General features: G+C 37.8%; 2 protein-coding genes, 2 non-coding genes and 2 pseudogenes across 5 annotated transcripts; 1 reads left to right on the forward strand and 5 right to left on the reverse strand.

Annotated features, from left to right (window-relative positions):
* Nucleotides 1-26,661: 26,661 nt before the first annotated feature.
* LOC113300674 lies at nt 26,662-26,780 on the reverse strand. Its single transcript, XR_003335881.1, has one exon. It is a non-coding gene; the product is annotated as a U5 spliceosomal RNA (small nuclear RNA).
* A 1,763-nt stretch (nt 26,781-28,543) lies between these two features.
* On the reverse strand, nt 28,544-28,674 carry LOC113300945 (annotated as a pseudogene).
* Nucleotides 28,675-38,873: 10,199 nt separating this feature from the next.
* Nucleotides 38,874-41,034, reverse strand: LOC113293573. 2 transcript variants are annotated; one of them, XM_026542174.1, is made up of 5 exons: nt 40,914-41,034; nt 40,348-40,778; nt 40,136-40,268; nt 39,434-40,060; nt 38,874-39,327 (listed from the first exon to the last, which is right to left on the reverse strand). In XM_026542174.1, the coding sequence occupies exons 2-5, from the start codon at nt 40,648-40,650 to the stop codon at nt 39,296-39,298; spliced, it is 1,095 nt and encodes a 364-aa protein (XP_026397959.1). In that variant the 5' UTR covers nt 40,651-40,778; nt 40,914-41,034; the 3' UTR covers nt 38,874-39,295. The 2 variants fall into 2 exon arrangements, with proteins under 2 accessions (XP_026397959.1, XP_026397960.1); XM_026542175.1 differs by lacking the exon at nt 40,914-41,034 and having other exon boundaries at nt 40,136-40,279; nt 40,348-40,474.
* A 5,535-nt stretch (nt 41,035-46,569) lies between these two features.
* On the reverse strand, nt 46,570-46,690 carry LOC113300679. The gene has a single exon (XR_003335886.1). It is a non-coding gene; the product is annotated as a U5 spliceosomal RNA (small nuclear RNA).
* A 1,587-nt stretch (nt 46,691-48,277) lies between these two features.
* On the forward strand, nt 48,278-49,622 carry LOC113296266 (pentatricopeptide repeat-containing protein At1g08070, chloroplastic-like). Its single transcript, XM_026544579.1, has 3 exons — nt 48,278-48,443; nt 48,761-48,840; nt 49,491-49,622. The coding sequence occupies exons 1-3, from the start codon at nt 48,278-48,280 to the stop codon at nt 49,620-49,622; spliced, it is 378 nt and encodes a 125-aa protein (XP_026400364.1).
* On the reverse strand, nt 48,720-48,848 carry LOC113300797 (annotated as a pseudogene).
* Nucleotides 49,623-72,089: the final 22,467 nt, after the last annotated feature.

Here is a 72,089-nt window from a genome sequence, read left to right on the forward strand (position 1 = left end):
TGTTTTAGTGCAACGATAACGATAACTGCACGCAAATATAGCTAGAGCGTTTACAAGTTACTCACAACCCATGCATGTATCTGATCCTTTAATTGTATTATGAAGTTTGACTCTAAAAAAATGCAAAACTTATACCGCAGTTTAACAAAAGCAACGCATAGGTTTCTTGAGATTCACTCTAATTCAAATGGGCTTGACAAATTTATACCAGGTGACTATCATACAAGGTCAGAAGTGGATTGATCCAACAACTCTTCAGATTCGTACTTGAGTTTGTTAAATTTATATCATTTATATATATTGTAATTGATTATCTCTGTGCAAAATGGGAAAGCGGGAGTACTTGATTAAGAACATCTAGTCATCTACTGAATGCGCAGTTAAACACAACGGCATTACATTTGTGGCTTCATTAGCCCACTTATGAAACTTAGAAACTGATTAGTCAAGAAACAGTTTCATTTTTATTACATATACAATAGAGTTATGATGGTTGAAATGATTGAGTATTTGGGACGTGTTGTCAACTATAAGGTTGAAGGATGATGCATCAAGGATAGACTTTAGGCTGCTTTCTGTTTCTCACTCTATTGGCTGCCACTGATTCTGCACAAGGAAGGGTTTGTGAAGCGGTTGACACCATCTCCGAATAACTTACACACATATTTTGCACAAAAAATTACTACAAAAGCCGTAGTAAAAAGTATAACCAAGGCACTATATGTATTCTCAAGCAATGCTATTCTCTTTTTTATTGCCAATTTGCCATGTACCTGCATCTGGCGGATATGGAATGCAACATAAGCAAGACGTTACTCCTTCTAGATTAGTATGGCAATAGGAGCCTAGATAGTCTTTCTTGTATTGTAACAAGCATCTATTAGAACAACCCGAGCACCCGCCAGGGTGAAAAACGGGACCTCCGTTTTCACACTGCTCTACGTTCCCGGCTATAGATGTCTCTGACCACAGATGGTACAAAAATCAATGTCAATCTATCTATAATGCAAAAATGAATCCGTTAAAAACTGATCCAATCTTTGGACATGCCGTAATACTTACCGGAGATGTGTAGAATAATCAAAATAAGAAGGAAACTCAAGAAAGAAGCACAAGCTTTAGCCATGACTTATTGTGTTATGAGATTTGACACTAGACTAGAACAAGTTCTGTCTATTTATAAAGATATTACGCAAACGCGCCCATCTTGTCTTAAAATATCAAATATGGCACTATCCATATCCACCCACACCTTTACCATACCCATCCCATGTCCTCTTTTCTATACCTTGGTTTCAGTTGAGATACGGCATTTTTTCTTCTGCAAGTAGCTTCTGTGCAGCTAGACTTACATGCCCATGAGTAACCTAAAAAAAAATCTTATGGTGCTGGTGTGTAACCTAAAAAAAATCCATCTCTAACTTATTACACGTAACCTCTCCATCTCCCCTCCTTTAAAACACTAAGTCATATAAGTTCTCACGTCGCATGGTGAGTGTGACACCCCTTTCAAATTAAATGAGATAAAAGCTTTGGGCATTAGTAAATCCGGAAAGGATAAGTGGTGGGACTCTATTAATCGAGACATTAAAACATGAGTGACACTCTGTTTACACCCTGTATTTAACTTCTCGTTAATAACACCGTTAGCAAAAACGTGGGTATACAATACTTATGTGAGGATTTATACCTAATTAAAAACTTACACTTGGTTTACACCAAAAACTTAACTAGACGTTATTGATGTTCCGTTAAGTGTACAATACACCCGTAACAAACCTAATATATTAGGGCTTTCCTCCTGCCCTACTTTACTTCTTCTACTTTGTTCTTTCCCGATTTCATTCAACCGCAGCCGAAAAGGTTTTGATCGAGAACATGGTGCTTTTACTGGGAAGATGAGCAAGAAAGAAGATCAGTGACTGACACTCTGTTTACACCCTGTATTTAACTTCCCGTTAATAACACTGTTAGCAAAAACGTGGGTATACAATACTTATGTGAGGATTTATACCTAATTAAAAACTTACACTTGGTTTACACCAAAAACTTAACTGGACGTTATTGATGTCCCGTTATGTGTACAGTACACCCGTAACAAACCTAACATATTAGGGATTTCCTCCTGCCCTACTTTACTTCTTCAACTTTGTTCTTTCCCGATTTCATTCCACCGCAACCGAAAAGGTTTTGATCGAGAACATGGTATATCACTGCTGATCATAAGAAGGGTGTTGGGTTTGCTTTTACTAGGAAGATGAGAAAGATAGAAGATCGGTTGATGTTCTTGAAACCTAGAGATTAAGAGGAGATGGTTTCAAATGGATTTGAGTTCAGTAATTATGAAATTGAAGAAGAGCAATATGTTGGTAATCGCTGAATAACTATTCAATGAATTTGGTTGAGTATGGAGCAGTTGAGGGATTGAATTTGATAGGGGTTTGAGACTTCAGGGACGGGCCTATCCCTGGGATAAAGGGGGCTAAAGCCCGGGTAGTCTTCTTAGTCCACAAGCCAATTTTTTTTTTCTTTTTGCTCGACCAAGGCTTCTAGCCCGAGCTTTAAAATAAAATTTATCCTTCCTGGGTCCGTCCCACTTTGAGTTTCCCTCGGTGTCCAATGATGGACATGACACATCCAGGAATTGTTCGAATGGATAAGGTATAATCGATTGTTAGTTTCTGCTCTTATTCTGGACTGCTATTTTATAATTTTTAGGTGAATAGAATATGTCATGATTCTAAATTAATTTTTAGGGTTGGTATTTTAGTTGTATTTTTACATTCAGTAAAGAATTTTCTTTATTATGTTTGCGGTTGGGCTCAAATTGTTTGAGTTAAGCTAGAATAGATGAAATAGAAATAGGATTGCAAATTAAGAGTTTGTTGAATTGATTGGAAAAATTAAGGATCGCTAAGAGTTTGTTGAATATTTTTTATTTACTTTGAATTGATTGCAATAATTGAGGCCTAAATGCTCAGTTAACAACACCCACAATTTATGTGTATGGTTTATTGATTTTGGCCCTAGAAAGAGCTAGGTATTGGTTAGCTGAGAGAGCACTGGATTGGGGTAAGTATTAGAATTACTTCATGTGTGCATGAGAGCACTGGATCCCTTAATCTCATGTATTTCTTTGGAGAACATTTTTTCAAAAGTGAAAGCATTTCTACTCCGTCAAAATGCTAAGATACTGTTTTGGTTGTCTTTTTTTAAAATTTGGCTGTGTTCTTACTCTACATGTATATGTTTGTTTTTTCTCATCTCTTCATTCATGGCTCTGTCTTATACCCTAATTGCTTAAATTCCTAAGTTTTTTATTCACAGCAGGATACGAAATTCAATGATGGAGTGATATAATTAGAATCATGGAGTAAAGGCTAGCATCAATTGAACATGAAGGCAACGATCTCGAGAACATACTAAATCAGGTAATGTTGTTTAGGATTTCAATGGTGCTTTATAAGTGTTTGGCAAGTATATAGAGAGAATTTTTTACATCAACGATAAAATAGTTAATTTCATTTGTTTGGGCTTGACCTAGGTGGCAGTGATTCACACTATTGGCTGCCACGAATTCATCCAATGGGTTGCCCATCCAGCGAATATGGTCTTCAGGCCAGATGTGTACACACAAAAACACGATTTACAAATCAATTCAAACGTGGCATTCTATCATTATGGTAAATTATGATTTGATTTCGTTATATTTGTGTATTATGATGTGACCTGAACTTAGCGGGAAGGCTCACCGGTAGATTACTCCTAAGCTTACAAGGAGCTTCACAAGCTTCATGGTTCTGTCGACCTGACATATTATTTTATGGCTAAAGAAAGGTGCCCGTTTGTCAGCAGTCTAAGGAGAATATTTGAATTGTGAAATTGTTTTGGTTTGTTCCGTGTTTAAGTGTGTTAGTTGTATTTGTATGATTGCTGGAAATTAAAGAGATAAAGATGTTTTTGACATGGAAAACGCAGAGTTTGGTGAGAACATGTAATTAAAAATGCCCGAATTCGTGCAAAGTTCATCATTCAATGTTTGTAGAATCTCCAATAATATCTGATATTATTATGCAGGGACTAAAGTCTTTGTTGTTGTTGTATAATGCAGGGACTAGAGGTGAACATGCAGTTGCAGGAAATCCTACACTACACTTTTCATGTGATTTTATTATTAATCAACTCATTTTAGGTTTATATTCTTAATTTTATTGATTAATCTTTGGATGTTCTTACAAGAAAAGATAAAGAATTCAAGAATGATCTCTGCTCTAAACTTTCTCTCTCATATTTACTTGTTTCTTACCCAAAAAAGATCTCTCCCTCTTTACAATTCGAACGACTATTTATAAGGAAATACATAGTGGATGATAGCTAATTTGTCCCTTATTTTCGGGTATGGTTTGCGACATTCTCGGAACCTTACAGATGTTAATTTCGCAAACTCTCTAATTTTCACAGGATTATCATATCTTTCTCTTGTTTTAGCTGACGTCATTTATTTTATCATTTCTGAAATTGTTCTGCGACGTTGTTGTATTGTGTCACTGATAATTTCACTGAAACATTGTCATTGCGAGATTCTGATCCTACATCTTGCCTCTTCTCATATCTTTTCTACAAAGTAGAGAATGATGTGAGAAATGCCGCAACTGTTCATCTTTTCATATTCTACATTTATCACACGTACTCTCTCTTCCATTTATTTCTTGACACGTCTTCTGTAACCGCTGCTTTTCAACCGCTCACGTCTTTTCGTCTTAATGGTGTTTATTTCTTCGAGTAAAAAATCTCCTTTATATACTCTTCTTACCCCCCTTTTCCACTTTTCTTTTTACTTTCTCTTCTATTTTTATTCTCTCATCTCTGCAACTCTATTATCCTTCTGCAAATTCTGCTGCTGTAATTTTTTCTTCCTTCAATCCTTTTATTTTATATACATTCCCATACTTTATATTCAAACATGGCTCCAAGTGTTCATAGATATGAGAAGAATTTACAAGATGTCCAAAAAGATCTTGTTGATAAAGGTTTCACACTCTCCACCATTCCTGATGAGAATGCCAAATCAATTCTTTTTGTCAAGCTTTTCTCTGATCCATATTGTGATGATCAATCAATCATAATTTCGCTAGGTCAGATTCTCGCAGGTCTCCCTATTCCTCTTTATAACCCAGATCTTCCTTTATTTTATGAAATTCTCGCTCATTCGGGATTTTCGCGAGCCATCTTCCAACTGAATGGGGATTGCATCCGTTTGATGCTATAATTCGCTAATCGTGGTGCTGGTAGAGGATCTCTGTACTCCAAAGAACTTAGGGATCCTAAATTCGCAAACCTAGAGATAGTTGCTGAGAAGTATACAGTGGCGAATTTCTTTGAGAACTATGAACTTATCTCCATGAAGAAAGAGAATACTCGCTGGGGTATTTGCTTAAAAAGGAAAGATAACATTGATGAAGCCAAAATTCTTGTGCAAGATATTGATTGGCATTGTGGTAAAAACACAACTCCACGTCAATCCAAAGATGATAAATGGTGTGTTTTTCCTTTAATGCTAAAAGGACCCTACATTGCTGGGTCATATATTCTTTCTGCGAATCTCGCTGCTTATTAACCTTGGGTTTTCTCTTGGCCTGAGAAGGAGAAAGAGGTATGTTTTTCCCCTTTAACTCATTTTATATTTCTTTATTGATTTTTTCTATTCTGTTCCCTAACTCTTGCGACATTCCGCAGATCCATAAACATAAAGATAGTTATAACAGGACTGGGAAATCTAGTACTCTGTGAGCTCTTCGCTCATACACAGATGAGGTAAGAAATTTTCTCTTATGATTTTAAATAGAACTGTTTTTCTATGCTTCCATTTCTTATTTCTATCTGTGTGTGAAGATTATTGCTGAAGTAGAAGAATCTGCTGATGTTGCGAAGATTGGTGATAAAGGTAAAAGTGCTCTTCGCAGGGGAAAATCAACTGGTCCTCCTCCAAAGAAAAGGAAAGTTCGTTCTTCTTCCCCTTCAAATATTCCTCCTCAAGAAAATTCTGAAAGTGATAAGGGTGATGAAGACAACGATGATATTGCTGCAAGTGAAGATTCTCCACCTGAATCTTCTATGGCTAAGTTATCTGGCCTCTTTTCTGATTCTCTACAAGGAATGGGAGATAGACAATTCGCAGATACCTGCAAATCTCTCGCTACCCTTTGCGATGTTCCTTTACTGGATGGTGATATCTCTCTTCGTGGAGTTTCTAGATCAGTGACTCCCGATTTTTTGCATTCTCTCAATAGTCTGGTTTATTTTTATCCTTTTACTTCTTCATTGTTATAATTCAAAATTTCTTTCTATATTAATATTTTTTCGCAGGCTGGAAAAGCTTCTTTTGCTGTTGCCTCAGATCTAGAGAGAAGACGTGAAAATCTTGAAAAGAAGAATCTTCAATTTCGCAAAAAGAATGAAGAATTGGAAGCTGAAGTTAAAAGTCTTCGCGAGAAAAATATACAATTAGAAATTGATTCTTCCTCGTATAAGAACAAAATTTCTAGTCTTCAACATGCTAATAATCAGCTTTACGGTATGTTACTTTTCTCTTTTCTCTTTATTCATTCATCCTGTTGTTTTATCTTATTTAAACGATCCTTTTTGCAGACATTTATGGTCTTTCTGATGAAGCTACCCTTCTTCGTTCATTTCCTAATGCCTTGGATAATGATACCCTTATTGAGCGTCTTAACAATTCCTTAAATAGCTTCTCAAATGATAGAATTTCTTCTCTTTCTCTAAATGAGCTTAGATCTAAATTTCGCCTCTTATAAATTGATCATAGATCTAATTTAGGCTTAGATAATCGATTTAAGCGTCTCCTTCTTGATTCTAAAGAGAAAACCAATGAGTTAAGAACCAAAATTAGTGGTCTCATAGATGATAAGGATCGCATCTCTGATCAAGGTGCCAAGGCTCTGGCGAGGTTCCAAGAGGCTCTTCTTGAAGTTCAACTTCAACGAGATGAAGCTAACCGCAAGAATATCGAACTCTGCGAAAGGGAAAATCAAATTCGTTCTCGTCTTCTTATAAGTAGTGAGGATGAATTTGTTTGGGATGCGAAAATCTTAGATGATGCTAGAAAAGACTTAGGTGTAAATGTTAGTCTTCAAGTTGAGCATACAGCCTTGATTAGAGATATGATTTCTGACAGAGAAGGTTACTAACTGCTCTTCTTTACTAATTTTTTGTTTCTTATGAATTCTCATCAAGTTAATAATTGACTGTCTTTTGCTCGCATATTATGAAAATAGATATCGCGAAAAGATTGAGAAACTCGAAGTTGAAAAGGAGGAACTCGCAAAGAATCTTTCTTCTCGCAACGACAAGTATTCTAGATTAAAAAAATCAAATCAAGATCACTGTTGCGAATTTTAAGAATGATTCTATGCATTTTCGCAATCAAACTATCCAAATGGTTTGTGATGATCATAATATCCCACATTCTGATTATCCTTGTCTTTTGGAAGAAATCCCACAGAATACTCCCAGTTTGATTATCTCTGATAGCGAAGCTGACGATGAAGAATCTGATAGTGATGGAAGTTCTGATGGTGATGAAGATTCTGACGCAGACGAAGAATGGAATAAGTCTAATGAAGATAATGAAGGATTAACCAAGAAGTAGTCTTTACTTTTTTCTTTGATTCTTTGTAATACTTGTACATTTATTTCTTCTTTCTGTATATTTGTGTTTTTTTTTGATTTTGACGTGCATTAAAACAATTATTCTTTGCAATACAGTTAATCAATATAATCATTAATTCTTGAATCTTTGAGTAAATCTATCATATGGAAGCAAATAACATTTTCTAATTTCATACATTCCCATACTTGCCTCTGTTATTTGAATCCAAATGAGAGATTTCATAAAAAAATTCTTATTGTATAACTTCGCAATCTTGTGCGAAGTGAATTTTGTTTCTTTTCAAAATCTCATTCCTGTGTGGTCTTATTTTGCCTTCCTAATTAAAGGTCTTATTATGCCACCTCTTGTCATTGCGACAAAATCGCAGGACGTCCTTGCACGTTCATGAAAAAACCCATTGCTCTTGCCTTAACTTTTTCTTTTATATTATGGCCTCTTCAGGAATGTTGCGACAATATGACAGGTCTAAATATTCTTGCGAAAATAAATCCCCATGACATTGTCGTCTTGCGACGAAATTGCAGGACGTCTTCGCACTTTCATGCGAAAACCCATTGATCTCGTCTTATCTTTTTTTTTTGTATTATTTCCTCTTCAGGATTGTTGCACAAATATGACAAGCCTTAATATCCTTGCGAATAAAAAGTCTCATGACATTTGCGTCTTAAGACACGTATCATCTCCCTAATGGAGGGTGCCGCCCTTATCTCCCCCCTGGTTGCCCCTTCAAGGAGGCGTACTTCTACCATACAAGGTTAGCTCCTCCCATCCAGTATTAACAACAACCAATTGTTTTCGCAGCCTCGTATCCCTTTTACCTATAGGGCTTATGGTTACGAGACTACACCCTAAGTGGGGTTTTCTTCAGGCCGAGTGCAGTATAAGCCAAGACTTGTCAAGAATGGCTAGGTACGCTTCAAACGTCCCTGGCACTCTTGACTCAACCGTGTACCTCGGCGCCTTGATCAGATATGCACTCCTTGGGAGAGTCCTTATTACCTTAGTCGCCTAACCCAAGTCATATGCTTAAGCTTAGAATCCAAGGTGTCTCTCCCGGATGGGATTCATTGACCCCAAATCTCCATGACTCAGGTTCCGGGGGTGGTGTAGCCTTTCCATGAGCCATGCAACAGGTGCCCCCTTATATGATGTACTTTAGGTCTTACATTTGCCTCTTGCAAAATTGTACTCGCGAACTAGGGTGTACGCCATAAAGGTTTGCCTCTTTCTCTTTTGTCATTCTTCTCTGATTATTTTATGTAAAATTCATTATCTCTGCGAAAGTCTCGCAAATCATTATATTGTATTTGAATTTCGCAATCTCAATTTTGTTGTTCAATCAAATATATTTTTGAGAATTTTACTTATTGCGAGAGCTTCGAAACAACTTAATCATTCATACATTTCTTGTTTTTATTACCTTTGCCATCCTCTGCTTCTTTATTATTTTCTGCTACTGCTTCCTTGGTAGTGGTACGTTCATCATTTTTATTGAGCTAGCATTAATTTTGCAACATCTCTTCTCCTTTCCTTTCGATTGTATCCACCATCAACCTCTCACTTATTTGTACATCTTTGATTTTGTGTCTCCAGTTTTCCTTCTTGTTTTCTCTTCCTTCGGAAGATTCGTAACATCTCTTTCCTTCGACCCAATCTCCCTTTATGATTCCTACACCATTGGGGTGAGGGAATTTGATGCACTGGTGGAAAGTTGAAGCTACACCTAGAATCCCATGTAGCCAAGGTCGACCAATTAACGCATTGTAAGGTGATTCTACATCAACGACACAGAATGAGATTTCAGAAGATATTCCCTTCAATGGAATTCGCATAGTAACCTCCCCTTTAGGCTTGTTAGCAGTACCATTAAAACCATATATCTTATATGTTGATGGTATAAGATCATCATCTCTTCCACCCATGGTTTTATAAGTATGATAAAATAAGATGTTCACAGAGCTTCCAGTATCGACTAGAATTCTATTGATTTCCCATGAATCTTCAGCTTCATCATCCTCATCTTCTTTCGGTTTTGGATTAATTTCTAATTTTATTACCAATGGATTGTCATGCACCTCTTCTCCTTCGGGAATTTCTTCTGCAGTAAAAGAAATGATCTGTTTCTGCCATTCCTCTAGTGGCGAGATTTTCGCAATATTCATAATTTCTCTTCCATCATTATCTCTTGCGAACACTCTACTCAAAACATTATCATGAAAATCTTCAATTGTCTTATATGAATGTACGATAGAGTGACAGAATAGATTTTTTGCTTTTGCACCAACTTCTATGAAGAATGTTTCTTTCTTTTTCATCGTATTCACTTTGTGATGTTCTGGTGGTGGTGGTAATGGTTGAGATTGGATGCCCTACCAGAAAGTCGTTTAGTTTTCCTTGATCTATCATTCTCAAAATAATTTTTTTACATTTCTGCAATCATTTGTGGTATGTCCATGAAAATGATGATAAGAACAAAATTCATGACTTCTGTGGTTTGGAGGTGGTTCCGTTCCCATGTTCCACGGTGTTGGTATTTTCCATCAAATTATAGCTTCCCATATCTTCTCCACACTTGCATTTAGAGGTGGCATCTTGATTTCTTCCCATATTACCTTGTGACTCCTTGTCCTTATTATAGTTTTGTCTTTGACCTCCATAAGTTTCTTGCGGTTGATCGAGCCTTTGAATCTTGTTATTTCCTCCACGATTGTAGAAATTTCTTCTTTCTCATTCTTCTTGATCTCGGCTCCCCATAGCTACCAATTTCTGCTGATTGTTACTTGTCACCTTCTCTTGTTGTACTTGCGAAGTATTCGCCACTGTGTTTATTAGCTTGGGTAATAAGCTTGCATTCGCTGTTTGTGAGCTGGTGTTCGCAACTGGATATGATTCCATTTCATTTTGCCTTTCCTCTAGAGCAATGTATTCTTCTTGAAGTTCTCGCAATTCAGTCATTGTAATCGTATTCTTGACTCTGAAAATTTGGACATACAATAGGTTTGTTGCAAACATAGCATTGATAAATGATAATATGAGATATCTCTCATCTACACGGCCAGCCATTTCGCTACACATAGTTCTCCATCTTTTAGTCAAGTGTTTCAAACTTTCGCCAATCCTTTGTTTTAATCCAAACACATCTTCTATACCAGGTCGTGAGGAATTATTACTTATATATGCTCCCAAGAATGTAGTCTGCAAATGATTGAAGGAGGTTATTGTATTCTTTGGTAAACCTTCAAACCATTTTAACGCTTCTCCTGTTAAGCTGGATGCGAAATATTTGCACAATACCGCATCATGATTTTCCCATTGTAACATGCACCTCACAGGCTTTAATGTGCTGAATTGCACAAGTTGTTCCATCAAAAATGCTGGTTAATGCGGGCAAATTGCATTTCGGTGGTATTCCTCCTAATTGTACTTCCCTTGTAAATGGAGTTTTCGCAGCTTCTTCTATTGCTTCATCCAATTGTCTTCTACCTACTTCTCCTCTGTTATTTAGCATTCCTCTCATTTCTTCTAATTCTTTCAAGATTTGTTTATTTACACCTGAATCTTGATCCATTGGTCTCTTTAATTTTGCTTCTCTTCTTCTGCGTTCACGTCTATCTTCTCTTGCGAAATTTTGCATCTCTTCTTCATTATCCTCATCTCCTTCTTCTGCGATTCTCTTCCTCATCTCTATCTTGAATTCGCAAATGATGATGTCTTTCATTTTCCCCTCCATAATTTTGTTCATTTCTTATCAATTCAATTCGCTGTCTTTCAGCCATTCTTTTTGCTATATCATACTCCTCATTGAGATTATCGTTATTCTGGTTTTGTGTACGCCTTCTTTCTCGATTGTCATGATTGTTCTGGCGAATTGTCTCCTGAAGCTCTTGTTCTTCCATTTCCGCTCTCAATCTTTCACGTTCGCAGATTAAACGTGCTTGTTCAGCATAATGTCTTTCAATTTCTTCTTCAATTGTCTGTTGATTTATTTGAGTTTCTCTCACATGTAAAATTCTTCTTCCTTCCTCTTGATTTCCTTCGCCATCTTGGTTATTTTTCCCTGATTTTTCCCGTTCTCTTGATTTCCTCCAATTTTCCCATCATCAAAAGTTTCATTTTGTGGAACGTAACGATCATCAATTCTTTCTCTATTTTCGGGATATTCTTCATTAGGATTTGATATTTATTCTTGAATATTGTTTCCAGTATTGATTGTGGGTGAATTTCGCCTCATTTCTCTTCTAGTCGATCTTGAATATGATTTTGTAATACTTCTCGATCTTCTATTCTGTAGTCTTATATTCTCCATCCTTAATTCGTGATTTTGCCTTGTTAAATTTGCACGCTCTTCTGCTTCAGCTCTTCTTTCTTCATGTATTCTCCGTCTCAATGTTTCTAACGCTCCAATTTCCTCACCTCCATGAATTATTCCTTCATCTGCTTCTTGATTTCTCTCTTCCTGTCTATAATTTCTGTTTTGTTGATCTTCTTCTATTTCTTCTGCTGAATTTGATCGCCAAGTGTGTATGCTCACCCTGTCATAATCTGTGTTCCTCTCTTGAACTAGTGTTTGTTGAATTGGCGGTTGAATTTGATTTTCTCTATTATTTCTCATTCTATTAGATTCTCCCATTTCACTTCTTTCTCTTCCAGCAATTCTTTTGCTTCTTCTAATAGTAGTCGGTTGTTCGGATGTATTTCTTCTTCTAACAATTTCTTCAATGTTAACAATATTGCAAGAAATTATGAAAAATTCTTAATCAATCACTTTCAATTTTCACAAATCTCAATATCAATTTTTAGCTTTTTCTAGAATAATCTTCAACTCCTCCCTGTTTCTAGCGCCATTATGTAGTTGCAGGAAATACTACACTACACTTTTCATGTGATTTTATTATCAATCAACTCATTTTAGGTTTATATTCTTAATTTTATTGATTAATCTTTGGATGTTCTTACAAGAAAAGATATAGAATTCCAGAATGATCTCTGCTCTAAACTTTCTCTCTCCTATTTACTTGTTTCTTACCCAAAAAAGATCTCTCCCTCTTTACAATTCGAACGACTATTTATAAGGAAATACATAGTGGATGACAGCTAATCTGTCCCTTATTTTCGGGTATGGTTTGCGACATTCTCGCAACCTTACAGATGTTAATTTCGCAAACTCTCTAATTTTCGCAGGATTATCATATCTTTCTTGTGATCTTAGCTGACGTCATTTATTTTATCATTTCTGAAATTGTTCTGCGACGTTGTTGTATTGTGTCACTGATAATTTCGCTGAAACATTGTCATTGCGAGATTCTGATCCTACAGAACATGCATCTTTGTTTCCTATGGATATTTTCAGAAACATACGAATATATGTTTCTGAACCCGATGTAATTACCTTCTTGCTTATTGCCGACCGATGATCTTATTAAGCGAGTTCTATTAAGCATGAGAGGTATGCATAAGGGAGGTCGTGGGTTTGAAGTTGTAGATATTATTGATTCAATACTCAAAATGTTTTCTTTAATATTGATATCTTAATTATTGATATCATTCTTCGGGGTTATGGGTATGTAGCTTACTGCTAGTTGTACTTCATTTTAGGAATCAAATGAATCAATAGCATGGAGCATCTAACCAACACGCTTGCTTAAGTACAGGCTGATTGATTATACGTTATTTTACTGTCCGGAGGTTTAGCCATTCATTCCAAAATCTATATCCAGTAATTAAGTGACCGATTTTCACACATGGTCGCCTAGGATTCTCATAAATAAATAAAATATAAATAATTAACAGCAGATGTCTAAACCTATGATTCGGGTCTCGGAACAATATCTGTTGGTATACTACTGGAGTACTAGCATTTGTTTATGTGTATTCGTCTCCTGTGACTGGCGGTGACTTTGCCGAGCAGATTCCGGTGATTCCAAAAAAATTCCTGGATCCAAGAAATACAGAATTTATTTTATATGAGTTTTCTCATGGTTAGATTTTGAAATTTGATGAAAATTCATAAGCTTGGGTGATTTGGACTTGGATATAGAACTAGGAATGTGAATTTATTATGGAATAAGGATATTATTCCTTGGAGTATTCCTTGGAGGATTGGAACAAGGCTTCGCCGCCGGGCGACACCAAATAAAAATGCTTCAGAACTGGGTAAGACAAATCTGTGCCACACCAAATCAAAAATTCTAAGCATATATCCGGACGAGGAGAAACTGAACTACACAAAATTAAAAATCCTAAGCGATAGGGTGCCACACCAAATCAAAATTTCTAAGCCGGGGTGGGGCATGCCCCACGACACCAAATGCACGACGAGAGAGGCGAAGCCACATTATACCGAACCAAAACTAAGGTTAAAAGTTTTAAAAAATGATAGATTAATGGTTTTCGGGTCAGCCCGGTGCGTAGCAGGGACACAAATTCTAGTTTAATTAGTATAATTTTTATTTTTTATAATTAAGATTTTGTTAAAGCTAAAAATGGTTAGTTAATATATTAAAGTCAATTCAATTAATTAAAAGCCGACTAGTATGGTAGATAATGTCAAGGGGAATGTCTAAAGTCATCTATACATTTTTCTCTTTGTATTATTACATAATTAAATCCTAACAAGCTAAGCTCCAAGCAGCATACTACTACACTAGTCGAACAGGTTGTCGTGCTAGCCTACCAGCGAGCCTTATGAGGAACAAGACCGAGGAGCCGAAGCGGATAGTGTGGCTAATTTATTCGCAAGGGGGGCAAACTAACTCTACCATCCATGTCAAACTCTGTAATATTGCGCCATCTGGGACTCGAACCTGGGACATCCTGGAGCACATGAAACCTCTATGGAGGGCATGAAACCAGCTGAGCTACAAGCCGGTACATTGGTTTATGACATCATGGTTGGAGAATGATTTTAGAGCTTCCACAATGGTAAATGTAGATCTTTCATATCTGGCATCACTTTTAAGACATCCTCTAGGTATAAATTCCTAAATATTAGGAGAAAATAAATTTTATCTCCAACCCATAAAATGTTATATCATTCTTTTACTTAAATGTAGGCATATTATTAGTTAAAATTATTGACTTTTTTGTTTTTAATGAATTTTATTAACAAAAATGTGACTAGGATGGGAAGACATCCTCTAAATGAATGTCTAAACTAGAGGTTGACTTAGAGGATGTCCAATTTTTGTTTTTCCACACATTCCATTGGAGAAGCTTTTTGTTTTTAATGAATTTTATTAACAAAAATGTGACTAGGATGGGAAGACATCCTCTAAGTGAATGTCTAAAACCTTTATTGGAGAAGCTTTTTGTTTTTAATGAATTTTATTGACAAAAATGTGACTAGGATGGGAAGACATCCTCTAAGTGAATGTCTAAAACTAGAGGTTGACTTAGAGGATGTTCCATTAGAGGTTGATGTAGGATCAGAATCTCGCAACGATAATGTCTCAGCAAAATTATCAACAACACAACACAACAACGTCGCAGAATAATTTCAGAAATGATATGATAAATGACGTCAGCTAGAATCACGAGAAAGATGTGATAGTCATGCGAAAATTAGAGAGCTTGCGAGATTAACATTTGTAAGGTTGCGAGAAAGTCGCAGACCATATCCGAAAATAAAGGACAAATTAGCTGTCATCCACTATGTATTTCCCTATAAATAGTCGTTCAAGTTGTAAAGAAAAGAGAGAGATCTATTTGAGTAAGAAATAAGTAAATAGGAGAGATAAAATCTAAAGCAGAGGTCATTTTTGATTCCTTTATCTTTTCTTGTAAGAACATTCAAAGATTGATCAATAAAATTAATAGTATAAATCTAAAAATGAGTTGAGCAATAATGAAATCATATGAGAGGTGTAGTGTAGGATTTCCCGCAACTACATAATGGCGCTAGAAACAGGGACTTGAAGATCGAAAGTTGAAGATTGTTGTTGAGATTGTTCAATCAAGAAAGTGATTAAATAAATCAGTGAACCAGTTAAAAGAAAAATGATTAGAATTAATGAAGATGACAAAAGATTGGAGTGTAATATGATAACAAAAACGATGGTTAATGAATTCCATGAAAACATCAATGGAAGAATAAATAAACGAATTTCGAAGGAAGGAAGGTTATGGCGGTAGAAAAGACATCACCCTTGAAAGATTGGAAAAAGCAAAAATTTACATTCATGGCGGCAGAAATACCAAAAGAAAATTTGAACCTCACATCTCCATTGGTTATTACAGTGCCTGTTACCCGAAAAGAGAAAGAGACAACAACAAAATCCACGGGAGAATGGATATTGAACAGAACTTTAATTGATACAGGAAGTTCAGTGGATATAATATTTTATCATGCATTCCGGGGAATGGGATTTAAAGATGAAGAAATGTCCAGTTCAACATATTTTGTTCACGGCTTCGGAAAATCCACAACAAAACCTAAAGGAGAAATAGTGGTACGAATTCCACATGGAGAGATCGAGACATACGTAACACTATGCGTGGTGGATATGGAATCATCGTATAATATGTTGTTAGGAAGACCATGGATACATGCGATAAAAGCTGTAGTATCAACGTTACATCAATGTATTAAATTCCCCACACCAAATGGAATAGGGGAAATCAGAGGAGATGTTGAAAATGTGAAATTATGTCATCAAATCGAAGTAAAGCATTATGAAGGACAAGCAAAAAAGAAACAATTTCGTAGAAAGTTGGCAAAGGAAGCAAAGAAAGAAGAAGAATTTAGAGTATATATGATAAGGGAAAAAGAAGGCAAAGGAATGCCCAGCGAAATTTCGGAAGAAGGAGAAGGACCTATGAAAACAATAAAAGAACCGACACCAATGGGAGAACCTAAACCCAGTTACACTGCCACATAACCAACAAAAGAAATAAAAGTTGGGACTATAGAAGAACCTCTAATATTGAGAATTGGAAGCAAAATGGATGTGGAAGAAGAAGAAAGAACTGTTAACCTTTTGCGAGAATATAAAGATGTTTTCGCAGGAAGCATGGATGAGATACCGGGAATAGATCCATCAATTGCATGCCACAAGTTGGAGATTAACAAAAATGTGAGACCATTTAAACAGAGAATAAGAAAAATTGCAACAACTTACCATTCCCAAATAGAAGAAGAACTACAGAAAATGCTTGATGCGGGAATCATAAGAGAAGCAAAATAACCAGAATGGATAGCGAATATGGTCATTGTCCCAAAGAAAAACAAAGGAATCAGAATTTGCATAGATTTTACTGATTTAAACAAAGCTTGCCCCAAAGATAGTTTTCCGTTACCAGATATTCCTCAAATGGTGGAATCCGCAGCGGGAAATGATAGAGTATCGTCTTTAGATGGGTACAAAGGATATAACCAAATTCCTCTCGCTGAAGAAGATCAAGAACATACTTCTTTCTTCACCCCTAGAGGTTTATTGTTACAAGAAAATGCCATTTGGTTTGCGAAATGCGGGAGCGCCATACCAAAGAATGGTAGAGAAGGTGTTCGCAAAATGGATACACAAAACATTAGAAGTATACGTGGATGACATGTTAGTAAAGAGTACAGAAGCTAAAGACCATGTACAAGACCTGAGGGAGATTTTTGAACAACTGCGGCAGTATAACATTAAATTTAATCCTGGGAAATGTACTATTGGAGTTGCATCGGGAAAATTTTTAGGCTACATTGTATCAAAGGAAGGAATACAGGTTGATCCAGAAAAAGTTCAAGCATTTCGTGACATGCCAACACCAGCAACAATAAAAGATGTACAGAAGTTGAATGGGCTTCTAGCTTCGCTGGGGAGATTCATTTCGCGATCATCAGACAAATGCAAGTATTTTTTCGATATACTCAAGAAGGGTGCGAAATTTAAATGGACTGATGAATGTGAAAAATATTTTCAAGGGATCAAAGAACATCTTATGAATACAACTATTTTACAAAAAACAGAATCAAGAGAAGAATTGTTGATCTATCTTGCGACGACATCGCATGCATTAAGTGTTGTGTTATTGCGAGTAGATGCAGGAGTGGAGAAACCCATTTATTACATTAGCAAAACTTTTAATACTGCCGAGAAGAAATACTCAAAGATTGAGAAGTTAATCTTAGCATTAGTTTATGCATCATTTAATCTCCGCATATACTTTCAGGCGCATAAGATAAAGGTATTAACAAAAGTACCAATTGAATCAGTGATGCAGAATTCTAAAAGATCAGGAAGAGTGGAGAGATGGAATGCACAAGTAGGCCACTTTGATATTAAATATGAAATTTTGTCTTCACCAAAATCACAAGTTGTTGCAGATTTCTTGGCAGAATTTCCTTTAGAAGAAGATGAAGCGGTAGAAGAAATGATGGATATAGAAGAAGAACACGGAGATCCAAAAGATTTATTAACAGAACCAAATAGATGGGAAATATTGGTAGATGGATCATCAAATGGATAAGGAAATGGAGTTGGAATTGTTTTAATTTCGCATCCACCAATAATGAAACGTAATATGAAGCTGTGATACATGCCTTAGAATTCGCAATAGAAATGAAACTAGAAAATGCCAGGATCACTAGTGATTCGCAGCTAGTTATTCGCCAAATAAAGGGAGTGTATACTAAAAATTGAACCATCCTTGAAGAAATACAAGAAGCTGGTTGAAGAATTTTCAGCGAAAATCCCAAAAATAAAATGGAGGCACATTTCAAGAAAGGATAACAGACTCGCAGAAGCTTTTTCTTTCATCTCAAGCATGATGACAGATCCAACTGCGATATGCATAAAAATACAAACACTTCTGTCACCATCAATCAATAAAGAAGAAGAAGAAGTGGATGTGATGATAATAGATAATGAAGAAGAAGAAAAAATGAACAATACCGCATACTGGAGAGCGGAACTTCATGCATATTGGCGAAAGGAGAAACACCAAGAAATAGATTGGAAACACACAAGTTAAAAATCCGAGCAACGAATTATGAATTAAGAGATGGGTTGCTATGCCGAAAATCCTTTAATGGACCATCACTCAGATGTTTGACACAAGAGGAAGGAGAAAAAGTGCTAAAAATGTTACATAGTGGGGATGCTGGCAATCATAGCGGGGGAAGATATTTGGCACATAGAGAAAAAATGCAAGGCTATTACTGGCCATACATGCACGAAGATGCAAAACAAATATCAAGGCGCTGCGAAGATTGTCAGCGCCATGGAAAGAAAATACATGCACCTGGAGCACCGCTATCATCTTCAACCAGTGTGTGGCCTTTTGGAAAGTGGGTCTTAGATATTGTGGGGCCATTTTTACCAGGTTCTGGACAAAGAAGATATTTAATAGTCGCAACAGATTATTTCACAAAATGGACAGAAGTGAAAGCAGTACAGCATATTCGCGACAAAGATATCTTTACATTCATATTCGAAAATATCATTTGCAGATTTGGAATTCTTGCGCAGTTGGTATCTGATAATGGGAAACAATTTGAAGGTCAGAATATAGAAATGCTACTCAATGCATTCAAGATAAAATGTGGAAAGTGTACTCCTTTATATCCACAAGCTAATGGGAAAGTAGAAGCAACAAACAAAACAATCGCAGATATATTAAAGAAGAAATTGGAAGGACATCACAGAGCATGGTGCGAACAAGTACATAATGAAGTATGGGCTTATAATACAACTAGAAGAGAAGCTACTAGAATGTCACCTTTTTGTTTAACATACGGAGTTGAAGCGGTGTTACCAACAGAAGTTGTTATTCCGACAACAAAAGAGAAGCTTGGAGAAAAATCTTAGTGCGGGTTTGATTTAAATAAACTTGATGAATTAGAAGAAAGAAGAGAAAAAGCTTTACAACATATGGAGAATTATCAGCGAAGATTAGCCCGAGAATATAATAAACGTGTCAAAGTACGCGAATTCCAACCAGGAGATTTAGTTCTGCGAGAGACACCAATATATCAGCGAGAAAATGGTGGAAAATTAGCGAAAAAATGGGATGGACCTTACATCATTAAGAGATAGTTGGAACAGGAGCTTATAGATTAATGGATCCAGAAGGTAGAGATGTTGGTCATAGACTTGACAGACCATGGAACAGGTTGTACTTAAAAAGATATTATCCGTAAGAAGCTTTGAGAAGTTATGGATTCTGAAAGAATATTGCAAGATTATTCATATCAAAACAAGATCATGATGTGCGAAATTTTCGCAGAGATAATCACAGAACAATGACATAAAAGAAAGGGGCGAACCTTTATGGCGTACACCCTAGTTCGCGAATAAAATTTCGCAAGAGGCAAATGTAAGACCTAAAGTACGTCATATTAGGGGTACCTGTTGCATGGCTCAGGGAAAGGCTACACCGCCACCGGAACCTGAGTCATGGAGATTGGGGTCAATAAAGCCCATCCGGGAGAGGCACCTTGGATTCTCAGCTTAAGCATATGACTTGGGTTGGGCGACTAAGGTAATAAGGACTCTCCCAAGGAGTGCAGATCTGATCAAGGCGCCGAGGTACACGGTTGAGTCAAGAGTGCCAGGGCGTTTGAAGCGTACCTTGCCATTCTTGACAAGTCTTGGCTTATACTGCACTCGGCCCGAAGAAAACCCCACTTAGGGTGCAGTCTCGTAACCATAAGCCCTATAGGTAAAAGGGATAAGAGGCTGCGAAAACAACTGGTTGTTGTTAAGACGGATGGGAGGAGCTAACCTTGTATGGTAGAAGTACGCCTCCTTGAAGGGGCAACCAGGGGGAGATAAGGGCGGCACCCTCCATTAGGGAGCTGATAAGTGTCTTAAGACGCAAATGTCATGAGGCTTTTTATTCGCAAGATATTAAGGCTTGTCATATTTGTGCAACAATCCTGAAGAGGCAATAATACAAAAGAAAAAGATAAGACGAGATCAATGGGTTTTCGCATGAAAGTGTGAAGACGTCCTGCGATTTCGTCGCAAGACGGCAATGTCATGGGGCTTTATTTTCGCAAGAATATTTAGGCCTGTCATATTGTCGCAACATTCCTGAAGAGGCCATAATACAAAAGAAAAAGTTAAGGCAAAATCAATGGGTTTTTGCATGAAAGTGCAAGGACGTCCTGCGATTTTGTCGCAATGACAAGAGGTGGCATAATAAGACCTTTAATTATGAAGGAAAAATAAGACCACATGATACAAAATATTTATAAGTATTCGTAACAGATTATTTTTTGCAAGAAAGATAATGAGAGGCAAGTATGGGAATCAATAAACAAGAAGCATTATCTTTCTCATCAGCAAAATACTAAAAGGAAAAGTTGATTCCAAAGTTGGTTGAAGAGTATTATTTGCAAAAGTGATAAAAATAAGACAATTCAAGAAGATAAAACTAGATAAGAAGCTCAAGCTTCAATATTAATTCCAGTAGAAGGAGATAACAGACGTTCTTCGCCAATGTTCTCATTATCGCAAGCCTCTCCTTCATTTCGGTTCTGATCTTCGCCTTGACTAGCACCATGATTATCGCCACAATTACTTCATCAGGAGAGATTTCTTTTTCTCATTTTGATTAACGCAGATGCTTCCTTAGAAGGAATTTCTCTTCATCTTCCAAGAATCTCCTCTGCACCACTTTCATAATCATAATCACTATCAGCAGGACGAGGAACTTCATCATCATCTACTTCCAAAGGTTCGATTGATGTAGGAGGAAGAGATTTGGACAATAAATATCATTTACAAGGACTTCAGCCCGGAGATGAACTTGACGAAGAAGCGTTCTCTGATGATTCCTATCTTGAATATCCTTAAAATAAGCAAGATAATCAAGTCTTCTTTCTGCTCGGTCGCGAGAACCAGTAAGGGCAGAGACGAGCAATGCATTTTCTTTGCGAATTTTGGCATATTTAGCCTCCAAAATAGAAATGGAGGAATGAAGATTCTTCTCAGACTCTGCGAAAGATAGAATACAAAATTTCAATAAGATGAAGAACTCAGAAAATATGACAAAGAAAAGATAGTTAAGGCAGTCAAACTATTATGACTACCTTCCTTTTGCGAAATAAGGTGTTGAATCAAGGCAGACAACTATTCTCCCAACGGTCCATTGCGTCATCAAATTTATCTCCAACTAAACCTTTAAGTCGAGACTGAAGATTTTTCTCTTTAGAAATAAGAAAGGCATTTTTCTTCGCAAGAGAAGAATAAGATTCTTCTAATTTGGAATATTGTTCTTTAAGTTGATTCGCCTTTACACTTAAAGTTCTACCTTGAATGAGTGTATCTCTTTCAGCGATAGATGACTTGTTACTTTAAGTTCATTTCTCAAAGAGCGAAGAGATTGCTCTTGGTCATCACATATTTTGAAGAATGCTAAGTTGTTGCGAAGATATCGCCATCTTGTTTAAACAAGTTCGCTTCTCTTGAGATAAGGTTTTATTCTCATCTGATAAAGTTTCCATCCCTAAATTAGCTTTAGTTAAAGAATAAGAAAGGCGAGATACTTCATTACTTAATAAATCTTGTCTCTGAACTAATTGGGTATTTTCATTGGTAAGATTATTTATATGATCAAGAGAATATGAATAGAGGTTATCTAATTGGTTATATTGATCCATCAAAATTCTTTATCAACACGGGCTTCTTCAACAACAGATTCAAATTGATATCTCTCCATTATTCTTTCTGGTTTAAGGCTTAACATGCGAAAGAGGGATTTCAAGGATAATTAAATATGGGAAGGATAAAACCATTAAAAAGGAAAATTGAAGACACGGATAAGAAAATCATACCTCTCAATTCATCATTCTTCTTGCGAAGATTGTCACGATCCAAAAAACATTCTGAAGCTTTTGATTTTCGAGACGAAGAGCATTACACTCTTTTTCCAAAGCTTTGCGAAGCAGCTCTGTCAGAACCTAAATGCTTGCTCAGAATTTCGCAAACATTAGACTTGATAGGATCATAGAAGACTTCTTGCCATCATCCAGGACTTCAGATAAAACTTTGAAAGCAATATCTTCCTTCCACGGTTTCTTTCGAAAGGAAGAGACTAGGTAGAGAACTGGCAGTGATAGAAGGTTGAGAAACATTCTCAATAAGGAGAAGAAGTTTCATTCACAGAAGGATCAACAAGGGGGTTTCAATCATTGAAAGGTCAGCTGAAGAAATGAAGTCTGAGGCAGCTTTTTCGCGAATTGGAGATAAAGGTTTATCTTGCGAAGATGTCGCAGGAGATTTAGAAGAGATAAGTAAGTGGAATGGAAAGAAGTTTGAACAGTTTTAAGGTGGCGAGATTTCTTGAGAGGTTTATTAACATCCTTATCACCCTGCGAATTACAATCCAGATAAGAAACAGAGGCAACAATATTGTTATTAAAAGGAATGTTTCTTACTACCTTCTCATTCGCAGACTTTCTTTTATGCGCAACAACCTTATGCTGCGGTTTGGGAATGTTAGGGTTCTGAACTGTAAATTAGTGTTGGAGGCGCTTTTGCTGAAATAACAAAGTATGGGAATCACATAAAAACATCAAATAAGGCATAAACAAGATCAATTTCAGCAAAACCCATAAGAAGAAAAAAAGAAAACTAACCTTGATGAATCCATGGAAAACACTAGCAGGAGATTATTTCGAAGAAAATTACGAATGATGAAGATTGCAGAAGAAATAGTATGAAGATGAAGAAGAACTTAAAAAGATTGAAGAAGAAAGAAGAAAAGTTGCAATAACGGAATTTGCAGAAGAACGATGAAGTTGCAGAGAAAATAAAAAGAAAGAAAAAGAGAGTAAGAGAATATATATAGAGGGAATTTTCCTCGGAGAAAAACACGATTAATACGGAAAGATATAAGAGGTTAAAAAGCAGCGGTTACAAAAGACGTGTCAAGAAACAGATGGAAGAAAGTACGTGTGATAAATGCAGAATATGAAGAAATAACAGCTGCGGCATTTCTCACATCATTCTCTACTTGCAGAGAAGATATGAGAAGAGGCAAGATGTAGGATCAGAATCTCGCAACGATAATTCTCAGCGAAATTATCAACAACACAACACAACAGCGTCGCAAATAATTTCAGAAATGATACGATAAATGATGTCAGCTAGAATCATGAGAAAGATGTGATAGTCCTGCGAAAATTAGAGATCTTGCGAGATTAACATTTGTAAAGTTGCGAGAATGTCGCAGACCATATCCGAAAATAAAGGACAGATTAGCTGTCATCCACTATGTATTTCCCTATAAATAGTCGTTCAAGTTGTAAAGAAAAGAGAGAGATCTTTTTGAGTAAGAAATAAGTAAATAGGAGAGAGAAAATCTAGAGCAGAGGTCATTCTTGATTCTTTTATCTTTTCTTGTAAGAACATTCAAAGATTGATCAATAAAATTAAGAGTATAAATCTAAAAATGAGTTGAGAAATAATGAAATCATATGAGGGGTGTAGTGTAGGATTTCCTGCAACTACAGTTGACTTAAAGTATGTCTAACTTTTTTTCCACACATTCCATTGGAGAAGCTGTCCTCTAAGTGAATGTCTAAAACTAGAGGTTAGGGGTGTAAATTGGGCCGATTGGAGAAGTTGTCCTCTAAGTGAATGTCTAAAACTAGAGGTTAGGGGTGTAAATTGGGCCGGGTCGGGTAGCCCGACCTATTTATTAAATGGGACGGTATAGGTCGGGCCAGAATATCTCTTATCCATGAAATTAAAAGAGTCGGGCGGGCAGGGTTATTTATCTACAATTAGTACCCATGGCCTACCCAAGCCTGTTTTGTAATTTGGGCTCGGGCGTGTAGGGCCGGGATGACCTTGAATATTACAAACAAATATATATTGTACACATATATATATTAAAAATAAAAAGAAAGTAGCAATAATACACAAGTTTTACTTAAAATTAATAATCAAATACGAGAATTGAGATGAGAATAAGATAAACCAAACTTCCTATAATTTTTCCTGAACTGAACCATCAGAAAAGGAAACTGCCTTAGATTTTGCTCAATATTTTCTCTATATGGTTAACAAATTTAGACTACTATGGAGTAAAAGTTATGAAATACATATGAGAATTATGAGGGTTGATTGCATTAAGTATACATACCAAGTATATTTTAGGATAAAACAAATGAGAACAATCACTTAGGATAGGTAAATGGATAACAGGGCGGGTAACATTGACGGGATAATAGGGAGGGTATAAATGGATAACAGAGCGGGTAACATTGACGGGATAATAGGGAGGGTATTGTGCCGGGCAAGAAAATTTGACTTGTAAAGGTCCGGGGCAAAATTTACATCCCTAATAGAGGATGTTCCGTATGTCTAGTCTAACTTTCCATCGGAGAATCGGAATCGATACATTTGTTTCTTGCGAAACAATCTACTTCTGAGAGACTTTATCATGTACAAACCCTCCAATTTTTTCCACAAAGATTTTGCAGATTTTTCAGACATAACATTGTACATGACCTCCTTGGCTAAACACGAACGAAATGCAGCAAAAGCCTGCAAATCATAGTCTTCCCATTCATCATCATTTGTCATATCTGCCGACCTATTTTATTTCAAGGATGTATGAAAATCCCGTTGAATCAGCGCATCCTTAATTTGAACTTGCCAAAGTCCAAAATCTGTCTTCCCATTAAACTTCTACACATCGATCCTTATGGATGCATACTTTGTCGTTGATGTTTTTTTGTGAAGATGGACCTTCTCCCGTTGGATCTACTATCTCTATCGTCTACTTTGATCTTTGAGTAAACAAAACTAGACGACGCTGGCTCTGATGCCAATTGTTAGGTCGGAATCGTCTAGTTAGTTCAAACAATGAAACACACAGCAAAGAATAATCAAGCAAGCACTCAAACAAAGAATGAAACGAAATTAAAAGCGGAACACAGAATTTATAGTGGTTCGGCAAAGTGCCTACGTCCACTGGTGATGATGATACCTTTTCACTATATGAAAATTTCTGAAGAACAACTTACAAGAACACCTAGGTGTTATCCCCTTCAAGTTTCCTTGTGTTTACAACTCTAGGAAAGTAATACTCTCAAATCTGTAACCTCTCCAAAGAAACAAGCTCTCTCTGTGTATGAAACTCGCGGACTCTGACCCCTATTTATACTGGACAAATACTTGGATGTCAAGTATATACTCTTGCAAGACAAGCATCCAATACTTGCGAGACAAGTCCTGTCCCAAGTATGGAAATACTTTACTGCCAAGTCTTAAACACTTGGAGACCAAGTTTCCTCCTTAAGGAATTAACAACAAACTTCACAAAGCGCAGTGCAGGCTTTCTTGGCAGACTTACTGCCACGGATGGTGCGACAGCGGCCAAGCGAGGTTGTACGCTGCAGTTTGGTGTTTCTTGGGGTCTGCCTTGATCCTTATGGGGAGTTTGGTGTTTCGAATCCAGAAATTGAGGGCAATTGTTCGATGGAGATGTTCAAGTGAGCTCTACTGTTACTTTCTTTTCACATCATCTCTTTGTTGTATGTTTTAAACCTGAGTGATTTCTAAATGCAACTTTTTGCAGGCACTTGGAGAAGAAAAGTGAAGTCCTATTGGAAGCCTACAGATCAATGCCACATGAGTTACATAGGCTCCAGGTTGTTTTGAGATTCCTTAATGGTCATGGCCTGCAAAATGTTTTCATTACCCCTCAAGACTGTCTGACATAAATTATGTCTATACGAACTCATCAGTCGAATTTAAAGAGAGTTCTTTTGTAGTTTTAATGTAAATACACGTTGGCTAAGAAAGTTTGATAATACGAAGAGGACACTGTTGTCTTCAGTGTCTTAGTTGTGTGTTGTGCGAAAAATAGAATCATTTTTTTATAAGTGCGGGAACAAGTTTGAGATATATGGTGCCTGACCTTAGCTCAGACAAGGAAGCTGGGGAACAAAATATCTTATAGCTCAGACAAGGAAGCTGGAGAGCAAAGCAGAAAGCATGGCAAAAAGATTGGATTTTCAAATTGTTGGGTTCTTCTTTAGAAAAGAGAAACCCTCAAAAAATAGGCGTAACCGCTTATAATCGGCAAGCACACGGTATTCTTTAGTAAAAGGCGAAAGAATAGTTCGCTCTGTGCTTACCGCACGACTGCGTGATTCAACACGCTGAGTGAAGTGCTAGTTATATGCAAAGCGTTTTGAGGACAGTTCTGCTTTATGCACTAAGTGGGACTAATAATACATTCGGCTAGTGTATGAAAGAAGAAGACTCAAACGCTGAGCGAATGCTAGAATCCGAAAAGGTACTCCTACCTTATCGTCTAAAAGCCTTGTGTAAAAACTGGAATTCGAAATGTTCTTATAGGGGTAATCAAAACATGGGAGAAGGAAATAGTCGGAAATTAAGCTGCTCTAGCTTGAGAACTATGAGTTAGACTCTCCTTCAATGGACTATGAGGGAATTGAAGAGGCTTAAACTTCAATACAATTTGTACTTTTCGTCGTAAATAAGTCTCAGATCTTCCTCGGGTGCTTCAGAAGTTCAAAGGGACACTGCTTCCCAATGGCTTCAAGTTTTTCTTGCAGTTCTCATTCAAACTGTCGAATATTTCAACAAATAGGCGATGTGTATCACCTCAAAATAATGCTCTCTAATCTCCTTTTCCACATCCAGACCAATAAATTCACACAAATCTCTGACCTGAAAATAAGGCCTATCCCAGTGACACTCCTAAAATCACCAAAAATTGTCATCTGCTTGTGAATTGTTCGACGACACATTTCCGCAACTGACTGCATCCAATACCTTCCCTGCAATCTCCTACTAACTTCAGTTTGACACCCCACATTATGAAATCACATTTGCGGTGGTTCAACAAAAGTTTAGTTTTAAGATTTGGTGGCGGTGCGCCAGGCCTTTGCAGCAGTGCAATGCAGAGGCTTCACTGGCTAGATGACATTCTCCTCGGCTTCACACTTCTGATTCTTGTGCTTTCCCCAAGCACCTCTATCATATTGTAGTTTCTATTGATTCTCTGCTATTCTCCCAAAAAAATAATGAAAAATAAAACAGAATATAATTACCTTCCTCATTTTGTTAGAAGGCTCCAGTCTACACTTAGATCACAAGGATTTTATGCCCAACACCTCCAGCATATAAAAGTTGGTGAGCTTTTTGTCGATGATTATGAGCTTTTGAGTAAAATGATCATGTATCAACATACTGCTTCAAAAAAGAATCTTAGCTTTAGGGAACAGCCCATAAAATTCCAGATGGAGCAGTTGGATCTTATATCGCAGCTGGTGTACCACCAGATAAACCCTAACTAACTGATGCATTCCAACGTTAAGAGACATGCTTCGTTGAACGAATTTGGCAGGGGCTGTGGGAACATGTACCCCTCCTAGGAAAAAATAATGATGTAGACTCTTACCCACTGGGTAGATCTTAGACAAGCACCCCTCAGCGTGCAACAAAGGTCGCCAACCTAGGAACTTTTATGGATTTTCTAGTGGTAGAACGGGTTTGATTCTAATCCTGGCTGGTGCACTGTTTTTATCATTTTGGTTAATCTGCAATGAGGTCTAACTCTAGTAAATTTTAATGGGACCAACTGTTAAGCGTGTGAGCTTCAAATTTTGTTGGTTTTTTTCTTTTATTTCTTTGAGAAGCAACATTAAAATTGATCTCAACTCACTGTTGCGGTTTAGAAGAACAAACAATCTGCAGTCTTCTGAAGCTCCTTCAAAGTTGAGCATAATCAATCTCTTAAGCTAAGTTGGTTTAGCATACGCAAAAGATTAGCTTCTTGCTGGTCTGCACCAGGCCATTGCAGTAGTGCAACAACATAAGTTCAACTTGGTACCAAAAAGCAGGCAGGTAGTGCAACAAAAGTTTGGGTTTTAAGGTTTGGTGGGGGTGCGCCAGGCCTTTGCAGTAGTGCAACGCAGAGGCGACGCATGTCACATGGACAAGCATATCAGATATTAAACAGATAAGAACATATACTACACTTGATCTTAGCCAAAAGGCCGAGAAAGGTATGGTTTGATGAAATTTCAGCTTCTCCTTTTATATCCCCTTGTTTCCATACGTCTACTTTAGACTAGTCTATGCGGGACTAAACCATATTTCTCCCTGCCTGCTTTTAGACAAGATGAGACGAGTCCAGATTAGACTTCAGTGTAGAATTTGCTTCAGAGGCTTTTTTAACAGCATTTTATTCAACAGAACAAATCTACTTACTAGAGCCTATTACTGAGATCCAGTGGTGTTCAAGTTTCGAGTTCCAGTAGATGTATATCCATCCATGGGATATTTGTTTGATTCCCAGTCGAATACATATTTGCAATGACCATTGAAGTTTCTAAAGATACAACCATATTTTTGCTACGAAAATGAGCAGATGACCAGCAGTACGGCAGGGTGTTGGCAGTTTGAATCAACAGAATTACAAGAGAAAAAAAATAACTTATCACAAAATGTTAGTTTCACGTATTGCAGGGAAGCCCAACATCTGGATGGTATATAAAGTTTAGTAACCTAGATGCTAAGTATAAAGTTATGCTTCCGTTTAGAGGTGTAAATTGGGTTGTGCCAGCACGAGCACAGCATGCTAAAACTTGAACACATCCATGTCCAGCACGTGACTTAGCCCAGCACGGCACAACATGTTAGTTAAATGGGGCGTTCTGGGTTTGCTGTAATAACTTTGCTCTACTTGTACTTTCTGTTCATATCATCTCTTTGCTGTATGTTTTTAACCTGAGTAAGTCTAAAATGCAACTTTTTGCAGTCACTTGGAAAAGCAAAGGGAAGCCACAGATTAATGTTACATAGACTCCGGTTTTTTTTTTTTTTTTTTTTTTGAGATTTCTTAATGGTCACATATACATCTTTCAGCTGCTTGCCGGTTAATTTCCTTACTAGTATCGTTTTTATTGTTTTCTCTTATTCCTTACTTCTTCATTACTTTTGTTTGTTAAAGGTAGAAGAAGAGCTGCTGACACACAAATTTTATGAAGTTACATATGGTCAAGGTCTACATAGACTACATTACCCCTCAAGACTGTCAGTCAGACATAAATTATGTCTATAAGAACTCATCTGATCAATTTAAAGAGAGTCTTTTGTAGTTTTTAATGTAAATAATACATGTTGGCTAAGAAAAGTTTGATAAAGCATATGTATATCTTTGGTGTGATACATATGACTCTGTGTACTGCAGATCTGGACGTATTGAGAGGTGTATAAAAGCCTGCAAAAAAGATTGGATTTGAATTGTTGGGTCGTATAGAAGCCTGGAAAAAAGATTGGATTTGAGTTGTTGGGTCTCTGTGTACTGCAGATCTGGAGAAAGAAATGTGTCGCAGCGTATTGAAAGGTGATGTAGGTGTAAATAATCCACAGAGCCAGGTGGCGAGATCTTAGAGCCAGATGCACCAAGGAACAATAGAGGAGAAGCACTGAATCACCTATGCCGGGCACAAAGAAAGATGAAGCACGTGGGCCGAGCGCGACAACCCCTCAACTGTCGGATGTGACAAGACCCCCGTCGCCTGGCAAAGCTGACACAAGACTAGAAGGCAGTCGGTCAAACCATGAAGACAAATGAAGATGAAGCAGCGATAAGAGAGGAGGCGATCTCGGGCTAAGACACGAAGCCCCTATCGTGTCCCCCCGAGCCGATAGATCGGTGAAACATCAGTGAAGGTCCGAGGGAAGACAGCAAGTTAGATGTTCTGTGACTCACACTGTAATTATGTTTTACCCCTGCCTTGGCCTATAGATATAAGGGCACGTAGAGAGGAAGAGGCAGGTTGTAAGTGAGTGATAATTCCCATATTGAGAGAGAACTAGTTCCCTTGTGAGAGATCACTACTTGTAACGAAATACTCGAAGTAATATCAATCATCCTTTTCATCCCGTGGACGTAGGTAATCATGCCGAACCACTTACATCTTTGTGTTCATGTTTGTTTGTGCGTATTCATCTTGAGTTAGCTAAATAGTTTATACCTTTGGATGTAGTATGAGATTTTATGCTACTACATTCTGGCGCCGACTAAGGGGAACGTCTAAGTTTTCCGGATACCTTGTTTTCATCCACCAAGTGAGATAATTTGAAGCTCCTAAGAACACCTTGAGTGTTAGTTGATGCTATGGGATACACTCGATTGGTGTCATTCTTTCTTTCATCGATTGTTTTCTGCGCATGGCCGAGATAGCTTAGTTTTCATTTATAGAATCTCAAGGTAGCACAAAGTCTTAAGTTAGTTCGAGTTCGGGCAGTCGAGCTAACAGGGAATCGACGAGAGCTCCCAAAGAACGTTATCAGCGTTTGGTTGTAGCCATAGAAAAACTCTGTTAGAAAATCGGCTGGCTGAGTCGAGAAGAGAGTGAATTTAAGTCTCTTTAAGTATTATTTCCGTTTTTCGAATGCATGTTTTCCTAGAAAGGTTGAGCTTCTAAAGTAGCTGCTCTACTACGTGGAATAGTCACTTGAAGTTCCAAGTCAGTGTCTCAAATACTTTAATTTACCGCAAAATCCACTTCGATGGATCGATTCCAATCCATGGCGATAGATCGAAGATATAGGAACAAAGGTGGGTAGGAGGTAAAACTAGTAGTTGCAGTGGCAGTCCCAGGGGATTCCGGGCAAAGTCATCCGCGCGTAGTCCCCAAAGGGTTAGAAGGCTTCGATGAAGGCAGTACGCCGGTCACCAGGAAAGTGCATATTCAAATTTTTCGCTCAATAAGTGTTAACTTTTAATGATTGGAAGTATAGGTAGGGCTGTCAATGGATAAAAATCCGTCGGATATTGGCAATACTGATAAGGTTAAGGTTAAGGGTTGTCGGATATCCGGTATCCGATAATATCCGTCGGAATTCAAAAATTCAATATCGATAAGGTTAAGGATAAGCTATCGGATATCGGATATTATTCCGTTAATTTCCGTTATCTACTCATGATACAAAAAACTTTCAATAATTTCCGTTAATATTCAATAATTTCCGATAATTTCCGTTAATATTCGATAATTTCCGATATTTACTTAGGAGAGACGTAATCAAATGACTAAATAGTAAACCTAAAGGGTATTAGGTATCGAAAATTTCCGAAAATTTTATAATATAGTTATACACTAACGGTATCGGATATTAACCTAACGGAAACTCCCTTAACCGGTACCGTTATGTTAATAAACGGATATCCGTTACGTTAAGGTTATCGGATATCGGATAGCCGTTATGTCGGATATTAACCTAACGGAATCCGGATGTTCGGAAACGGATACCGGATATCGAATATCCATTGACAGCCCTAAGTATAGGGAATGTAGGACAAATGTTGATTAATGCAAAGCCGAGGTACTGAAAGCGACGTCGCGCAGTATTGAACGCGACGTAGCATTGGACTCGTCTAAAAACTGTACTTGGAGTCAAAAAGAATTAAATCGTGAAATCAAGGAGTCTTATGTCTAAAAATCTAGTTCAAGTGTCAGGCCTTTATTTTTAGATTTTCGCGTCCCCCGAAACTTTTCGAAAACAGGTCAAAGTAAGGTGTTATTTGTATTTGCTGACGTAGGTACGGACGACAATTGTTCGTAGGAGGACATCCGCCCCGATGGCCAGCACTTCAGTAACTGGAAGGACCTTGAGGAATCGCACGGTCAATAACAGTAGCATGCCCGGAAGAGCCGCGGAACCAAAACGACAGGACAACCGACAACCTCCCCCCGAGGAATCACGCGAGCATGTAGAAGGAATGCAGACTGTCGACGAAGAAGTCGACTTGGGGCGAGATGATGATCCTCCGGTATTGGAAATGATCAACCCGACGCAGAGGCAACCTGAGAAAATCGATGGGCTCACGGCATCGGACACAGAGGATGATGAAGAGGCGCTAATCATGCAGGCCCAGAGACGAAGAGCCAGACGGAGGGCTGAATATCAAGAAGCCCTCGAACGAGAACAGGAACGCCTCAGGAGTGTGCAGTTGGGACGACAACACAGTACGAGGGGCGCCACCTCGGCTGTAACCCAGGTTCCCCCCGTGATGACACTACCTCCTCCGCTGACAATCGTTGCAGTGCCAACCACTCGCCTGAACCATCAAAATGTCCATTCAAGTCACGAGAGCACGGACCCGACATTTTTGGCCATCCTAGAAAACCAAAGGAGGCAGGAGGCGAATCTAAGAAAGCTGCAACAGAGAAATTTTTCCCTGGAGTACGAGAACTACCAGTAAAGAAACTGAAGGTCCAGATCAAGGCGATCCCATAGAGCGAGTCAAGCAACCAGGACCAATCAGGACAGCCCCCGACAGCTCCACCAACAGGCCCGACTAGAGGAGGGTATGTTCCGATAGAAGGAGGGTATGGTCTGACAGGTTAGGGGTATGGACCGCCCGAGAATTCATCTGTTGAAGAAGAAGAACCAGAAGGAAGAAGAAGGGCAAGGAAGGCAACATAGGATAAACTCAAGGAGATGGAAGAAAAGATTAAGAAGTTGACAGGGAATAACGACGATAACAAACTCGCAGAGGTGATAAGTGAAGCTGAAAAAACACCTTTCACCCGAGAACTGGAGCTATCGGCGTTCCCACCAAAGTGTCCATTGCCAGTGTTCCCATCCAGGTTTGACGGATCGGGGGACGCAGTCGAATACGTAAAAATATATACCATGTCCCTACTTCAGTAGAAGAGCAACGATATAGTCATGTGTAAGTTCTTCCCGGCGAGTTTGGAAGGAGAAGCGAGAGGATGGTTTTACGGACTCCCACCAGGATCGATCGGTTCATACGATACCTTAGTCGAAACCTTTCTCGAGAACTACATGCACAATAGCAAAGCTCGGCCTAGAGTCAACAGATTATTCACGCTCGCCCGAAGATTCAGGGAACCCCTCGGGACTTTGACGGAACGATGGAAGAAACTGTGCACTGAGATCGGCAAAGTCCCAGTCGATCATCAGATATTTGGATTCGAGAACGCCTTAGGAAAGTCGGACCCGATATGGATAGCCATGTTCTCGGAAAATCCATAAACCTTGAAGAAAATGAGGAGAATGCAAGAGCATTATATTACCCTAGAAGAAATACAGGAGGAATCAAAAGATAGGGTAGTGTAAGAAGCAAGCGCGGCAGATCGGGTAACCACAACTGAGACCCCTAGACGACCAGAGAAGCGACCAGGCCCCCCACCACGAGGGGAAGGAAAGAAGGAATGGGTCGAGAAAGGGAAGATGCCCCGGTATGAGACAAAGGCGTACACCCCTCTGAGCGCCCCGTTAGAAGAAATTTTCAAAGAAGCCAAAAAAATGAATGACATTATCTACCCTGCTTCGAGAGGAGTGTAGTTTGAGGAAACCAAGGATCACCCCGAGTACTGCCATTATCACCAGCACCAAGGTCACTCAACCAATAATTACCGAGGAGTGAAGGATATCGTGCAACACTTGATACGCGATGGCTACCTAAGACAATTCGTCCGACATTCAACCCCGACCATTTTCACACCTGATGCCCCGGTACACCAAGTCAGGATCGACAGGTCCACCAAGTTCGTATGCAATACCATCTCGCACTCGGCCACGGAAGGATACGATCTCGGCTCCGGAATCACGTCAAGGATTCACAAACGGGACCACAACGGTAAGGAAATTTTCATCATGGCCAAGGCCCTGCCAATGGAACCTTGGATGATGCAACCCATTTCGTTCTCCGCCAAAGACGTCCCCATGAATGGACAGGCCCACGGTGACCCCTTGGTCATTACCCTTATGATTGAAAAATGGGGAGTGAGAATAATACTGGTGGATAGTGGAAGCTCGGTCGAGGTGCTCTTCTATGACACTTTCAAAAGAATGGATCTATCGGATGATATACTCGTCCCATCAACCTACCGCATCTACGGCTTCAATGGGACGGTGACCGTACCAAAGGGCGAGGTAACTTTACGGGTCTCGGACGGGGGAGGCTACCTCGACACACAGACCACATTTTATGTACTCGATGTTGTTTCTCCGTATGAGGCAATTTTCGGGAGACCTTGGATCCCGGAATCAAGGGTGTAGCCTCGGCCTATCACCAGAGACTGCGATTCCCAACGTATAAAGGAGTAGTGGAGGTCGTCGGCGATTCTCAAACGGCCCGACAATGCATGCAGGTCAACATCCAAAAAAAATGAGGAAAGGCGCGCACGACAAAGGAGAGAGAAGAATAAGGCAAAAGAGGCAGAGGCGGCGCAGGAGTTAGAGAAAGTAATTTCCCAAGCTGTCATGACCTACGAGGCAAATGGAGGAGGCGACTTATAGAAATCACAGAACACGACGCCGATGAAGGAGCCTAAACCTAACTTCATGGATGTCGAGCCCACTCGAGAGATAAATGTGGGGACGACAGAGGAGCCCAAAATACTAAGAATCGGGTCCCTACTATCGGACGAACAGGCGACACAACTCGTGGCGGTGCTACGAGACAATATAGACGCCTTTGCGTGGAACGCGTATGAGATGGAAGGAATAGACCCATAGTATGCTGTCATCATCTAAGAAATGACCCGAAGTTCAAACCCGTCCGACAAAAGATGAGACGGATCGCGCCAGAATTACAGGCAGCTGTCGAAGAAGAGATGAAGAAACTGCAGGCGTCGGGAATAATTATAAAATCCCAGTATCCTCAATGGATATCAAATATGGTGGTCGTACCCAAAAAGAAGGGAGGGGTGAGGATATGCATCGACTTCAGCGACCTTAATAAGGCATGCCCGAAAGACAGTTTTCCCCTCCCAAGCATCGATCAGCTGGTGGAATCCATAGTCGGGCACGGGGCGATAACCTTAATGGATGGATATTCAGGATATAAAAAAATTCCCTTAGCCCCTGCGGATCAGGACCATACATCGTTTTTCACGCCGAGAGGTCTATATTGCTACACTAAAATGCCATTCGGGTTAAAAAAACGCGGGCGCAACATACCAGAAACTAGTGGGGGAGATGTTTGAAGAAAAAATTCACGACACTATCGAAGTATATGTGGACGATATGCTAGTCAAGAGTCTCCAAGCCAAAAACCATATCCGAGATCTCCAGGATATCTTCCAAACGATGAGGAAATATAAAATGAAAGTTAACCCGGCCAAGTGCGACTTCTGGGTCACATCGGGTAAGTTCCTAGGGTACATCGTCACACCTAAAGGGATAGAATCCGACCCCGACAAAGTAAGATCCATCCTTGAAATGCCATCGCTCGCCACGACAAATGACGTGCAGAAATTAAACAGAAGCCTAGATGCATTGGGCCGATTGTATCTCGGTCTCCGGACATGTGTAGGGACTTCTTTAACACGCTAAGAAAATGGGAGAAATTTTGATGGACAGACGAGTGTGAGGAAGCATTTCAAAATATCAAGCTACACCTTGCTAGCCTCCCGGTGTTGCAAAGGCCTGAGCCCGACGATGTCCTCACCTTGTACCTAGGGGCCACGTCCTACGCCATCAGTGCAGTACTGGTCAAGAACGAGGGAAAAGAGGAGAAGCCCGTATACTTCATCAGTAAAACATTAAGTCCGGCCGATAAAAATTACACACGTATGGAACAAATGGTCTTGGCATTAGCATATGCCACCCAGAAATTAAGAACCTATTTCCAAGCCAATCGGATCCGAGTTTTAACAAAGTCGCCCATTGAGGATGTGTTGGACAATGCTAGGCGGTCAGGGAGGATTTCTAAATGGGGAGCTCGGATAAAACAATTCAACATCTCCTACGAGACACGAACGACAGTAAAGGCTCAGGTCCTCGCGGACTTCCTAGCCGACTTCCCGCGACGAAGATGAGGTTAAAGATATACCAGGCATGGAGGAAGATCGAGAATACCCAACCGATCTGCTCGAGGCGAACAGTCCCACGCGATGGGAAGTGTTCGTCGACGGGGCAGGCATAGGACTAGTATTCACAACACCGAAGGGTAAGAAGATTGTTCATTCATTTCGATTGGAGTTCAAGGCAACAAATAATGTCACGAAATATGAAGGCGTAATTCATGCTCTAAGCTACTTGTGGAGATGGGGATACAAGACATGCGACTGACTAGTGACTCACAACTGGTAATCAGGCAGATCACCGGGCTATACGCTACTCATGACCCGACCTTGCAAAAGTATTGGGAGCTCGCCTAGTTCTACATCGACCAAATCCCTAATATCAAGTTTCGGCATATATGCAGAAAAGATAACCGACACGCCGATGCACTATCATATATATCATCCATGCTAACGGACCCAGGTGTGGATGGGATTCGTGTTATGAGGATTCTATCACCTTCTGTTTCGGAAACCCCAGAAATACGTACCTATGTAGCGGTCGGCACTGCCGACAGATACAAGGAAGGCGACTGGCGTAAGCCGATCCACCAGTACTTGGAGACCGGCGAGCTACCCAAGAGTAGGCCCGACATAAATAAAATAAAGAGTAAATCGGCCGCCTACGAGCTAAGGGACGGAGTCTTATACAGAAAATCCTATCTGGGATCGCTCCTTAGATGCCTGAGTCATGAGGAAGGGCAATTAATCTTAAATGAGATACAATATGGCGCGGAAGGAAATCACAGCTCGGGAAGGAGTCTATCGGCTAGGGCAAAGACGGTGGGTTACTTCTGGCCTTACATGAACAACGACGCGAAATAGATGGCGCTAGTTTGTGAGGAGTGTCAAATATTCGGGAAGAAGACACGTTCACCAGCAGTGGCACTGAATCCAGTAATAAGCCCCTGGCCCTTCGCAAAGTGGAGAATGGATATCGTCGGACCATTACATGTCGGATCGGGACAGAGAAGGTACTTAATCGTGGAAACGGATTATTTCACGAAGTGGGTGGAGGCGGCACCTTTAAAACACATCCGAGACAAAGACGTATTTAGATTCATTTGGGAACACATCATATGCCGACTCGGTATACCGGTAGCAATCGTCTCGGACAATGGAAAACATCTCCAAGGGAAGAACATCGACTTATTTTTCAATACATATAATATCCGAAAGAGTAAGGCCACCCCTATCTATTCTCAGAGCAATGGGCAGGCAGAGATCACAAACAAAACTATCGCTGATAACATGAAGAAAAAGTTAGATGGGGAATACGGTGAATGGTGTGAGGAGCTCTACAATGTACTATAGGCATACAGAACCACTCGGAGGGAAGCACAGGGTTATCGCCCTTCATGCTCACCTACGGAACCGAAGCAATACTACCAACCGAGGCGATGATACCTACTACAAGGACAGAGGCTTGGAGGAGAAACATCTCGGCCGAATCCTCGCCAAACTCGATGACTTGGAAGAAACACGTGAAATGGCGCTGCAAAAAATGGAGAATTACCAACGAAAGTTGCATAGAGAATACAACAAACGAGTTTTCCCGAGAGAATTTCACCCCGGGAAACTGGTATTAAAAGAGTTATCGATTTACGAGCGCGCCAAGAAATGAGGAAAGTTAGCAGCGATATGGGGAGGACCTTACACGATCATGTCGAAAGTAGGAAACGGTGCATACAAAATACTGAAGCCGGATGGAACACCTGAACCTAGGCCGTGGAACACACAACATATAAATCTCTACCACCCATGAAGGGGTGAACGGAAAAAGGTATGATATCTTGTCATTCTTTCCTTAAAACGACGAGGGGTAGGAAATTTGACATGCGCGACTAATGGTCATTCGTACTCGGGGCAATGCATGTGTGGAAGTGTTGAGGAGACTTACACTCGAATGGTCATTCGTACTCGGAGAAATGCCAGTGTGGAAGTGCCGAGGTGGCTAACAGTCGACTGGATATTCGATACTCGGGGCAGTGGCAGTGTGCAAGTGCCGAGGTATCCTAAGGGTACTGGTGGTTGGAAACCAGCTGCCAAAGATTGTTAAGACACGGGGTCTTCTCAACTAGGTAACCTACTTACATCTGAAAGGTTACCCCCATCGCAGGTGGCAGTGACTACTTGCCCGAGTTGGTTGATCGATAACCACTCGGGGTCCTCGAGCTTAGAATTAGGACAGACCCTAACACTTCCACCTAATCTAATAAAGGGTGATGAGATACCTCGATCGGGACATGGCATCGGGCCCGATGACCCTCCCTATCGGGTGTGTTCGACAGAAATGATTTTAACACTAACTCGTAATTCGAAATGTATGAAATACAGGGATTAAGAAGAACAAAGCATCCAAACATGAACATGCGAGATTCAAACATAAAATCCTAAAAGGTGTCCGAAATGAGCTTAAGGAAAGCAACAGCAAAGATCGTGGTGACGCAGCACCCCATTAAAAAAAACAGTCAAGGGAAGGAGTTAAGTGTTTTTGCGTATTACAACCCACGATCAAGGGGAAAATCGATGACACAGCACCGCAAAAGGACGATTCATTTTTGGGACGGGCCAGATTTGGATCCTCCCTTCATTAAGGCAACCTCGCGACGTTTCTTTTCAATGTACTGGTTGACACCGGAAGTAACCTTCTCGACGAGCTCGGTTTTATGGGCGATCCTCTCTTGCTCGATCTGCTGGCTTAAATGTTGAGAGGCTGCCTCGGCGATCACGACCTTCTCTTTCATATCGGACTCACTCTTCTGCAACGTGTCGACCTGCTTGCCAAGGGCATTGACCTTCTACTTCATCTCATAAACTCGACCTTGTTCGGCTGCGACATAGCACACAACACAATTAATAGGGTGTATCAAAGCAACAAAATACAAACAAAAGGTAACACTAGATCTAGGCACGACGTCATTTCGCCCCTAAGAGACCTGAAAGGGTTGGTAGCACGATCTTGAGCGACTCTACTGAATTAGCTAACTCATCCTCGGCCTTCGATAATCGGGAAGTCATCTCATTATAGGCCTGCTCGTTAAACTTATTGGTGGGGCAATACTTCTTATGGTCATTCCACTCGGCCCTTTGACGGTTATGAGCTGCTTGAAGAGCCGAAAATTGAGCCTGAGTCCACTCTAAATCTTGGGATAATTTCTCGAAGTCCCTGACCTTCAAACTAGCTTCCTGACTCTGTCTCTCGGCGACCGTTTTCTCCGTTAAAATACGACGCCGATCTACATGCAAGTCTCGGTTCTGCAGCCTCAAAGAATGGCACTGACTCTCTAAGTTATCATCCAACAACGTCTTATCGGAGACAAGTCTTTGCAATTCGCCCAAGCGAGCCCGGAGGTTGTCCATCTCCTCGGGCACATACTCGAACCTATGATATCGCTTCAATTCTTCTCGAAGCTGTCTAATCTCGTCCTCTTGATGATCTATCTTACCATACTTATTAGATATTCGTTGCAATAGATTTTTCACGTAATCCTTCTCGATATCCCATTTTTTCTTTATAAGACGATACTCCGACGCAGCGTCTAGATCTATACTGGTTACCTCAGCTAAAAGGGAAATATCAGACTCAGGATTCGGACGTAGAAAATCTTAACAAACAAGCAAGATCATCAGCCACATACCTTGAGCGGCAATAAGTTTGAGCTCCAAGTCGTACGACCTCTCCTTCTCCTGCTGCAGTTGCTGCCTCATAGCCTCGTATTGCTTCACCTGACTTCGCCAGAGAGCGGCATCCAGCTTGACCCGATTCATGACCTAAATGTAACCTGGTCGAAACAACATCCTTCAGCAAGAACCCGATACAAGCAGAACAGACTCAATCAACCCTACTCACCACAGTGTCAAAGGTGCAAGACATGTCGGCATACTGGGGCACCGCGACAAGCATCTTCTCATCAGTATAAGAACCAAACTCCACAGAAGTAAGGGCGCCGAGCGAGTCGCAGATAGGGCCCGAAATAGTAAACGATGTATGCACGCCCAGAGCCGATCCAGATCCTTCAGGAGGCGCCGTCGGTGGCACTTGGGATTCCAAAGGAGGAAGACCCTCTGCCAAACCCACGCTCGGCTCGCCTCCATATTCTTTAACTTCTAGTAATAACGACCGCCTCAGACGACTGCGTAAACCTATCCGCATCGGACTTCTTCAATACACCAGTTTGGCCCGAGATAAGGGTCACTTCATAATTTTGGAAACCAAACTCTTTTTTCAGTTGATGGACAAACTCTTCATCAGTCAGTTCTCTCAAAACCCTTTTCTCAGTCCTACACGAAAGCGAAGAAGAACTGTCAGGGAAAATGGAACTCGTAGCACGATAATCATGATGTAAGGGACTCTCAAGCAAAAACAAAGATTCAAGGGAAACGACATCATTATCGGAGAAAGTATAACTCACGCACCTCTTTTCAGTCATGGGAGGGGGAGAAGTAGCCATTGAGAAGCGAAGAAGTTGCCAGAAACCAAAAAGCCAGGAGAGTAGAGAGCGACAAAGTAAAACCAACGAACGTTGTCTGAACCGGGGAGTTCACCGGAGTTGATGGAAGCAAAGGGGGAGCAGAAAAGCGGGGAAAGAGAAAACCAAAGTTAGGAGAAAAACCTAAAGATGGAAAAGATGATTTATATCCGTAAGATTGGTAACTGGCAGCAGCAAGTATCAAGCCATAAAGGTGGAAGAGTGGGGGACAGCATGGCGGATTTCGCGGCATGAGCAGGGACGTGGGAAGATGCACCAAGGAACAATAGAGGAGAAGCATTGAATCACCTATGTCAGGCACAAAGAAAGATGAAGCACGTGGGCTGAGCGTGACAACCCCTCAACTGTCGGATGTGACAAGACCCCCATCACCTGGAAAAGCTGACACAAGACTAGAAGGCAGTCGGTCAAAGCATGAAGCAGCGATAAGAGAGGAGGCGATCTCGGGCTAACACACGAAGCCCCTATCGTGTCCCTCCGAGCCGATAGATCGGGGAAACATCAGTGACGGTCCGAGGGAAGACAGCAAGTTAGATGTTTTGTGACTCACATTGTAATTATGTTGTACCCCTGCCTTGGCCTATAAATATAAGGGTATGTAGAGAGAAATAGGCAGGTTGTAAGTGAGTGATAATTCCCATCTTGAGAGAGAACTAGTTCCCTTGTGAGATATCACTACTTGTAACGAAATACTCGAAGTAATATCAATCATCCCTTTCATCCGGTGGACGTAGTAATATCAATCATCCATTTCATCTCGTGGACGTAGGTAATCATGCCGAACCACGTACATCTTTGTGTTCATGTTTGTTTGTGCGTCTTCATCTTGAGTAAGCTAAATATAGTTTGGATGTAGTATGCGATTTGAGTTGCTTAGCTAAATATAGTTTATACCTTTTGGATGTTGACGTAGCGGAAGCGTATGATTTGGATCAAAGATCCGATAAAAGATAGAAACTAATGTGATATCAATAGATTCACAAAAGTGATGATAAAATAAAGATAATAAAAATAAAAGATAAGTTTGATATTAATCAAATAATAATATTGGTTGTAGAATTGTATTTGTCTACTATGCCTATGCCTTCTTATATAGGCTTCCAAGATTCTAAATATAATTAGGACTAGAAAAGGAAATCAAACCAAACAAGGAAACACACTAGAACTAGGAAAGGAAATCCTAAATAAAGAAATATGATAGGAAGTTCTAAGAAGAACTATAATAGGACATAGAGTAGGATGTCCTACATCAGGCCCCCTTGTTGAAAAGAACTCGACCACGAGTTCACTGTAGAGAGACAAACGTCCATGCCAGGGTCATATGGTCGGAAACGACGACGAAGACCATCATCTACCAGATACCATGAGTTCAATATAAAAACATTGTCGCCGCTAGGGTCATAAGGTTGAAAACAATGACGAAGATCTTCATGCCTACTTTCATCACTTTTCCGTTCTTCACTGCCATGTGCTTTATATCTCAGTTCCGCAGTGCAGTCTTTGAGAATGTGATTAAGGGTACCACAATTGCAACAACTTTTCTCCTTACTTGTTTGATGATCTTTATGCTTGTATTCAGACCATAACTTAAACAAATTCTGAATAAAATCCGCTTTTATAATCTGGTCATCAATCAGATGGCTTGAGTTCGCCATAATAGCACAAGCACCTTTTCCAGGATCATATGGTAGGAAACGGTGACGAAGATCATCATTTATTAAATTCTTCACATCATCGGTTAGTAGAATCTTCTTTAGGCAGGCACTAGCATACTCCGAATAGTTAGCATTAGAAATGCATAAGCTAAGAAACATAATCTTATCAAATCCAGTAGAAAAATAAAAAGACTTCTCTTGGGAAGAAATAGAAATTTCATGAATAGTTTTAGACTTTCTCTTTCTCTGCATAGCAACAGACCCCATAATCTCAGCATCTCTCGTTTGACCGTAGTCTGTAGCCTTCAAAAGTGAATTGTCAGTAAACCTAAGCCTCATTTCTAGTATCCTACTATCAGTTTTTATCTCATGCTTGTCTTGGTATGGACGAGAGGAATATTCATAAACATATGTGGTCCCTTCGGTTTTTGGATTCCATAAATATATGCAGAATGCCAACTTGACTTCATTTTTAATCGGAGCCCCATAAACTTTTTAGTTATTGTAGACATCACGACTAAAATCCAGAAAATCTTCCTGATGCAAAACAAGGCATCACAATTCAACCTAGCAGTAATTTTACCACCTGGGTCAAAGGGCCAACGTGCAGCTAAATCTTGAGCTTTCAAATCAGCATTCAGAAGAAACAAGATACAAAGAACCCCAAGAATACGATCTAGTGCAGAGTATTCAACTAGGTTAAATATCGACGGCAACTCCATAATAATGTTGTCAATAATAACTTCAACTTCAGATGCATTCTGAGCATGTAAAGTTTTAGATTGCTGAAGAACAGTGGGTAAAAGGCATGTCTTCAAGGAATGCCTTGAGAATGGTAGTCTCCAAAGCAGTTGAACTGTTTCATTTTCACTTAACAGATGGCTCCTAAAAGAAGCTACCTTGATTAGTTTGCAGTGAATCCTTGAGTCAGTAACACGCAGTTCAGTGAAGGATTTTTCTATTTAATTAGTGAACATATCTTGGGCACGTCTTCCTGCTAGTGGATGAGAACTAATATAGGGAGAAAATCTCATAACATTCCCCTGCCCATATGGGCTACCAGAATGAACAATCACCTTATGTAGGTCCTCAATAGAAACAATAACCCTTGCTGTCATCGTAAAATTTTCCCATGTTTTACAAGGGTTTATGATATCAATCCCATCAGCTCTTCTCTCGTAAACATATATTTCCATATGGAATTTAACGTTTTTGGTTCTGAGACTTGCATCTGCTACTAACAGCATATGTCCATCTTCTTTTCGAGCTAAGACTTCTGCCGAGATTATTGCAGCCGGGGATGGAGTGGGATGAGCAGTAGTATCTCTTCTTAGGGATCCACACAGCAAAAGCACAGTCACATACCAAGGGAGTTTGCGTGGAATCTCATACTCTTGGCTGGGAACACAATGTGATCTTAGGAAAACTTCTTCATGTACGTTATGAACAACACACACCTTGGATGAAGCGTGATAGTTATCAATCCAGTTTGAATAGTTCAAACAAAAACCTAAACTTGAACCAGTAATCGAGTGGAAGTATCCAGCTGAGAGGGGTTGAACTTGTATAATCTTGTTAATAGAACCCTCAAATATTGAATCCTTACTCAGGAAGACAATTAAAGCTTCTGAGAAGCATGAATAAGAGGGAACATGCTTCTTCAGAAAACCAAAATCCCTTGTTGGAGGAGCACGATTGGTGAAGTTTTTATCATCTGCAGTTTGAAACCCTTTCTTAGCTTTCTGTCTCCTAATCAAGTTGTTATCATCTGGCTCTTTTCTTATAATTATGTTTTTTTTCATATTGTCGATGCCTAAACATTCAAAATTATCACATGGATTCTTCGGCAGTGAATTGGATATTTCATGTACCCTTTCCGAAATATCATGGGCGACCCGTGGAGAGCCGTGAGAACGAGATTGCTTAATGAAAGATCTCAACACCTCTATCCTGGTAGGAAAATTCCTTCGTATCAGTAGGTGTTTCTGCGATTTTATTTCATGTAATTCCAAGCCTTCAAACAGTAGGTGTTTCTGCGATTTTCTGCATATAGCAACAGGTTGATCTATTGAAGTAAGTGTGCCCGACTCTTGTTCCACAGCTATGGAAACCTACGAAATCATCTTGGAGATATACTTATGTTTTGGAATCAGTTCAGGTGATTCATATAGAGGAACATGTCCGCAATCTTTTGACGGACTCGCCTTCAAGTATAGTAAGTAATGCGAGCGCCCATCCCAACGAACAATGTATTTCGACTGCTCTTCTAACTTCAATTGTTTATGCCATACAATAGGAAAATTCAAAGGCTTAACATAACAAATGATGTTATGGAAGTTTGACTTTGGCATAATAAAATCTATAAGAGTACCACCATCAATAGTTTGAAAACATTGAAGGGTATTCTGAACGGAAGCATCAGTTTCCTCTTGCTTATGCACTATATGAGGAGTAGCACCATCAATACAATGAAGGGTATTCTGAACGAAAGCATCAGGTTTCTCTTGATTATGCAAATTCTTAGGAAAATAACTATGTGCGATTGAAGAAACAAAATCAAGAGTTTGTGGATGTTGGATTTTAGCGAAACAGAAATTCTTTTCATCGCCCTTATTTTCTTCTTCTTCTAAGATAGGTCCTTGTGAAGTTGATGTTGTTGCATAGGCTTCAAAATATGGCTTCTTTCGGAAGTGATCAAATATCTCATCGAATTCTCTCCAAAAATCTGACTTTTCTTTTTCAGTCCAACGTTGTAACCGTGTTGGTTCATGTAATCCTATTAATTGATGCATTTTGTTGCCTTGACGAAAATCAAAACTATGCAAACTTTCATTATAAACAGCACCTACACTTGAAATCCAAGGCTCGCCTAGTATCACATGTTTATGATTCCCAAAAGATAAATCACAATAAGCAAAACTGCAATACTTACCTTGGTTGAAGCTAAATTCAATAAGACCGCCAAATAAATCCCATTCGCCGTAATTCCTTTTCTTGAAGTAATTTACTGCTGCAATAGGTATATAATTTTTGGGACTTGATGGATCAATAGAAAATTCAGTGATCATTTCATCTATTCTGAATCTAGTACGAAATTCTTTTTCCATGACGAAGAATTAAGGCACTCAATGGAGGCTCTTAACCGTGGATAGAAACAAAGCCAAGAAACTCAAAAGAGAATCTCAACCGTGGCTCTGATGCCACTTGACATAGCGGAAGTGTATGATTTGGATCAAAGATCCGATAAAAGATAGAAACTAGTGTGATATCAATAGATTCACAAAAGTGATGATAAAATAAAGATAATAAAAATAAAAGATAAGTTTGATATTAATCAAATAATAATATTGGTTGTAGAATTGTATTTGTCTACTATGACTATGCCTTCTTATATAGGCTTCCAGGATTCTAAATATAATTAGGACTAGAAAAGGAAATCAAACCAAACTAGGAAACACACTAGAACTAGGAAAGGAAATCCTAAATAAAGAAATATGATAGGAAGTTCTAAGAAGAACTATAATAGGAAATAGAGTAGGATGTCCTACATCAGATGTAGTATGTTATTTTATGCTAGGTGAATAAATAGTTTATACCTTTAGATGTAGTATGCGATTTTGAATAATAAATAGATGTAATATGCGATTTTGAATAATAAATATATTTTGTGATTTTGAATAATAAATAGATTTTATGCTAGGTGAATAAATAGTTTATACATCCAATTTATATAAATAGTTTATATCTTTGGATGTAGTATGCGATTTTGAATAATAAATTATTAGTTTATACGATTTTGAATAATAAATGATTAGTTTATACCTTAGTTTATACGATTTTGAATAATAATGATTTTGAATAATAAATGATTAGTTTATACCTTTTGGATGTAGTATGCGATTTTGAATAAAAGCCAGAATTGTCGGGTTCCTCTTAGAAAAAGAGAAACCCTCCAGAAATGGGCGTATGCCGCTTATAAGCGGCAAGCACACGGTATTATTTAGTAAAAGGCGAAAGAATAGTTCCCTTTGTGATTACCGCACGGCTGCGTGAATCTAAGAGCCGAGTGAAGTGCTACTTATATACAAAGCGTTTTGAGTACGGTTCTGCAATGTATACAATGTGGGACTAATAATACATTTGGATAATGTATGAGAAGAGCACAAGACTCGTACGCTGAGCGAAAACCAGAACCCTAAAAAATTAGACTATGAGAACTAAGAAGTAGACTCTCCCTCAATGGACTATGAGGGAATTGAAGAGGCTTAAACTTCAATACAATTTATACTTTTCTTCGCAAGTAAGTTTCAGATTCTTCCTTGGGTGCTTTTGAAGTTCAAAGGGACACTGCTTCCCAAAGGCTTCAAGTAGTTCTTGCAGTTCCCATTCAAACTTTCAAATATTGCAACAAATAGGCGGTCCACCTCAAAATACTGCTCTTTCTAATCTCTTTTTCCACATTCAGATCAACACATTCACATAAATGTCTGACCTGAAAACAAGGCCTATCTCAATGACATTCGTAAAATCACCAAATATTGACATCTGCTTGTGAAGCTGTAGTGATTGAGCTATCAATTTCGGTGTATAGGTTCCAAGAAAAAATTGCTTTATTAGCAGGTCTGCTCAGATCTAAAACCATAAAGTTTAAACGTGTTTCATGGGTACACTGAAACTTTTGATTTAGCAATCCAATTTCAGTCCATATTCGGGTACTGACTGTTTTGATTGCAAATCTTGAAGCGCGAGCTCCCCATTTCCGAAATAAATCAACAATAAGACAATCAGAAATATGCCATCAAGTATAGATCAATAATAAGACAATCAGAAAGGCTTAAATCTCTTAAATTTTATAGTCCCACATTGTTAGTTAGCCTGGAAGTTTTTGTTTAAAAATCGTCAAAACAAAGTAACCATCGAGCAATGATATAACGACACGATGTGGAAAGGTGTTGGATATTTGTAGGAGCTTTTGTATTGTTATTGTCTTTAAACTTGTTGGTGATTAGTTATTTGAAACAACTCACATAACTCACTCTTGTTATTGGTATTGTTTTTCACTCTCTCAGATTTTCTTTTCTGTGAACTTCTTTTCTTTTTTCATTCATCTTTTTCTCTTACTATTAGAAACTGATACAAGTGATTATTTATAGACTTCAACTTTCTCTAGGACTTTCTACAGCTCACTGGATAATACTTCACTTAGAAGCATTTGACTGACTAGACAACCTCTAGAGATTACTTTCTCTAGATTTTTCTTTGATTGGAATACTAGTTTATCTAACCATGTTAACATTTGTTCATATTACAAGACTCTCTAAGACAACTCTAGAATATCCACTTCCCTGTTTACATTACAAAGCTCTTTTTACTATTTTACAGCTTAGGAAATTCTAGAAAATGCATTAACTCCAACAAAAGGGTTCCCCATAATTTTCGGATCCGCGGAAGAAAACGTGCCCATATGAGCTCTTTTTTTTTTTCCTGCAACTGCAAAGCCTATTTGTTTTTGTATTTTGGGACTCGTTGGCTAAATGATCCAGTTTTTTTAACGTCACTGTGGGGTGTAGTTTTACTATCGAATACGTATGCGGGTTCAGGTAAATATGATGATGCCAGGAGAATAAGGAAAGATATGAAGGATAGAGGAGTAGAGAAGACACCCGGTTGTAGTTCGATTGAGGTTAATGGGTTTATTCATGAGTTTGTTTCTGGTGAGAAAACACATCCTCAAATGGAAGACATACATCAAGTTTTGGAGAAGATGAATGATCAGTTGGAGCAACAAGAAAGCATGTTAGGTTAAGTGAATTAGCTGCAAGGCAAATGGCCAAGTGAGAAAACCAATTCTACACGGGCAGTGAGACCGTGGCAGGCGACTTGACCTCAAGCTAATCAAAAGTTGCAGCTTTGTTTTTTGAAGCTTAATAGAAGTTCCATTTTCATTTGAATCAACACTGTTAGTAATCTACCTCAATGGGACACTCAGAAACTAAGCTATTCGCGGTCACCTTGCTTGAGAACTAAAAATGATAAAACAAACAAATTTTGGTTTTAAGAGATTAGCAGTTTTAAGAGATTAGTAATTATGACGTAGACTCTACCTCTCAATGGATAGATCTTAGGCTAGCGCCCTTCCAAAGTGAAATGGAAGTCACTAACTTACGCCATGACCCTTCACTAATTGACCCCGTCCAGGTAAGTATGGTTTCACGCTGCATTTTGAGTTTCAATTATAGGATCGTTTTCCTTCTGCTCTTTCCTTTCTGGCCTGTGTGGGACTATTATTACGCTTCGCTAAAAGCTGTACATCTCTTTGGACACATCAAAGGAGTACAAAAGTATGACAACCAATGCTAACGCGTTATGAATTAAGATCAGGAAACTGAGGCAATGCTATTGAAAATGAGCAATTACCCATCTAATAGAAGGTTCCAAGGCAATATGAGAGCCTCACATGCATCGACAGATTATTGAAAACATCAAAAGCCTGGTTACTTGTGAAAAAATCACACTGAGCTAACTGCATTTAGGCGTACTGAAATCTCAAACTTCAACCCTTCCGTTAACATTTTCCCAACCTCGGAAAAACTTTGGGTTCCCAGTGGAAATCAAAATGCTTTGAAGAAAAAAAATAAAGACGCACCCAAAACCACCACAAATTGCCATCTGCTTGTGAAGCTGTGGTGATTGAGCTACGCAAGCAAAGCGACCTTTATAGTCAAGTCTTGAAACAGATGCACCACCTTCATTTGAGCCTGCTATATCAGATAACATAAACTTCCTAAATCTAGCATGGTGTGCGCACATCTAAAGCCATGAAGCTTGAACGTGTTTCCTGGGTGCAGAGCTTTCTGGATGAAGCAGGGAAGGTATTGGATGCAGTCAGTTACGGAAATGTGATTCAGGTATTGGATGCAGTCAGTTACGGAAATGTGATTCTTCCAGCGTCCAGAGTATCGAGGGGGCCATGGTATTAGCACTGCCGTCAAACGATCAAGCTGAAATTCTTTCTGACTGGAAGATGAAGCCATGAATTCATACAATGAAACGGCGCTGAATACTCTCATCCCAGGTGTTTATTGTAAGCAAGCGAAACAAGGAACTAACGATGCTTGATACGTGAGTATGCTACCATAAACCACCAGAACCAATATATATAGGCTTGTAACACCAATTTTAATACATGCGTTGAACAATATGGGACTAATTTTCTATGATAGGGATGTATATTAGTCCCACATCGCCCATTTCATAAACTGTAACCAGGTTTATATACGGGGACCTGCCAAGAATGCATGTCCTTAAGGACATCCGATAATTTATTAAATTATTTACCTTAAGCATGGTGGCACCATTAGCATGCGAAGGGGTGGGGTTCATATTTCACGAAAGAAAGGTGTAATAGCCTGTAACGTTGGCCCTACCTTTTTTTTTTATTTTTTTAGCATATATATTTCAGTGTTGACCCTACCTTTTTTTTTTTATTTTTTTAGCATATATATTTCAGTGTTGACCCCACCTTTTTTTTTCTTTTTTTTTAGCCTGTAACCTTGGCCCTACTAACCCGACTTTTAACGTTTTTTTTTAGCCTGTAACGTTGGCCCTACTGACCCGACCTTTCTTTTCTTTTTTTTTAGCTTGTAACGTTGGTCCTACTGACCCGACCTTTTTTTTTCTCTCTTTTTACGTTGGTCCTACTGATCCCTTTTTTTTTCTCTCTCTTTTTTTTTTGGAGGTGAAATAGCCTGTAACGTTGGCCCTACTGACCCGACCTTTTTTTTTCTCTTTTCTAATATCAATGTAACAGCGAACACCAATTCCACTTTTTGTAAAAATTAATAGTAAGTATTAAATTGATTAATTGTCTCGGTGACCAGCACCCAAATTAGCACTCTCAGCAATCGCATAAACAGCGACGGAACAAGGATTTTACGTTCGGGTGGGCTAAATTTTTTTCCACAAACATTAACTCTATTGGAACCAGGTTGCTGTAAGTTAATTTCTTGAACTGCGGTATCTTTATGTTCCACTTCTTGGATGTTCCACTACTCAGAAAGGATCAGTTTCTTTTTGTTCAACTTTTGCACCATTAGCTTCATCACCTTGTATATTTAGTACTCCTTCAACATTAGTATGTCCATTGTCAACCCTCTAAGCATTAGGCACAACTTGAATTGGTACAAAATTATCAGCATTAGATGATGAAGAAGAAAAAATACTTTTTGAGGGAAAGAAAAATGAATCTACTCTTCCCTTTTTAGCCACTGGACGTTGGTTCATTATAACCTCAAAACTCAAAGACATCCACCTATTAGAATACCCGTTCCCGATTGATAATTCAAAGTTAACCCTAATTCCATAAACAAAATAAGAAGCGAAATGAATAGGATTTAATTGAGAAAGAAAAAGAATCCCATGTTCCCAATCCAATTGAAAATTCAAAGTTAGCAAGAATGGGCTAATCCCCAATGGAAAATAAATAAATTTAGTTGAGCATGAAAGCCCACCGAATGAATCAACTAAAAATGCATTGTTCTAGTATCAGTTTTCAGTTTGATTTCAATATAATGGGTGAAAAAGAAAACTTTACATCAAAATAAAGTAAACCCAAACCAAAAGTAATTAGTTACTATATTCAAAGAATAATGAACAAATGAGCTTGAAGATGAAAACCTGATAGTGAATATTGGCTTGTGTGATTGCTGCGACAAAGAGTCCAATAGAACTTTAAGTGCGTTGAGTTGTGACGCGCTAGAAAGAAACTACGAATAAGATGAAACACCGTATTGGCAGGGTCCTGATGTATTAGCTGAATTGTGACACGGGATATAGTTGACTCACGGGAGTATCAACTCATGGGCTAATTACAATTTTTGACCTGGGCTATTTTTCTTTTTTCTCACGATTACCACCAACCAAGTTAACTTTTTCACATTTTGGTAGTGGTGGAGGCTACAGCCTGGGTAAGCTACTCCTATTTCCATCACTGCAACAGTCAAGTCGGACTATTTCACTGTATTTTTTGTTTTGAATGTCCATATAAGCTGATCATTGTCATCAACAAGGAATTCACGAAACATTACAGACTCATCACTATCTACTTGAATTAAGAAATAATTAACATAACTAATTAATTAATGATTTTATCTTATTTATTATTTCACCAGCTTTAAAATCAATGATTTATTTATTTTTATTTTTTTTTGCCAACCACTCAATTACAGACACTACACCAAATTGAGTAATTTGTAACAATGAATATGTGTGAGAAAAGTTGTTACCCAAATATGTGTGACATCATTAAAAAGTGTAACAATAAATCTCTATCTAATAATAATTTATTTCTAATTAATCTTGTCACACTAAATAGTGTGACTAATTACGCATCCAATAAAATGACTAAAAAAATATAAAAGATAAAAATAGTTTTCCGTCAAAATATAGTCGGAAATTAGATTTTCCACCTCTCGCCTATTTTTCTCCCAGTTCGGCACAATAACCACGTTTCTTACTCGGTCATTAACCTAAACCAAAAAGTAAGTAACTATCATTTTCTCCCTTGATCTATGTGTTTCTTCAATAGCTTTCACTTCTTTTCTTTGTAATCTTCGTTCTACATCTACGGATCCGTGAAGCTTCCGATATTTCGTAAAGCTTTACACCATTTTCTTTTTCCACATCCAGATCAACACAATCACATAAATGTATGACCTGAAAACAAGGCCTATCTCAATGACATTCGTAAAATTACCAAAAATTGCCATCTGCTTGTGAAGCTGTAGTGATTGAGCTATCAATTTCGCTGTATAGGTTCCAAGAAAAAATTGCTTTATTAGCAAGTTTGCGCACATCTAAAACCATAAAGTTTAAACGTGTTTCATGGGTACAGTGAAACTTTTGATTTAGCAATCCACTTTCGGTCCATATTCGGGTACTAACTGTTTTGATTGCAAATCTTGAAGCGCGAGCTCCCCATTTCCGAAATAAATCAACAATAAGACAATCAGAAATATGCCATCAAGTATAGATCAATAATAAGACAATCATAAAGGCTTAAAGCTCTTAAATTTTATAGTCCCACATTGTTAGTTAGCTTGAAAGTTTTTGTTTAAATATCGTCAAAACAAAGTAACCATCGAGCAATGATACAACGACACGATGTGGAAAGAGATCCCATAATTTTCCGATCCGCGGGAGAAAACGTGCCCATATGATAGGGATGTATATTAGTCCCACATCGCCCATTTCATAAACTCTAACCAGGTTTATATACGGGGACCTGCCAAGAATGCATGTCCTCAAGGACATCCGATAACTTATTAATTTATTTACCTTAAGCATGGTGGCATTAGCATGCTAAGGGGTGGGGTGCATATTTCAAGAAAGGAAGGTGTAATATCCTGTAACGTTGGCCCTACTGACTCGACCTTTTTTTTCCTCTCTTTTTACGTTGGCCCGACCTTTTTTTTTCTCTCTTTTTACTGACCCGACCTTTTTTTTTCTCTCTTTTTACGTTGGCCCGACTGACCTCCTTTTTTGACCTCTGTTTTTTTCTCTCTTTTTTTCTTTTTTTTGGAGGTGAAATCTCTTTTTTTCTTTTTTTTTTTGAGGTGAAATAGCCTGTAACGTTGGTCCTACTGACCCGACCTTTTTTTTTCTTTTTTTTGTCTTTTCTAATATCAATGTAACAACGAACACCCATTCCACTTTTGGTAAAAATTAATAGTAAGTATTAAATTAATTGATTGCCTCTCTGACCAGCACCCAAGTTAGCGCTCTCATCAATTGCATAAACAGCGACGGAACAAGGATTTTACATTCGGGTGGGCTAATTTTTTTTCCACAAACATGAACTCTATTGGAACCAGGTTGCTGTAAGTTAATTTATTGAACCGCGGTATCTTTATGTTCCACTTCTTGGATGTTTCACTACTCAGAAAGGATCAGTTTCTTTTTGTTCAACTTTTGCACCATTAGCTTCATCACCTTGTATATTTAGTACTCCGTAAACATTAGTATGTCCATTGTCAACCCTGTAAGCATTAAGTACAACTTGAATTGGTACAAAATTATCAGCATTAGATGATGAAGAAGAAAAAATACTTTTTGAGGGAAAGAAAAATGAATCTACTCTTCCCTTTTTAGCCACTGGACGTTGGTTCATTATAACCTCAAAACTCAAAGACATCCACCTATTAGAATACCCGTTCCCGATTGATAATTCAAATTTAACCCTAATTCCATAAACAAAATAAGAACCGAAATGAATAGGATTTAATTGAGAAAGAAAAAGAATCCCATGTTCCCAATCCAATTGAAAATTCAAAGTTAACAAGAATGGGCTAATCCCCAATGGAAAATAATTAAATTTAGTTGAGCATGAAAGACCACCGAATGAATCAACTAAAAATGCATTGTTCTAGTATCAGTTTTCAGTTTGATTTCAATATAATGGATAAAAAATAAAACTTTACATCAAAATAAAGTAAACCCAAACCAAAAGTAATTAAATACTATATTCAAAGAATAATTAAAAGATGAGCTTGAAGATGAAAACCTGATAGTGAATATTGGCTTGTGTGATTGCTGCGACAAAGAGTCCAATAGAACTTTAAGTGCGTTGAGTTGTGACGCGCTAGAAAGAAACTACGAATAAGACGAAACACCGTATTGGCAGGGTCCTGATGTATTAGCTGAATTGTGACACGGGATATAGTTGACTCACGGGAGTATCAACTCATGGGCTAATTACAATTTTTGACCTGGGCTATTTTTCTTTTTTCTCACGATTACCACCAACCAAGTTAACTTTTTCACATTTTGGTGGTGGTGGAGGCTACAGCCTGGGTAAGCTAATCCTATTTCCTTCACTGCAACAGTCAAGTCGGACTATTTCACTGAATTTTTTGTTTTGAATGTCCATACAAGCTGATCATTGTCATCAAGATGTAATTCACGAAACATTACAGACTCATCAGTATCTACTTGAATTAATAAATAATTAACATAACTAATTAATTAATGATTTTATCTTATTTATTATTTCACCATCTTTAAAATCAATGATTTATTTATTTTTAATTTTTTGCCAACCACTCAATTACATACACTACACTAAATTGAGTAATTTGTAACACTGAATATGTGTGAGAAAAGTTGTTACACAAATATGTGTGACATCATTAAAAAGTGTAACAATAAATCTCTATCTAATAATAATTTATTTCTAATTAATCTTGTCACACTAAATAGTGTGACTAATTATGCATCCAATAAAATGACTAAAAAATATATAAAAGATAAAAATAGTTTTTCGTCAAAATATAGTCGGAAATTAGATTTTCCACCTCTCGCCTATTTTTCTCCCAGTTCAGCACAATAACCACGTTTATTACTCGGTTATTAACCTAAACCAAAAAATAAGTAACTGATATCATCTTCTCCCTTGATCTATGTGTTTCTTCAATAGCTTTCACTTCTTTTCTTTCTAATCTTCGTTCTACATCTACAAATCCGTGAAGCTTCCGATATTTCGTAAATCTTTACACCATTTTGTTTTTCCACATCCAGATCAACACATTCACATAAATGTATGACCTGAAAACAAGGCCTATCTCAATGACATTCGTAAAATCACCAAAAATCGCCATCTGCTTGTGAAGCTGTAGTGATTGAGCTATCAATTTCGGTGTATAGGTTCCAAGAAAAAAATTGTTTTATTAGCAGGTTTGCGCACATCTAAAACCATAAAGTTTAAACGTGTTTCATGGGTACAGTGAAACTTTTGATTTAGCAATCCAATTTCAGTCCATATTCGGGTACTAACTGTTTTGATTGCAAATCTTGAAGCGCGAGATCCCCATTTCCGAAATAAATCAACAATAAGACAATCAGAAATATGCCATCAAGTATAGATCAATAATAAGACAATCATAAAGGCTTAAATCTCTTAAATTTTACAGTCCCACATTGTTAGTTAGCTTGAAAGTTTTTGTTTAAATATCGTCAAAACAAAGTAACCATCGAGCAATGATACAACGACACGATGTGGAAAGGGTTCCCATAATTTTACGATCCGCGGGAGAAAACGTGCCCATATGATAGGGATGTATATTAGTCCCACATCGCCCATTTCATAAACTCTAACCAGGTTTATATACGGGGACCTTCCAAGAATGCATGTCCTCAAGGACATCCGATAACTTATTAAATTATTTACCTTAAGCATGGTGGCATTAGCATGCTAAGGGGTGGGGTGCATATTTCAAGAAAGGAAGGTGTAATAGCCTGTAAAGTTGGCCCTACTGACCCGACCTTTTTTTCTCTCTTTTTACGTTGACCCGACCTTTTTTTTCTCTCTTTTTACTGACCCGACCTTTTTTTTTCTCTCTTTTTACGTTGGCCCGACTGACCTCCTTTTTTGACCTCTCTTTTTTTCTTTTTTTTTGGAGGTGAAATCTCTTTTTTTATTTTTTTTTTGGAGGTGAAATAGCCTGTAACGTTGGCCCTACTGACCCGACCTTTTTTTTTTCTCTCTTTTTTTTCTTTTATTTTGTCTTTTCTAATATCAATGTAACAGCGAACACCCATTCCACTTTTGGTAAAAATTTATAGTAGTATTAAATTGATTAATTTCCTCTCTGACCAGCACCCAAGTTAGCGCTCTCATCAATTGCATAAACAGCGACGGAACAAGGATTTTACATTCGGGTGGGCTAATTTTTTTTCCACAAACATGAACTCTATTGGAACCAGGTTGTTGTAAGTTAATTTCTTGAACCGCGGTATCATTATGTTCCACATCTTGGATGTTTCACTACTCAGAAAGGATCAGTTTCTTTTTGTTCAACTTTTGCACCATTAGCTTCATCACCTTGTATATTTAGTACTCTGTCAACATTAATATGTCCATTGTCAACCCTGTAAGCATTAGGTACAACTTGAATTGGTACAAAATTATCAGCATTAGATGATGAAGAAGAAAAAATACTTTTTGAGGGAAAGAAAAATGAATCTACTCTTCCCTTTTTAGCCACTGGACGTTGGTTCATTATAACCTCAAAACTCAAAGACATCCACCTATTAGAATACCCGTTCCCGATTGATAATTCAAATTTAACCCTAATTCCATAAACAAAATAAGAACCGAAATGCATAGGATTTAATTGAGAAAGAAAAAGAATCCCATGTTCCCAATCCAATTGAAAATTCAAAGTTAACAAGAATGGGCTAATCCCCAATGGAAAATAAATAAATTTAGTTGAGCATGAAAGACCACCGAGTGAATCAACTAAAAATGCATTGTTCTAGTATCAGTTTTCAGTTTGATTTCAATATAATGGATTAAAAATAAAACTTTACATCAAAATAAAGTAAAACCAAACCAAAAGTAATTAGTTACTATATTCAAAGAATAATGAACAGATGAGCTTGAAGATGAAAACCTAATAGTGAATATTGGCTTGTGTGATTGCTGCGACAAAGAGTCCAATAGAACTTTAAGTGTGTTGAGTTGTGACGCGCTAGAAAGAAACTACGAATAAGACGAAACGCCGTATTGACAGGGTCCTGATGTATTAGCTGAATTGTGACACGGGATATAGTTGACTCACGGGAGTATCAACTCATGGGCTAATTACAATTTTTGACCTGGGCTATTTTTCTTTTTTCTCACGATTACCACAACCCAAGTTAACTTTTTCACATTTTGGTGGTGGTGGAGGCTACAGTCTGGGTAAGCTACTCCTATTTCCGTCACTGCAACAGTCAAGTCGGACTATTTCACTGTATTTTTTGTTTTGAATGTCCATACAAGCTGATCATTGTCATCAAGATGTAATTCACGAAACATTACAGAGTCATCAGTATCTACTTGAATTAAGAAATAATTAACATAACTAATTAATTAATGATTTTATCTTATTTATTATTTCACCAGCTTTAAAATCAATGATTTATTTATTTTTATTTTTTTGCCAACCACTCAATTACAGACACAACACCAAATTGAGTAATTTGTTACACTGAATATGTGTGAGAAAAGTTGTTACACAAATATGTGTGACATCATTAAAAAGTGTAACAATAAATCTCTATCTAATAATAATTTATTTCTAATTAATCTTGTCACACTAAATAGTGTGACTAATTATGCATCCAATAAAATGACTAAAAAATATATAAAAGATAAAAATAGTTTTTCGTCAAAATATAGTCGGAAATTAGATTTTTCACCTCTCGCCTATTTTTCTCCCAGTTCGGCACAATAACCACGTTTCTTACTCGGTTATTAACCTAAACCAAAAAATAAGTAACTGATATCATCTTCGCCCTTGATCTATGTGTTTCTTCAATAGCTTTCACTTCTTTTCTTTCTAATCTTCGTTCTACATCTACAAATGCGTGAAGCTTCCGATATTTCGTAAAGCTTTACACCATTTTCTTTTTCCACATCCAGATCAACACTTTCACATAAATATATGACCTGAAAACAAGGCCTATCTCAATGACATTCGTAAAATCACCAAAAATTGCCATCTGCTTGTGAAGCTGTAGTGATTGAGCTATCAATTTCGCTGTATAGGTTCCAAGAAAAAATTGCTTTATTAGCAGGTTTGCACACATCTAAAACCATAAAGTTTAAACGTGTTTCATGGGTACAGTGAAACTTTTGATTTAGAAATCCAATTTCAGTCCATATTCGGGTACTAACTGTTTTGATTGCAAATCTTGAAGCGCGAGCTCCCCATTTCCGAAATAAATCAACAAAAAGACAATCAGAAATATGTCATCAAGTATAGATCAATAATAAGACAATCAGAAAGCCTAAAGCTCTTAAATTTTATAGTCCCACATTGTTAGTTAGCCTGAAAGTTTTTGTTTAAATATCGTCAAAACAAAGTAACCATCAATCAATGATATAACGACACGATGTGGATAGGGTTCCCATAATTTTCCTATCGCCGGAAGAAAACGTGCCCATATGATAGGGATGTATATTAGTCCCACATCGCCCATTTCATAAACTCTAACCAGGTTTATATACGGGGACCTGCAAAGAATGCATGTCCTCAAGGACATCCAATAACTTATTAAATTATTTACCTTAAGCATGGTGGCATTAGCATGCTAAGGGGTGGGATGTAATAGCACAGTGCATATGTCAAGAAAGGAAGGAAGGTGTAATAGCATAGTGCATATGTCAAGAAAGGAAGGAAGGTGTAATAGCATATGTCAAGAAAGGAAGGTGTAATAGCCTGTAACGTTGTCCCTACTGATCCTTTTTGGAGCTGAAATAGCCTCGACCCTTTATTTTCTCTCTTTTTTTTTTGGAGCTGAAATAGCCTGTAACGTTGGCCCTACTGACCCGACCTTTTTTTTTTCTCTCTTTTTACGTTGGCCCTACTGACCCCCTTTTTTTCTCTCTTTTTTTCTTTTTTTTTTGGAGTGAAATAGCCTGTAATGTTGTCCCTACTGACCCGACCTTTTTTTTCTCTTTTCTTTTCTTTTTTTTTTGGAGGTGAAATAGCCTGTAGCTTTCTCTCTTTTTCTTTTTCTCTCTCTTTTTTTTGGAGGTGAAATAGCTGAAATAGCCTGTAACGTTGGCCCTACTGACCCGACCTTTTTTTTTCTCTTTTCTTTTTTTTTTTTTTGGGAGGTGAAATTAGGGATGTCAATGGGTACCCATTACCCGAAATCGGAACCGGATCCGGTAGGCTTGGGTCCGGTTCCGGTTCCTAAAGTTGGACCCATTAACAACTTAGGACCCGACGGGTAATTACCCGATTGGACCCAAATCTAACGGGTCCAAATGGGTAATACCCGTTGGGTACCCGTTTATTCATACTCTATTCATGTTTTTGCTAGTTTTAGCTTTGATATTTTACTCGTTTTAAATTTTTCTCTTACATTTAATCTTTATTTAGTACATTAATAAGAAATAATAATAAATTTTTATAAAAGTTATTTAAATCCAAGCCAAAAAGAGAAAAATATTAAGTTTTTGAGGTTTTTTTAATAGTTTTCTTAAGACCCAATGGGTACTCGGAACCGACGGGTACCCGGATATTTAAACGGGTCCGGTTCTGGGTCCACAAATTTATAAAGGTACAAGATAAGTCTTACAATATTCCATAGCCGCACTCCCCACAAAGATTTGGCAATTTACCACAAGTTCAATTAAGAACACTCTCCCATAAAATGTCCTTACCGAAAGAACAACAAGAGAGACCTTACTTTTACAAGAAAAGAAGAATTTCTTTGGACATTAACAAATCACATGAAACGTGAAATTGTATCCAGAAAACCCAATTAAATAAACCACAAAGGAACCTTAATGATCAATTTAATCGGAAATGCTCAACATAAGAAAACTTACGACGCCATACAATACTTTCACATTGAGACATTCTTAGAAGATGAAAATAAATGTCTTACACAAACTATTAGCTTATAAGCAATTTTCAAGTGATCGAATGATCAATGCGAAACATTCTGAGTCTACATCAAATGACTGTCTCACACAAATCATGTAAAATGTTACCAGGTGATTTTTACATGATCATCTTTTGACTTTCGTCAAGAATACTAATGAACGTAGTTAAAGAAAAAACTTTCCAACACATATTTCGAGAAAGATATAAGCGAGTTAAACTCAGTTCGAAATATCAAACGTGTATAATATAAAGTCTATGTAGCTATACAACTTTGTCTCAATAGAAGATATAATATAATAGACTTCTGAGTGACAGATGAGTTCAAGTCTCCATATACCTTTTGGTAATGAAGTTCCAAAAGTGCCCTTTAGTAGTTCTTTGTCTTCAATCGATTAACGTCGTGAAGTATAAATATCAAATACACATTCTATCTTAATCCGATACATAGCTATAAGTAGACTAAAAATCAAGACTTATAGTTTTGACTACTAAACTTGACAAACAAGCTTGAGATATAAACACTTGCGAGTTCGACCGATCAGTGCTCTAACAGTTACGATTGCATTGCTTGATTTAAATAATTATCTCTTTTGCTTTGCTTTCGGTTTATGAGAAATGGTTTCAGTTTTTACAAACCCTAATATTTGCGGTCTCATAATTAATATGTATATCTCTTATGATGTCTGTGACTCTTTGATATAAGCATGTTTTGGATCTTACCATGTGGGATGCTTTATCAAATGATCATAAGTAAATATTGATTAAACTCATTTTTGAAGTCACGATTATACTAATATCAATTTATATTTCATAAGTTTTATATTTAGTATACATATAAGTTTCGGTTATAGCTTTTTATATTGGCACGTAATAGCTAAGAATTTGTCGACCTTTCTCTGGTAAAAGGTTGTCTTGTTTGTTATTTTTTTGTCTTGCAGGGAATAACAACTTGTATGGGAAGTTCTATATTAAACCCGTGCTTAAACGTCATATTTTTGTGGGGAGAGTGGTTGTAAACCAAGAGAAGAAACATTTTGATAATCTTTGTTGATATTAAAACTTGATCGATTTGTTTCTTAATTAGTTTTTCATATTGAAGAGTAAGGTAATGTTTTAGTTATGTATGTTAATCATTTTCCTTTTAAGAAAAGCTGATTTAGATGCATATGCTTTCTTTTGGTCCAATTGATTTCTCATTAGTAAAAATAAGTTCTCATCTTAGTTTAGGCTTATCAAAAGAACAAGGTATGAGTTTTCAAGTATAATCGGATCCTTGATGAGAAAAACTAGTTATCTAACCTAGTTTGTCTTGTCTAAATGAGGTACAATTATTTATGAATAATTGGATCCTAATAAGCAGTCGAGTTAATTCTGATCTTTTTTTGACTTATCAAATCAAAAGGGAAAATTGCTTGGAGTATATGAGTTATTTACAATCACTGAGAAAGGATATATGAGATGAACATATATATCTAACAAAAGAGTAAAACATTGACTAAGGGGAAAAAACAAATCATCATGTTGTGTAGTGTTACATGCTACAAAAAAGGTATAACAAATAGGTTAGGATTGAATATATACCTAGCTTTCCTTTAAGGGGAGTAAAGATTTTGTTATTCAAATATGTCAACAACAACATTTAATTTTGACTACGTGTTTGTTATAGTGTTGTTGAAACTTGGAATCAAGCGTATGAAGAATGAGTTAAGAGACTGTTATGAAATGTAATATATTTATCTTTTAATTCATGTATTCTCCATATGTAATAAAGTTATATCACTAAAATTGAAAAAGGGTTGCTCGGTTGAACCCACCAAGCATTGGTATGTCAAGGTTGGTTTTCATATTTTAATATCAAAAATCATAGGTCGCTTGATTAGATTACTAGAATCATCAACTTCGTTAAGTTAGACTAGGAAGTCTAGAAATGTTTATACATACAAGTATTACTCTGAAAACTTGAAGTGTTCGAAGACGTACGTATCGACATTAACGATGACATCATCCTTCCACTTCAGGATTGTAATACATGACTTGACTTGTTTCCATTTATAAATCGTTGCTTTCAAGTCGATTGTGATTGAAAGCATAACATGCGAACTTATATATATGAAACTCTAATTTTAGGCTTGATCATCATATTATGATCAAAGTGTCAAGGAACAATATATCAATAGTTATGAATGGTTTATATTGGTATATATATTGAATTACGAAGTATAACGCTCATCTTTTGAACTTCGTAACTGCGACATCAACATAATCTTTGTAACTTTTTACTAGAGTGAACATAGATTTAATTTCATGCTTAGAAATTTTATTTAATTACATGATTTTAAGAAAGTAAATGAACGAATTTGTTTCGTAGTTGCAAAGAAATCAATAGGATTGAATGTTCGATTTTCACTGAAGATCTTAAGGTTGGACCGATCCTAGCCTATATGATGAATCAAGGTAGAACCACTCCTAACTTATGTTGGGAGTCAAGGTAAAACCTATTCCTACTTATATTGGGAGTCAATGTAGAATTGATCCTAACTTATGTTAGAAATCAAGGTAGAACCAGTCCCAGTAATCAAAACCGATTTTCATAGTCACGTACACTTTAGGTTTTGTGTTATTTTGGAAATTGGGTTTGACAAATAGGAATATTCAAGATGTCGACATAATTAATGAGTAATTTGAACATGAGCTGAAATCTTATTCATACTCAAGGTGAGATCCCAAACTAAAATGTTTGAAAATCTTTTGAGATTTTCGAATGTATATGTTTCTGTTTTACAATTAAATAAAACATATCTCTGGAAGATATCTTAGTTAAGTGCTAGTTAATTAATATTGAGTTTTCCAATAGGGATTTCGGTTATACAGTTGGATATTGGTTGGATTAGGCAAAACCGATACATATCTTGAGAATATTTTCGGGTATGGAAATTCCTCGATATAAAAACTACCTTGGTCTATAAATAGTGAAGTTTGTTCTTTTACAGACTTATCCTAAGGCAGACACTTCGTTCCTTAGTCACTACTGTAACCGACTAATAGTATTACTTGTAATACTATCTTGGATTGGAAAGCAACCTAATTTCGCCGCTAGCTTAAATACTTATTTGGGATCAAAAAGTGTCTACTTGTACCGTTGGTGGGAAACTAGAATCTACATAGTTATTTAGTTTTCAATTATTGATTTGATTGACTAACGGTTGTTAACTCTTGATTGCACCCAGTTTGATTATTCTTGAGAGCATTCTCTTCTGACATAGTTAAGGTCACTCAAATTATATTAAGAGATTACCGGTAGTTCAAATTTGATTTTAGATTTTATATTGACTTGTGATCATCCTTTGTTAATAGACTCTGTTTTATACGTGATCGATCATATGTTGGAATCAAGTTGGTTATTGTTCAGGTGCAGAAGACTATTGAAGATTTGAAGACTATAAGATTTTCTTATTGGTTCTGTATCTTTGTGCTTTGCTTCATGCATTCACATGATCAGCTGGGATCCGAGTAGATCTGGTTTATCTTTTGATAGAATTGTTATTGCTAGTCGTATTTAGATATACAAGCTATCATTTGGTGGTATTCTTCAGTATCTGAATCTAGTAGTTCTGTTTGACTTGATCTGCAGGTTAACTTGTTAATCCAGATCTTGAAAGATCTAACACGACAAAGGAGTTTATTGGTTTAAATGGAAAATCCTTTGTCATACTCAACAAGAATATCTCTAATTAACTTCTTGAGATAGTAAGAGTGGTTACCAAACAGATTAGTCCTTTATTGTTTGGAAGACGATCTAAAGGGTTGAGTGCTTAAATTTTCAGAGAGGCTTAAGAAATTTAAAATAATGGACTCTGACTTAGGATTCACATGCCTTATCCAAATTGGTTGTAAGTGCAGGGGTACTGAAGAAACTAGGTAACTAGGGGTAGTTTACTTGGTATCAACTATACGAAATTGGTAGTGGTCATTGTATAACGGCATAATTCTGAGAGTATTCAAAACTAGACTAGGTCCCGGATTTTTCTGCGTTTGCAGTTTCCTCGTTAAAAAAATCTTGTTGTGTCTTTACTTTTACTTTCCACAATTATAATTATTATTTTAAATATTATTAAAATTAAATACACTCTATGTTAATCCAAACAGTTGGGTTGATCATATAGTTTAAGGTTCGGCTTCGAACTTATACTATATACCAAGTATATACCTTGTGGTTGATATCTTCTTGGCAGTCCTCGTCATTTCATCATCCCTTTTAAAATATAAATTTTTAGTAGGCTCGTCAAACGTACTTATCGAAATGGTTACAATTAGTTCCATATTCATTCTAAATTTCCGGTAACTTTCCGATGCAAGATTAAAATTGACATCCATATCTATTTCGATAAGGTATGTAAGGTAATATCATATAATTATGTGGAATATTACATTCAAAGCAAAAAAACATATAATTAGCAGCATTTGTGTTCAATTTCTTCTTCTTCTCGTGTTTCTATGACACCAAATTAATTTTGTTTTCATGTTATATTCAATATAATACATTAGAACATGTCAAAAATTAAGTATTTCTTAATTGACAGTAATAATTTTTTATACATGTACTTATTATATCGTCAGATATTAGTTCAACATCTTATAGGAGAAATTTTTTATACCAGATGAAGAGAAAAACATCTAATGGAAGATCCGTGTCCCAATATACGCTATATGTTGTCGGATACCTTAGAATATATTCTAAAGAATTTATACAGTGTTAAATCGAAACGGATGTTGGATATTCTGTTATCCGTTAAAATTGCATAATTTTACATTTTTATGTTAAAAGTTAATTAATAGCAGTGATATATGCTCTTCCAACGCACTAGTGACTAATTTCATGGGTGTAATTACTTTTATACCCTTCTTATAATTTTGGGGTATCTACATTAAGTCCCTTGACTGTTTGGTGAAACGCTCAGTCTATCCAGCAGTCACATGCTCCAAAATCCTCTTGACATCACAGACCCTTTTCTCTGGTGGCAGTCCCCGAGTTGCAACGTACTGGAAATCCCCAATCTAGGTGGTTTCAACTCCCTTCTTTCTCCGATGATCGCATTCTTCATCCATGAGTCATTTACATATTGAATAGTTATATTCCGAACTTTCATGTGTGAGGCTGTGAATTAGTATTATTGCTAGCGATTGTATCAGCTTCTCTTGATGTTATCATATAAATGTTGATCGGCCCCAATGGTCATGTGAGCTAGACTCCAACTAGATTAGAGAAACAACACACCTTACTAGTCACATGTCAAAAAAAAAAGTGATAATAGTTTGAAAAAAATGGAACGACTTACTAGCCAAGTGGATTAGAGAAACAACACAAAAGAAATGAAGCGACTCAGAGAAACAACATGCCTTACTAGTAAAAAAAAAGTAATAAAAAAGTGTGGGACATACGGGGTCCCGGACCTGGTTCAGAGTCAAGAAATGAGTTGTCATCACCGCCCAAACAAAGACAGACGCGCAAATACTACAAACAAAGACAGACGCTGAAATAAACACTAAACAAGTAAAGACAGACGACCAACAAGAACAATGCCCGGGACCGCACATCGGATGTTTCTTTCACGAGGTGCGTTCGGGGAAGATCCACGTATATAAACCCTATTACAGTTTATGAAATGGGCGATGTGGGACTAATATACATCCCTTCCATAGGAAGTTAGTCCCATATTGTTCAACCGATGTATTAAAATTGGTGTTACAAGCCTATATTTATTGGTTCTGGTGATTTATGTTTCCCTGGAACATAAGCAATCAGGCGTTCGAGTAAACCATATCCCAGATGTAACTTTATTAGTAGCCCTTCACCATCTCATGTATCAAAGTTATTTAACCACCACAGACTGCTAAACCATATCTTCAATTTCATGATTTTCCATTTATTGATTCAACATTAACAACAACTCCTTTAAAAAACCCAATTCCCATTTCAAAGTTAGAAAACCCAATTCCCATTTCAAAGTTAGAAACGATGGTTTCGCTATCTTCTTCTATCTGTTTGATATGGGCATGCTGCTTTTACAAAATCAGTTGAAGTACAAGGAACACAGAGAATTGCATCCGAGAAGAAGGCTCGAAGAAGCTAGAGATGAATCATATATAGGCTTGTTAAACCAATTTAATACAAAGTTTGAACAATGTGGGACTAACTGATAGACGCATTTATGTGTCTAATATATCTCAATTGTATATAGTGTTAGTGCTCGATTCTATACTTATTTGGTTATTTTATTTATTTGTAGGTGTTTTTAGAAGAATAAGGTTTTGCGGCGAAATTGGCTGAAAATGCGGCGTTTGGACCTCCGTTGATAGAGTACCGGAAGCACCTCAGAAATACCTCGGAGGAACCCCGAAAAAGTGCGGAAAATGTCCCAGAAAACTCACTATACGGACCCTCAATTTTGGATAAGGGGTAACCTAATTACTAAGGGGTGACCCATTTCCAGACAGCTGCTAAAGGGACACCGGAGCTGGATAGGGGGGCACCCTTCTTCTTCACGTTTAAAACAGAATTTTGGCGGGAAATTGGTTTTCAACTCTGGCAGTATAGGGTTCGAATTGTTGGACGTGTTTTATGGAGATTCAACTTCCAAACTCGATTGGGATGGACTTTAGTGGACCAAACAGGGTTTATGTGTGCGTTTGGGTCGAGCATATTGGGCTGAATCGTCGATATCAAGCAAAACAGAGGTGATGTTTTCACGGGTCTGCTGTGGAGATAATTTTGGAGATTACGTGGAGGATTAGGGAAGATATCTTCTCTTATTCGATTCCCTTATATCTTGGGAAAGTTTTGTAACAACAGAAGACGCGTACGAGAGTTTGGAAAGGGTCAGCAGCCGTGTAGAAAAGAAAAACCGTAACTTGGCAGGGAGAAAAAAAAAAGAAAAATATTTCTCGAGATTTATGGATCTGGGTAGTATATAAAGGAGGATACAAGTCTCATAAAAGGGGATGAAGAGTTAGGGGTCGATTGGGAGGCCAGCAGAGAGGCGCAGGAGGAGTTGCAGGAATTGTACCTGCTGCTGCTGCTGCTGCCATTAACAAACCTTGAAGAACACGAAGAACGGACTGCTCAGAGCAGTCTTATTTTCTGCAGCGTCAACAGCAGCAGCTGGGTGTCGTTTTTTTTACTGCAGCTCACTGGTATCGTTTCTTTCTGGACGAATTTTGTGGGTCACAGAACCACTGTTTTATATTTTTCACTCTTTTAATCATATTTTGAGCATCAAGTATGTATTTTGAGAACATGATTATTATGAGTAGCTAAACCCCAATACTGGGATGATGGAGGAAACCATTCTTTATGCATGAGTAATTTTATTTAATTCTTTTATGACTATTTGCACTATTATGAATGGAATTATGAATTTTATTGATTATTTGTCATTTTGTCTGATGATGTATGCTTAATCCATGAGATTCTTGATGCATCATGCTTATGATTTACATATAATACCTACAAAATCTATTTTTGGCAAAGTAAGAGTCGATATTTGTTATCAATATAAGCTTTAATTGTCTAGAATTAATAATTGAATCGCATGAGTATAAGAATTGGTGAAATCCTGAGTCCCGGTATCTCTTGATCCTGTGACAATTTTGTATATATTTTTGCTTATAAATCTATTCAAGACCGAGCATCGAATCCTTATTTACCGCAATCTTAATATTACAACAAAATGGCGCCGCCGACGCGGACTTGTATATAGATTTGTTTTTAGGTTTATTATTTTATTTTATTTTTTTTACTATTATTTGTTCCTTTTTACGTTTCTTTTTGTGTCTTTGATTTACAGGTTCGAAGTGGAATACTAAGGACCTGGGAACAAAAAGCTTAAAGCTAAAAGTTAAAAGCTAAAAGAGAAGAAGAAAAAGACATAAATTTTTTTTTAGGATTTAATTTTTATTATTATTATTTTTTTGTATATAGCTTTTATTTATTTATTTTTAGAATTTGTAAATAGGCTTTATTTTTCATAATTTTTTGTAATTTTGGACTTTTTATTTGGACTTTATTCTGGACTTTGGACATTATTTTTAAAACCCTACGGAAGGGTTATAAATTAAAAAAAAAAAAAAATTAAATACAAACTGTTTGCAGGGAAGGACGACGATTACTATATCGTCTCGGCCCCTCGGGTTCGCACACGTCATAGGAGTCGTGGCCCGAGTCGACGACAACGGTTCATCGCCCGTCTGGTACGGGAGGTAAGTCCAATCGAAACACCCGCGAATCTCCTGCAAGCGGGTTACTGTCTGCCTTAAGGTGATAATTGTTTGAGGACGAACCGGACTGTCTTTATTTTCCTAGTAAAGGGCAAGGCCTGGCCTAAACAAGATAAGGACTCGGATTTCATCACCGTTTCCTTCTTACCCGCCTTAGGAAAACGAAACCAAACGCGAACCTAAGCCTAAAATTTTGAATAGAACGAGACCAATAGGGTAACGAGCTTAATAGGAAACTCGTTCGAAAAATATTGGTTGCTCTTTAAGCACATTTCAAAGTTCATGATGGTTTCTGTGAGTTGAATGCGTGACTGCGCCGCCTTGTGATAGCGGTGAGGCCTTGGGTATCAAAGCTCCACTGAGCTTCCCTCGCCTCGATTCAACTTACATTAGCTCGGATTGATTCCAGAGGGGTGTTCTCAAATTGTAACGAATTCCTTTTCGAAGGAATAAAAGCTGGTCTAGAAAACAATCTAAGTGGAGCCATCATGCTTTTTGTTTGCTAGATTCTATAGGTTTGATTTGGTCGAGTCGGACTTGTTTGTGATTGCGTAGAATTCCCCTGCAATTAAGAATGTCGAACTGGTATGATAGAAGCCAATACAATGAATATCGACCTGAATTTGAATATGGACATCATCAGTATTATGACCATAGTGAGAATAGTGACTGGGGACGCCAACCTTTTCAAGGTTATGGTTCATACCATGGTGAGCCCAATTACTATCCACACGCGCATCAGTCATACGAGCAAGAAGATTATAATACTAGTTCTTCGTCTTTAGAGGATACAATCAAACTTTTGAAAAGTAGTCCTTATTATGATCCTTCAGTTCCTATTCCTTCTCTAGAAGAGACTCTCAGGAATTTAGCTAAGTCATCACGTCAGTTAGCTGAATCGACGTATAAATTAGATGAGGTGAATAATGTAGTTATGGACGAAAGAACTGCAACAACAACTGAATCTGTAGAAGATATCCTCAATAGATTAACTCAAAACTTAGATCCTACACTAAGGGAACTTTCTTTGGAAGAGACCCTTGAGAGGATAGCTGAGTCGACACGTAGACTTGAGTTAGAGACGAATGAAAGTATTGCTCGAAATAACTTGAATTGCCAATATAGTGTATCCAATAATACCCTTGAGAATGAAGATACTTTTTCACATAATCAAGATAACGAGGTTATAATTGGTAACACTACTTATTTAGATAAGGTTCAATCATCTTCGTACTATTATGATGATGAGGATAGTAGTGATGAAGAATCTGAAACATGTAGGCATAGTAATCAGGAATCTAGTAATCCAATTGAGCTTTATAGTGATTATATATTTCTACTTCAAATCCAAATAATTTTTATGATTATTCACCTATTCAAAAGGACGAGGATTTGATTAGGGATACCACCGTTTTAGACGATGTAGTTTTTCCTTTTGATTACGAAGCCGATAGTGGTTTAGAGGAACGGGTTCATTTCGAAAATACTGTTTTAGAGTCTAGCGACTTAGAAACAATAGTCTTGGAAGAAGAAGATAGACCCGTAGAGATGAGTAAAGATGCACTACCTGATAATAACTTAGAAGAATCTCTTGAATATTTTAAGGACTCTGAAGATACGGAAATTCAAGAAAAAATTAGAGGTCTATCTAGAGAAACTGAAAACTCTAAGTTTGGGGGTGATTATCACTTCCCTAGTGCCTTACCTTTAACTCTCAGAAAGTCCCCACACTTAGGACTTGACATCAATGCCTCAACCATTTTACAAGATTACTTTCATACTCGTTTTCCTGAACCTAGTGATGTCCATAAGGAAGTTCAGTTGTTAGAAACCCATCCTCTGGTTGATGAGGTTAGACCAGGCTATGATACTACGATCGACTTTGTTTTCCCACCAAATATTTTTCAAACAATTGTGGGAACGTATAAATTTCAAATGTGTCAATTATTAAGTTCTGAGACTAAACCTAATTACTTTAGGATATTAGAATCGACACATTTTCTTAAGAATGACCACTACTCTCACTGTGGTCAATTATGTAAGTCAAACCTGATTGACTTAGAGGATCCTCAATTATTTAGGTTATTATTTTGTGCTTCTAAGTTCTTATTTAAGTACTTACAGACTCTAGGACCTAATAATTCGGATCTCAATTTTGAGGAGTTGCACCTAAAGAAATATATTTAGACCCTTTTATAGAACCTGAACCTGAACCACAATTAGATATAGATATCTTAATCAGGAAACTAGGTAAGGGCATGCTAGTCTTGTACATTTTCTTGGTTCACTGCAGTTTCCTTTTGTCAGCTCTTTTTGGTGTTAAAGACCCACAGTTATTCCGGCTACTGTTATACGGTTCGAGTTGACTAATACTTTTCTTAGTCTGGCTGAAGACTTTAAACTTAGCACTTCTTGGGAGGTAACCCAATCTCATGCAACCAGGTAATATCCTTCCGTAACTCTTTCATTTCAAATGGTAACAGTTTCTCCTTGTTCATGCTTTTAATTTCATCTTTAGAACATTGAGGACAATGTTAGGTTTAAGTTTGGGGGTATGGGAGAAACTTTTTAGTATGAATAAATAAACTCCAGAGCTTAGAAATTTATGCCTATTGAGGATTGCACTAACTAATCTAAGTGGATGGAAGCATTTTGATTGTAGGAGTTTGAGGAACCAATCTGATTAGATGGAAACTAAAGAGTCTATTCATAAAAGCACAGAGCTCAGGTGTTAGAAATAACATGATAGTTTCACCATATCTCGTTGAGTCCTTTTCACTTCTATTTTTATTTTATTTTGTTTTTAAACTATGTTTCTCTAAGTGATAGGTGGGGCCCACGATTCAAGTTGTTACCAATGCTAGGGTGAATTAGAGTGATTGAGATACCATGAAAAAAAAAAAAAAAAGTTGAAAAGACGCATGCCCCCCCCGCTGCCCCCCCCTGCCCCCCCCCGGTCGTTCCCCCCCGTCCCCCCCCCCCCCCCCCCCCACCCCCCCCCCCTTGGCCAGCCCCTTTGACCCCTCCATTCATAGTCAACCACTGGTACCCTTGTATATGCCAGTTGTGTTGACCTAGAGTTAGGTTATCGACCACTGGTACCCTTGTATATGCCAGTGTGTTGATATTAGTCAGACTAGTATCTCAATCCATTAGGATAGGTTCATTTTGGCAGAGGCCTTCAGACAGATATGGGAAACGCCGTTCACTTAGTAAACATCAAAACCATCTATGTTTTTCTATATCCATCTCTTAATCTTTCCATGTGATTAGTTTGACTCCGAATATGATGTCCATAGTGCAACTATCTGAGTAGAGCTCTGTCACTTTATATGAATTTTAGTATGCTTGAGTGCAAACTCGTGTACAGCAATTGGAATTTCGCATCAGGGTACTTCTTCCTGTAGTCAATAAGTATGCCAACCAAGGAGATTCTTTAGTGCCTTCCAAGGTTCTGCGTAGATAGCTAAGGTCTGGATTACAGGTTTTGTGGGTATATCTCTGGTAAGCCCTCCCGAGACTATAACTCGGCCACTAGGGCCACCTAGGGGTTTAAAGCCTTATTGCATACGCTAAATGCAATCGACGATGCCTGCGACAGTGAGTTAGGATTTTATTTTGTAGTTTTGATTTGCTCGGGACTAGCAAATAATAAGTTTGGGGGTATTTGATAGACGCATTTATGTGTCTAATATATCTCAATTGTATATAGTGTTAGTGCTCGATTCTATACTT

The sequence above is a fragment of the Papaver somniferum genome, chromosome 7, assembly GCF_003573695.1.
Source record: "Papaver somniferum cultivar HN1 chromosome 7, ASM357369v1, whole genome shotgun sequence".
In the NCBI taxonomy this organism is placed as follows: domain Eukaryota; kingdom Viridiplantae; phylum Streptophyta; class Magnoliopsida; order Ranunculales; family Papaveraceae; genus Papaver; species Papaver somniferum.

Coding starts and splice junctions, on each gene's coding strand:
- LOC113293573 (XM_026542174.1), bottom strand. CDS start 40,650: ATGCGGATAGGTTTACGCAGTCGTCTGAGGCGGTCGTTATTACTAGAA. Junction 40,269..40,347: donor CTTGCACCTTTGACACTGTG/GTGAGTAGGGTT, acceptor GGTTACATTTAG/GTCATGAATCGGGTCAAGCT. Junction 39,328..39,433: donor CGTGCTACCAACCCTTTCAG/GTCTCTTAGGGG, acceptor GCTATGTCGCAG/CCGAACAAGGTCGAGTTTAT.
- LOC113296266 (XM_026544579.1), top strand. CDS start 48,278: ATGAAGGATAGAGGAGTAGAGAAGACACCCGGTTGTAGTTCGATTGAG. Junction 48,444..48,760: donor GCAACAAGAAAGCATGTTAG/GTTAAGTGAATT, acceptor CTCAATGGATAG/ATCTTAGGCTAGCGCCCTTC. Junction 48,841..49,490: donor CACTAATTGACCCCGTCCAG/GTAAGTATGGTT, acceptor TCCTGGGTGCAG/AGCTTTCTGGATGAAGCAGG.